Source organism: Schistocerca piceifrons, chromosome X (genome assembly GCF_021461385.2).
Source record: "Schistocerca piceifrons isolate TAMUIC-IGC-003096 chromosome X, iqSchPice1.1, whole genome shotgun sequence".
NCBI lineage: Eukaryota > Metazoa > Arthropoda > Insecta > Orthoptera > Acrididae > Schistocerca > Schistocerca piceifrons.
Genome location: NC_060149.1, coordinates 883,896,191 through 883,968,279, shown reverse-complemented (window position 1 = coordinate 883,968,279; position 72,089 = coordinate 883,896,191). Strand labels below are relative to the sequence as shown.

The 72,089-nt window shown below is 43.7% G+C and overlaps 2 non-coding genes across 2 annotated transcripts; both read right to left on the bottom strand.

The window, feature by feature from the left end:
* Positions 1–39,480: 39,480 nt before the first annotated feature.
* On the bottom strand, positions 39,481–39,555 carry Trnal-caa. Its single transcript has one exon. It is a non-coding gene; the product is annotated as a tRNA-Leu (tRNA).
* A 226-nt stretch (positions 39,556–39,781) lies between these two features.
* Positions 39,782–39,856, bottom strand: Trnas-cga. The gene has a single exon. It is a non-coding gene; the product is annotated as a tRNA-Ser (tRNA).
* Positions 39,857–72,089: the final 32,233 nt, after the last annotated feature.

Here is a 72,089-nt window from a genome sequence, read left to right as displayed (position 1 = left end):
TTGTCCTGTTCCAGACCGCACGCCAGCCTGCGTGTGCTAAAACGCGTGCCTTTTGGCTTCCTCTAGTAACCCGGTGTTGGCTCTCCTGCCAACCCACAACAGTATGTATGCAGGTACGCAACCGTATGAAACAGTCTTGATGTTAGCAGTGTTAACAGATGTCAGAGTTTATATTGGTATCAGTGATGGAATGGAACTTTTTAGTTATGCCTATGTTACCGTGAGCTTTAACTGATTGTGTAGAACAAGAGCAATACTAAATATACACTAGTCACGGCATTAGTTCAAACGTGATATGCTAATATGACCTTGTAGTAATTACGCCTATTTAAAATGCACTCTAAAATTGATGTTGTGTTTGATTTGGCAGGTCCATCACAGTCATGATTTAAAGCATATGTGTATTTTTGCTCAGAAACATCTTTCTGAATAATTTTTCGACTACAGGAAGTTGCTACAAACGGCCGCCTATGTGACTGAGGTAAAAGTAAATGTGCTTTTTCAGCATTCCCAGAGCATTTCAGTAGAGCACTCCGTGTCTACAACCGTGGCCGGTTTGGTGAGATTAGTGTATATTGCTCACCTGCCTCCGTAGCCGATACTGATTGTGATCTGGCGTTCGACTCGTAGGCAGCTGGTTCAGTTGCCGATGTCACAGGAAATTTGCGTCGCTATTCTATGGACAGCAGAGGAACGGCAAGATATGGGGTACAGTTTTTATCACCAGACTTTGCGCAAATGATCCGGATTAAATACGAAATCTCTCCGGCGTGTCGCGTGCAGTGACGGAATGTGACACTTTTGGTGGTGGTCCGTCCGTTGGTTAGAGACTTCAAGATCGGCGGTCCTTTTAGTGATATTCCAGAGGAATAAACAATGTGTCAGCAGTGAGTTTCCTGCTCTCTATTTCCTTGTAGACCTGAGTAAGGAACTGGTGGAGATGGCTTGCCATTGCCTTCATCCGACTTAGGTTGTGACTGTTGTGTGAATGGGAGTGAAGTGTGTCATGTGTACGAGTGGCTAACGTGGATATTTAACGAGTGGATGGGACCATGTTAGGCAAACAACCCCTACATGAAGTAACTGACTTCTATGGTCCCTTGGCGGTGTAAAAAATCTAAGCTTCTAAGAAAGTGCAATTCTGAGAAGAGGCCATTTTTTTTTATACTCACCAATCGAAACCTATAGAGTACTTCCCATTGACCTCAACTCGTGAAATTAGGGAAGAAGCAAGGTTTCACAGTACAAGTAAAGGGAAAAAAATCAGAAAATTGTTAATTTGCAATTATATCTTATGCAAAAACTTTTTTTGCAATTACAAACTTCCATTGCATTCGAAATCCTTGAAAAATCTCAGTAACTACTGTGAGGATTTTGATCTAGTTTTCAATAATAGGTAGAGTGATTCACGAGGAAGGTTTGTGTACATAATTTACAAAATTTCCTGCTGGTTGGCTGAGCTAAAGTGAATTGTAGTCTCCTGCCGCTGTGAAAACGAAGACTTCGCCGTCTAGCGATGTTGCGTCACTTCGTTGTCCGTCAGTCTGTCAGCTTTTCTATCCGTCTGTTGAGACCTCTTTTTCTTGGGAACAAGTAGATGTATCGTGTTGAAATTTGTGTCAAATACTAAGGTGTAAGAAATTTAAGCTCCTAAGACAATGCGGGCAAAATATACGACCATTTATGGCACATATATTGATACTCGCAAACTCAGTCATCAAAACCTGTAGATGAACTATCCATATACATCATTAGGTTTGTACGGAACCCTCAGAATGCGAGTCCTACTTGAACTTGTCCGGTTTCTCTGAATAGTCTCCATCACATTCTATGGCGTTACGAAATAATAGTATTACTTACGCAATCAGTGTATTACTTGCCGGGAAAAGCTCTTGTTCCTTGCTCGTAGTCATGTTGTCATTGCACGAATTGTGCTCTCATCATTTTCAAAGTGTTTCCCACTTAGTGAATACTTAAGTGGTCCAGACAAATGTAATTCTGAGGGGATCAGGTCTGTTCTATAGGATGGATGAGGCAATGATGTCTATCCCAATCTAGCAATGTGTTCCCAGATTCTGAGACATATGTGTGTGTGTGTGTGTGTGTGTGTGTGTGTGTGTGTGTGTGTGTGTGTGTACACTGTCACGTTGGAGCAAGATTTCTTTTGGAGACTTAACAAACCGAACGTTTAGAAAATGGTTCTTTCCCAACTGCCATCACTGGGATTTCAATTGGCTATCGCCGGGTCAAGTGGAAACTTCTCACTACGAGTTAGAGACTTTGATAAAGGAATTGGGGTCCGTCTGTGCGAACCAGTCGATGAATATAATTTATAACTACACTATAGCAGTTTCTAAAAATTATAGCACCTGAGAGGAGCGTCAGCTTATGGAGATGATACTACAGACTGAGAACGCGAGATAATAACTTTGAAACTGTCACTGCTCACTTGGTTGCCCAGCAACGGTCTCTGACTCGTTTTTGTTGGTTCATAAAAAGCGGAGACGAACTTCCAGATTGCAGCAACGTTCGTGGATCCTATCACGCCAAACCGCATACAGAGGCAGCATTAAAAGGAAATGAGGGGTTTGCAGCAGAATGTGATCGTTAGGCTACAATCATTCGGTTTATACTATAATGAGGTTGCCGCCCACACGATACTTACCGCCACGTCAGCCGCGCGGAATCAGCGCAGAGATCGGCTGAGGACCACGTGACACAGAATGTCGTAAAAGTATATCTATGGGGAGGAAGTTCGTGAATTCCTGGTCTGCGTTTGCGAAAATATGACTAATGGTGCTATTATAAATAACCACTGCGGAAGTTAAAGCTCCACGTGTCACTGAAGTCCGCAGTGACTGTTGCACACGCTGCATGAAAGTCAATCGCCATACTATGGTGCCTGCAAATGAGTGTAGGTGCAATCAGACTCATGTCTACAACATCAGTTCAGCAGACGCCGATACGTTCGTGGGTCCAAAAATACCATTAGTTGTCAGCTTCCACGTAACAACATTTGATCGACGTAAAAGTCTTTTATATACATGAATTTACCAAAGCTGGTCTGCTGCAGATTGTTAACAGGTAGCTTCTGCTCCATGGGACGAATGCACAGCGGCATTTCTGCTTGAAACGGCTGAGATCAAACACTTTACAGCCACTGCTAAAAGAGATCAAGCAGGTCGGCGCAACTAATGTGTTGTAAAAAGTTTTCATGATATTTTAAAGAACTTCAGCCCATGTAATTGACACTCAAACAATTTGGCTTCCGATTCACGTTCAGCCATACGGAATAAGCTTAAGGAGCACCTTCCAGAGACAATACGGATAAGCACATGTCTAGAAGTGCCCGCAAATGATGAAGGAGCATAAAAAAGACTCCAAAATAAACCTTAGGCCCTGATCTTAGAAGACCTGAATATTTCTGTTCAGTGTGTGAATCTTCCAACACCATTAAACAGATGTCGGGTGCGAAACACATGACCATCCGCAGAGAACTGTCAGCACCTAATTGACGTTTTTCCAGATCGCTTTACTGTGTATCCTGAAAAAGTTAGTTATGATGGATATTAACAATTCGTCATTAAAATTTGACTTGATGATGAATGCTCCAAAAGCGGCAGAAGCTACAAACACTGAGATTTACTTACAGATTGTTAGAATGGCATTAATCTGAGCCCCCGCTTTTACCGTAGATTCCCAAATTCACAGCCCCCATCGACATTTGCTGTCTAGAGTTGCGGGACAGTTACATATATTGAGTGAAGTGTTTTTTTAACTTCATAAAGAACAAAAAAAACTTCAAATAATGTCGGCGTATTATTGTTCTGTACACCAACAATAACAGGAGTACGATGCACTGAAATATCTGGCTGCCTCATTGAACAAGTGCTGCCACCTTCACCCTAGACGAAAATAAGGCAGGGCCATCTTGGAAACGTACACACATCTATGGTTGCCCAAAGCGTCTGCTAACACACGTGCCTTTTTTCTAGTGCATAGTGACGTCATTCCCATGTGGTCAGTCAAGCCCTGCGTCAGAACGGTGATGCGTCTTATTACTCAGTTTAAGCATCGTGTAAATTTAACTTATTTTAATGGCTAATAATGTAGATAGTTCATTGTCTTCAAATAACACTGAGAGTCCATCAAAAATTACCGGTTCTGGTTGCCCGCAGCTTGTATTTGTAATATAATGACTAAGCCGAGTTAACAGGGATTTGAAGAGCTAATACATACAAAAACAAAATGTCAATAGAAAAATCCCGAAAAATAAATCAGATAGAATAATATTTTGAAGTACGAGGGGCGTACAATAAGTGATGCAACACATTTTTTTTCTCGGCCAATTTCACTTTAAAAATTGAGGAATTTTTTGTGGGAAATTGTGGAATATTCCTGCTTCGGTTCCTATAGTTTCTTGAAGTTCTGATCGGTGACAGGGCTGTAGATGGCCTTCAAAATATCGTCAATAACGGGGGTACGTTCCCAGCAGGGTGCTGTCAGTAAGTTTCTTTTGGCGGAAAACCAGAGCATTGCGGATATCCACAGGAACTTGTAGAACGTGTACGGAGAGCTGGCGGTGAACAAAAGCACAGTGAGTCGTTGGCTGATGAGTTCGTCAGCATCGCAACAAGGTCCAGCAAACCTGTCCGATCTCCCGGATCCCCTCACGAAATTGAAGAAATGATTTCAGCTAGTGGATATCGCCACCTATGAGAATTGCAACCACCAGAACAGCTCGATGTCAACAGTCTTCCTCCAACTACCAATGACAAATCTCCGACAACCCATCCATCATGACGCCTCCCCACGCTAGGACCCTACCAACACTAAAAAATTTACTGTGATTATAACGGCCATCAATTTATCTAGCAACAACTATACTTCGATAATCATTCTACAATCTGCAGAAGGATCTATCAGTCAAGAGTACATTCTTCTGTTCGTTCAGGGTCAAATTTCGATTTCTGTGACTACACAACAAAGGAGCGTGCATTTGCATTGCCTTCTGACATATTAATCAACTACTTTGAGTATCCAATACATAGTTTATCGGATAACTGCGATACCTTGCGCAGCAGTAATTTTTGTAAAAAATTATCTTGCCGACGTAGGAGTTTGTCTCGTGGTTATGACCAGATTTTGGTCATGTTGTGCTCGACTCTGGATTGGTCTATTACGGACATTTTCGCATCTCTGAAACGACGCCAAAGCCACATTGTGGCACATTCATTGATGCCAAAAAGAGGATCTGTTTCTGATGTGCTTCAAGACGTTCGACAGTTCTAAAGTAAAATACGGGGCCAAAATGACGTGGTGATCTGCGCTGAGCAGGCCGGAGTGGCCGAGCGGTTTTAGGCGCTTCAATCTGGAATCGCGCGACCGCTACGGTCGCAGGTTCGAATCCTGCCTCTGGCTTGGATGTGTGTGATGTCCTTAGGTTAGTTAGGTTTAAGTAGTTCTAAGTTCTAGGGGACTGATGACCTCAGATGTTAAGTCCCATTGTGCTCAGAGCCATTTGAACCATTTTTTGAATCTGCGCTGAGATACTGAGCTATGCTCTCAGGGAAAGTGCAAATAAGGCTGAAACTTTAAGGGTACAATGCACTGCTTTCCGTGGTCTTTGAACTACTTGCCTTTCAAAATAGGGCGTGCACTTTCCCTAAGTCACTAGCACTATTTTTGTGTAGAAAGTTGGAAGGTAATTTACCTTGAAGTTTCATTTTTCGCTTTTCACTTTTTTGTATTCTGTTTATCTTTTATAGACTAATAAAGTGGAGTAGTGACACTAGTTGCTCATCCCATTCCATTCCGTTCCATGGTGTACAGAGACATGAACTGCCAGTATTTTAAGGAAGAATGTCTTCAAATTACTTTCGTAGTTGTTAAGCGATATATAGTTAGGAGATACAGGGTGAACTCAAGCTCCTCCGAAAACCTGTTTTCAAACAGTCGGGAGATACGGGTTGTCCACCTACAATTGAAAGACGTACTCTCGGAACTAGATTGGGAGTGGATCGGCGCAGCCGCTATAGCACAACAGCTGTCATCGCAGAAGAAGATCACAAAGAAATAGAAAGCGAAATTCATCCGTCTCTCTCAACAACAACACGGTTAAGAACGAACTGTCATCAATTCGACAGACAGCGATATCGACGCAGGTGCCATTTCGGCACTTAAGAAAGGTCTTAACTTTGCAACAGCTGTCTGTGGTATTTGGGACTGAACAAGAAATCTGCAAGGTGCCTACTGAGAGTGCAGACGACATTTCTCGTGAAACGTGCCGGATTATTTCAAAATCTAAACCACCGCTCTCTAACTTGTTTAGGGCTGAACGCAACGGACTTCGTGCACTTCGCAACGATTCCTTCATCGTGGTTTTGCCAGCTGACAATGGCAATATATCCGTCATTCTGAATATAGCTGACTACGACGCTAAAATTCAGTTGATCCTCGAGTAGAATACCTACAGGAAACTGCCACCGGGCACGACATCGAGAATAATAAGGAAGACATCACAGGTCCTAAAACAGTCATCATTAAAAGAGACCGTTATTTAGAATGTGCTCCCTCATGCACCGAGAGAAGCTACGCTTCATGGGCTCTCGGAGATTCACAAAACTGACTCTCCTCTTGGCCCCATTGTGAACATCTTTGGGCAACCAATTTGTGGACTGGACGAAACATCTGACCAACCTCCTAAGATCGCATGTGGGTCGCAGTGTGTATCAAATCAAGAACACCAACTATTTTTATCAACCGAACATGCTGCTGATGCTGTGACCGAAGCCTCCTCTGTATACCAAATTAGCCAAATTTGGTGACCAATAGTGCAAATACCAGGTAGTTATAATTAAACTGCAGCTACTCACAGTGGTGGGCTGAAACTATAGTATTGCAGCTAAACTTAATATATATTTTAATACGTCAATGTGGAACCTATTTATTGTAGAAAAAGATTAGCTCCAGTTTAGACCACCAGGTGCAAATCTTGCGCTGTGAACACAATAAAGACGTATAGAAATCTTTCCATCTGAAATGGATTAGGAACGGGACGTCGGTCGGAAAGGTCAAACAAATGAGAAAGGCGTAATGTTGATTTTATTATTAACCACCACTTACACAATTTGTTGAAAATGTGTACCGGAGCCGCCGGACAGATGCTGTACAACCCAAGATTTGCACCTGGTTGCCAAAATTCGAACCTTTTTTTTTCCAGCGTAAATCGGTTCCGCATTAACGCATTAGTATAGCTACCACGTTTCGCTACCATACGACAATTGCAGCCGACACTGGACCTCCGTGAGTAGCTGCACTTTAATTATAAACACCCGATATCCTGATCGGTAGCGAGAGCGATAGCTACGCCGCCTGCCGACAACTTCGACGAACACGTAAAGGCTGTCAGTCAGACTGTACGCTGCTGTCGGCCGGCCCAGCGCCCTCCGCAGTCTGCCGATCTACGTACCGCGCTGACGTGCGCCCATCCTCGCTGTTGACATACGAATACCTGCGTCGCCACCGCAGCGTCATCCGTTCTACGATCAACAGCTCTTCTTTGAAGTCATGGCCAGCACTGGATCCCATACTGTGCCAAGTTGGTATCACGTGTCCCTGTTCAGCAATTGGTCGAGGTCCGAATTTCCACTGCTTCTTTAATAATGATGTCCCATTTCAAAGTCGTCGACGAAAGAAGTTTGGTTTCTTTGCAGTTCGTGCCATGTCCTGTAGTGAGATAATCCCCCGCCTCTGTACGTTTCCCTGGCTGATGCAGATGTTCGACCCATTCGTCCTCCACAGTGCGACAAGTTTGTCCAGCGTGTGAGGTCCCGCAGCTACAGGGACTCTTATAGACACCAGACCTTCTTAACCCAACTTTCACTCAGCTTAAAAGAGCTCTGAGTTTTGTTGGCGGACGGAAGACGCATTTAACTTTATGTTTCTTCAGTAATCTTTCTGTTTTCGAAGAAACACCGCCGACGTATGGCAAGACGACCATTCATCTCTGTTCTTCATCTTCTTTCAGCTCCCCACTTTGTATAACACGCGAACGTACAGCGAATCTCTTGTTCAGAATATCCATTCTCTAAAAGTATGGTACTGATGTGGCGTAACTCATCGGATAAGCTATATGAGTCTGATATGGCTCGTGTTCTGTGGACCAACGTCCTAAGCTCGCCACTTCGTTGTGCAAAATGGTGGCCGCTGGTGGCCTGTAAGTATACGCCCGTGTGTGTAGGTTTACGGTACACAGCGTCACCCAAGGTGACATCCTCTTTTCTCCACACCAACGTGTCCTGGAATAGTAGTTCGCGGTTTTTCTCCATCTCAATCGTAAACTTAATGTTTGAATGAAGAGAATTCAGTTGTTGCAAAAATGAGTCCATTGATTCAGAGCTGTGGGGCCAGATTACAAAGGTGTCCTCCGCATAACGCCAAAGGCACGTCGGTTTCAGCTCCACTGACTAGAGTGCTCTCTCCTCGAAATCTTCCATAAAATGATTGACCCCAATGGGTGACAGTGGCTACTTACTGCAACACTGTCAGTTCGCTCAAGGTATTGGCCACTGAATAAAAAGTCCAGATGAGCACGTTCAAAACGTTGCGTTGTTGCCAAATTTATTCAAGATGGCGGATGCAATATGGCGGCTACATATGTAGCAATGTCGGTATGACATCATGACATGAAGTTAAAATTCTGGCGGGAAAATAAGTCAACTGGGCTACCTCCACTAATCTAAGCTCTCTCCCTTCAACCCTCCCGTCTCCCTCCCCTCCCCCCTCTTCCATCTGGAAACTGGAGTAAAAAGGACTCAGTCTGTGCTGAGCTGCAGATAGGATGGACTTAAGTCTTCATTTTGCATGCATTGTTTATTTAAACAGTTTGTGTTGTCATAGACCGTAGCTCCATCCATTTTGTTCACCATGAGGCCCAGAGTCCAACCTAGTTCACAACACTGTCAGCAGAGATCCTACTCCTCTCCCCTCGTGTTACATAATCCAAGATGACGGTCTGCGGGGAAAATGACGTGGTCTGTGTCTACTGCTGGACTGGGGGGACGGACGTAATTGTTTACTGAGTTCAGAGGATGAGACGTCTGTGCTGGTGAAGGAGTATATTAGCAGTAGTCATGCATGTGAGGACTATGTCAATAGCAATGTTATATGGTGGAGGCGAATACGCTTCATGAAATCATGAATATGCAACAGGATGGGGCTAAGTTACGCTTCGCAACTCAGACTGATAAATGTGTGTGCTGTAACAAACAGTAGAGCGTTCGATAAATGTCCAGTCGTTCAGTCCTCAAAAGCACAAGATGCAAGACTTTCACTCACTCTGGCGAAAGCATCCGTGTGTACTATTGAGGAAATGCTGGTCATGAGCAGGGATGAATTTAATATGTGTACTACATGCAAGCACACAGCTGAGGACTGTATTCATAGCTTTCTACACAACAAAGGGAAAGAAAAGATAATGGATGTGCGTATGGCAAATGCTTTTTGATAAATAATGGCAATGCAGCGGGATGCTGTGAACGTTCATTTCAGTACTCTCTTAGAGAGATGCTTGTGCTGCAACTGCCCACCTTTTTTGAAATTGCCAACACCCCACATCGACTTCGCCGTATTTCGCAATGAACCATAGGCGTTAACCTTGAGGTTTGAGGCCAACTGGCCTAGTTCACAACACCGGCACCAGAGTGTGCTGTCGACCCTCCACCACTCCCCTCCCATGACGTAATCCGAGAGGGCAGTCCAGGAAAAAAAAAGGGCAGGAACCAATAGGAACCTTGAAGCCAATCACGTGATAGGTTTCAGCCAATAGGATGCTAGTATCTGGTGACATCATCAAAGGTGATATAGGCCACGCTGAACAAATTTGTGACCTCAGTCTCGCTCAATCAGCCACCAGTAGCAGCTGAAGAAGAAGAAGGAGAAGAAGAACCATGAAGTGTCAACAGCAGTTGGGTCCAACACAGCCCTGTAGAACCGGAAGAAACGGAAAAGTAAGTATCCCATATCACATCTTTGTATTTATCGTTATTATTATTATTGTTATTGTTATTGGTTGCCAGCCGCTGTGGCCGAGCGGTTCTGGGCGCTTCAGTCCGGAACCGCGCTGCTGCTATGGTCACAGGTTCGAATCCTGCCTCAGACATGGATGTGTGTGATGCCCTTAGGTTAGTTAGGTTTAAGTAATTCTAAGTCGAGGGAACTAATGGTCTCAGATGTTAAGTCCTATAGTACTTAGAGCCATTTGAACCATTTGTTATTGGTTGTTTTTGTGTCTTGGTCCACATTTAATGCTTCCTCCTCTTTGTTCAGCAGTAGCCTTCGACACGACCAAGCCTGCAGGGACGAGAACTAACATTTCGACCTTTGCCATGTCCAGACCTGCAGCAAACTCAGCCACCATCTTGTCAAGACCTGCACTGACTTTGGGACCTGTGGCAGCAACAACCTCCAGCATGTCTGAAACTGTAACGACCACATGGGACCCTGTAGTGCACATAGTCCAGTTGCTGGAACAGGACACAGAGTTGTTATTGTCTGTCTGACTCATCGATTTGTGCGGCAAAGACACATGGTCTGCTCCCAACACATTGAATGCTGCAGGTGGTCCTAAGCAACAGCAAGATGTAGGACAGTACTGGCCACAAGTATATGACCCATCCCAGCAGAGCATTCCTGTGCTAGTGCAGATACTGTGGATAAGATGGTATCAAGTATACCTATACTTTGCAGTTCTACATACAGTTTAACTCCTAGTGCTACAAAACGTTTAAACATGGGTATAGAAGCACATCATGACTGGGGATTGCATGCAAGAATAGAAATTGATAATGCATAGAAGGGTGTTAAAGTACCTATATCTGAGTTCGACTGTGGGACGAAATATGTCATACAGAGGGCTACATCAATCAGCAGATGACATAGACTACAAGTCTACAGAGTATTATCCAACTCGTCCCCCCCCCCCCCCCCCCAGACATTCGCCTTACTGGTGTGACATTATCTATTACAACACTATATAATGACTCTGCACTATGTCTGAAGTCGGGTAAAAAGCAGGTTTATGTATGGCAGACCTCAGTTATGAACTAGTGTGATATGGATACTGAGCTTTGCCTTGCATTGGAGGGACTGAGTCGTTGGATACCAAGCATAGACTCCACATACAATGATGATGTAAAATTTTACATGTGCATAGTGTACATGTTGATGATTTGGAGCAGTACATTTGTTTACACGTGAATGCAGAACCAAAAGAGATACAGGTTATATGTGCATGTGAAAAACCCAAGTATTGTGAGGTACTCTTTAGTTTGAAGGAGATATGTGCGGAATTTATTGCATACCAAGAAGCTTTGTTCGGGAAATACTGTACAAGTTCAAAGAAGAGAATAACAAAAGAGTCTGATGATTTTTTTGAAACACTGCATCTGATGTATGATTTTTCAATAAATGATATCTGTATATAGACTGAAGAGCCAAAGAAACCTGTACACCTATCAAATATTGTGTAGGGCCCCTGTGAGCATGCAGAAGCACTGCATTATGATGTATTAGAGGAGGGGGGTTCTGCCCCACTCTCCATTGCTGCCATATATATCCAAGATGGCGGCGATGACATCATGCAAGATGGCGCTGTGTAGACTTGGCAACACCACATGACATCTTCCAATATGGCGGCCATAATGTCACTCAAGATGGCGGATTTTTGTGGGAAGTTTGAACTTTTACAGGAAGATAGGTAAATTGGGCTACCTCCACTAACCTAACCCCCCTCCCGTCCACTCCCCCAGAAAATGGCAGCAAGTTCAAATTCCATCAGGACAATGCAACAAAAATCTACCAACCTAAGAAAATAGTGGGAAAGAAAGGACAGCTGGGCTATCTCCACTAATCTAAGTCACCCGACCGCCACCTGTTCCTAGGGATTGGTGGGGAGAGGACTCGACCTATGCTGAACATAAGTCTTTATTATTGTACATGCACTATTTATTTAAACAATTTGATGCAGTACAACCACCCAAGGAGTTCACCACGAGGTCCGGACTCCAACTGACCTAGTACACAGTACTGCCACCAGAGTGCACTCTCATCCGTGACATAATCCAAGATGCCGCCATGATGTCACCTGATGATGCAAGTACAGTTATCCAAGATGGCGGGAAACAGTGTGTTCATCATGAGGTACAAGTAGTCTAGTATCCAGTACCAGCACCAAAGAGCGCTCTCATCCCTCTCATCTGTTTGACTGCTTTCCCTCTCTTGTGATTCTAACAGGAAACATCTGGCGTTTATAGCCCACATGCATGCATACTGATGTCACAGTGTGACTTAGGTTAATGGAGGTAGCCCAACTGCCTGTTCTTTTCTGCCATTTTCTTAGATTAATAGAGATAGCCCAGTTGACCTCTCTTCCCTCCATAATTCAGACTTCCTGTCAATCCCTAGGAAGAGGTGGCGGTTGGATGACTTGGGTTAGTGGAGGTAGCCCAATCGACCTATCTTCCTGCCAATATTAAAAAAATCCCACCAAAATCAGGCCATCTTGAATGATGTCATGGCCACCATCTTGGATGACATCATGTGCTGTTGCCAAGTCTACACACTGCCATCTTGGATGATGTCATCGTCGCCATCTTGGATATATCTGGAAACAATGGAGAGCGGAGCAGAACCCCCCTTGCCCCAATACTGACGTGGCATGGACTCGATTAATGTCTAAAGTTGTGCTGGAGGTAACTTACACCATGAATCCTACAGGAATGTCAGTAAATCCGTAAGAGTACGAGGGGGTGGAGATCTCTTCTGAACAGTACATTGCAAGGCATCCCAGATATGCTCAATGACCTTCATGTCTGGGGAGTTTGGTAGTCAGTGTGGGGTGTCACATTGTGCTGCTGGAATTGTCCACGTCCGTCGGCATGCATGATGGATATGAATGGATTCAGATGATAACACAGGATGCTTACATACGTGTAAGCTGTCAGAGATGCATCTACACATACCAGGGGTCCCATAGAACTCCAGCTGAACACGCCCCACATGATCATAGAGCCTTTATGGTCCCCTGCTGACATACAGAGTCCATGGATGGATGAGGTTGTCTCCATACCCGAACACGTCCATCCACTCAATAATATTTGAAATGAGACTCGTCTGAGCAGGCAACACGTTTGCAGTCATGAACAGTCCAATGTCGGTGTTGATGGGACCAGGGGAGGCGTAAGGCTTTGTGTTGTACAGTCATCAAGAGTACAGGAGTGGGCCTTCGGCTCTTAAAGCCCATATCGATGATGTTCCATTGAATGGTTCGCACACTGACACTTGTTGATGGCCCAGCATTGACATCTACAGCAGTTTGTGGAAGGGTTGCATTTCTGTCATGTTGAACGATTCTCTTCAGTCGTCATTCATCCCGTTCCTGCAGGATCTTATCCCGGCTGCTGCGATGTCGAAGATTTGATGTTTTGCCAGATTCCTGATATTCACGGTACACTCGTGAAATGGTCATACGAGATAATCCCAACTTCATCGCTACCTTGGAGATGCTGTGTCCCATCGGCTATGCGCCTACTATAACACCACGTTCAAACGCACTGAAAGCTTGATAACCTGCCACTGTAGAAGCAGTAACCGATATAGCTACTGCACCAGACACTTGTTGCCTTATATTGGCGTTGCCAGCCGCAGTGCCATATTCTGCCACTTTAAATATCTCTGAATTTAAAATCACATGCCTGTAACAGTTTCTTTGGGGCTTCAGTTTATAATCTCAAACTGTGCTTGTGTTTTACTTCATACCTTTCACATTACAGTCCCAGTTGCACCTATAAGCGTGCAGCAGCAGACAATTGCCTAGACATCTTCTCACCAGTCATTGAGAAAATGAATGATGAAGTTACTCTTCATGGGTAAAATATATAGTTGAATTCTTTGTGTGGCCAATATAGCTAAGTTGGTTAAGTAATGGAGCTATTGTGGCTACACATACTACACTCCTGGAAATGGAAAAAAGAACACATTGACACCGGTGTGTCAGACCCACCATACTTGCTCCGGACACTGCGAGAGGGCTGTACAAGCAATGATCACACGCACGGCACGGCGGACACACCAGGAACCGCGGTGTTGGCCGTCGAATGGCGCTAGCTGTGCAGCATTTGTGCACCGCCGCCGTCAGTGTCAGCCAGTTTGTCGTGGCATACGGAGCTCCATCGCAGTCTTTAACACTGGTAGCATGCCGCGACAGCGTGGACGTGAACCGTATGTGCAGTTGACGGACTTTGAGCGAGGGCATATAGTGGGCATGCGGGAGGCCGGGTGGACGTACCGCCGAATTGCTCAACACGTGGGGCGTGAGGTCTCCACAGTACATCGATGTTGTCGCCAGTGGTCGGCGGAAGGTGCACGTGCCCGTCGACCTGGGACCGGACTGCAGCGACGCACGGATGCACGCCAAGACCGTAGGATCCTACGCAGTGCCGTAGGGGACCGCACCGCCACTTCCCAGCAAATTAGGGACACTGTTGCTCCTGGGGTATCGGCGAGGACCATTCGCAACCGTCTCCATGAAGCTGGGCTACGGTCCCGCACACCGTTAGGCCGTCTTCCGCTCACGCCCCAACATCGTGCATCCCGCCTCCAGTGGTGTCGCGACAGGCGTGAATGGAGACGTGTCGTCTTCAGCGATGGGAGTCGCTTCTGCCTTGGTGCCAATGATGGTCGTATGCGTGTTTGGCGCCGTGCAGGTGAGCGCCACAATCAGGACTGCATACGACCGAGGCACACAGGGCCAACACCCGGCATCATGGTGTGGGGAGCGATCTCCTACACTGGCCGTACACCACTGGTGATCGTCGAGGGGACACTGAATAGTGCACGGTACATCCAAACCGTCATCGAACCCATCGTTCTACCATTCCTAGACCGGCAAGGGAACTTGCTGTTCCAACAGGACAATGCACGTCCGCATGTATCCCGTGCCACCCAACGTGCTCTAGAAGGTGTAAGTCAACTACCCTGGCCAGCAAGATCTCCGGATCTGTCCCTCATTGAGCATGTTTGGGACTGGATGAAGCGTCGTCTCACGCGGTCTGCACGTCCAGCACGAACGCTGGTCCAACTGAGGCGCCAGGAGGAAATGGCATGGCAAGCCGTTCCACAGGACTACATCCAGCATCTCTACGATCGTCTCCATGGGAGAATAGCAGCCTGCATTGCTGCGAAAGGTGGATATACACTGTACTAGTGCCGACATTGTGCATGCTCTGTTGCCTGTGTCTATGTGCCTGTGGCTCTGTCAGTGTGATCATGTGATGTATCTGACCCCAGGAATGTGTCAATAAAGTTTCCCCTTCCTGGGACAATGAATTCACGGTGTTCTTATTTCAATTTCCAGGAGTGTATTACCATCCTTACAAGTGTATCTTTCTATGTACGCCAGTTACTTGTCAGTAACTGACGTAGTCGTTATCATGGCAGGGTGGGTGAACCATCCTCATCACAAGGACTTTGTTGTCAGTGACTAGTTCTGTGAAGATGCAAAAGAAGAGCTGAAGAAAAATAGAATACTCTTTCCTGATAATATACGAGTAATAAATGTAGTTCCATCCCGTTGCGGTAAGACTAATGTCCTCATGACGCTGCTAACACATGTAGTTGGAATCCGATTTGAACATGTTTGTGTATTTTCAAAAACACTGTTTCAGCCCAAGTATCAGCTATTACAGCAGATCTTACGCGGTGTAAAAGGTCTTACATACACGTCATTCAGTGAAAGCAGTGATATCTCTCCACCTGAGAAAACGAAGCCAAACACTGTCTTCATATTTGACGATGTTGCTGGGGAAAAGCAAGACAAAACTGGAAAATATTTCTGTTTCTGTCGTATGGGTGCTGATGTATTTTATATAAGCCAAACACATTCCAGAATCCCGAAACATTTGGTTAGGGATAACGCAAACCTCTTTATAGCCTTAAAACAAGACAATCTGAATTTGTAACATATTTACCAAGCACGTGTAGGAACTGACATGCCGTTCAGTGATTTTATAAAGATATGTGTTGGCTCTGAGCACTATGGGACTTAACATCTATGGTCATCAGTCCCCTAGAACTTAGAACTACTTAAACCTAACTAACCTAAGGACACCACACAACACCCAGCCATCACGAGGCAGAGAAAATCCCTGACCCCGCCGGGAATCGAACCCGGGAACCCGGGCGTGGGAAGCGAGAATGCTACCGCACGACCACGAGATGTGGGCAAAGATATGTGTTGATTGCTGGAATCATTCACAGTATAGGTTTCTCGTTATTGATAAAACAAGAAAACTGGATGATGGTAGGTACAGGCGAAACTTCCAAGATTTTCTATATACACGTTTGTAGCCTGGTAAGAGGACTGAGTACATTTGCTGGCAAAATAGCAAATATCGGTTACTACTTTTAGTGTCTCGTTCCCCTCAGAGTTACCTGCTTGACTTCATCTACGTTCCATTGCACTTGTTTTGCTTTTGTTGATATTCTTCTTATAACCTCTTTTCAAGGCACTGTCCATTCCGCTCAACTGATCTTCTAAGTCCATTGCCGTCTGTGATATAATTACATTGTTAACTCTAAATCTCAACATTTTATTAATTCTGCCAGACCTTCATTCTCATTCCAAATTTCTTTTTGATTTCATTTGCAGTTTGCTCAATGTACATATTGTATAACATCGGTTATAGACTACAACCCTGTTTTACCTCATTCTGAACTACTATTTCCCTTTCACACCATCTCAACTCTTACAACTGCCGTCTGGTTTCGGAACAAGTTGTATATAACCTTTCGCTCCCTGTATTTTACCCCTGGTACCCTCAGAATTTCAAAGAGTTTATTCCAATCAACATTGTCAAAGTCTTTCTCTAAGACTACAAATGCTATAAACGTAGGTTTGCCTTTCCTTATCGTACATAATAAGGTAAGCTGTAGGGTCAGTATTGCTTCGCGTGCCCCTGCATTTCTTTAGAATTCAAACTGATCTTCCCCGAGGTCAGCTTCTACCAGTTTCTCTATTCTTCCGCAAATAATTCGTATTAGTGATGACTTATTAAAGTGATAGTTCGGTAATATTCATACCTGACAGCACTCACTTTGGAATTATTTCATTCTTGTTAAGGTCTAAGGAGATTCCGCGTGTCTGATACATCTTGCACAACAGGTGGAATAATTTTTTCATGTCTGTCTCTCCCAAGGACGTTGGTAATTCTGACGGAATATCGTTTATTCCAGGGGCCTTGTCTCTACTTAGGTGTAACCGTGCTCTGTCAAATTCTTCTCGCATTGTCATGTCTCCCATCTCATCTTCACCTACGTTCTCTTCCCCGCCTATAATATTGCCTTCTTGTTCACGTCTCTTGTATGGCCCTGCTATGTACACTGAGGTGACAAGTAGCGGCAGTATCGCAAACACGGGGTACAAGAGGGCAGAGCTATCACTTCTACTTTCCAACGTGATTATGGCCGCACGACGGGAATTTACAGATTTTGATCACGGAAATCTTAGGGAACTCAACATTCCGAAATATACAGTGTCAAGAGTGTGCCGAGAATACCAAATCTCAGGCGTTACCTCTCACCACAGCCTTCTCTTAATGATTGAGAGCAGCGGCGTATGCGTAGAGTTGTCAGTGCAAACTGACAAGTAACACTGCGGGAAATAATCATAGAAAACAGAGTGAGACGTACGAGAAACGTTTCCGTTAGGACAGTGTGGCGAAATGTGGGGTTAATGGGCTATGGCAGCAGACGACCGATGCGAGTGCCTTTGCAAACAGCACGACATCGCCTGCAATGCCTCTCCTGGGGTCGTGACCATATCGGTTGGACCCTAGATGACTGGAAAACCATGGTCTGGTCAGATGAGTCACGATTGCAGTTGGTAAGAGCTGATGGTATGGTTCGAGTGTGATGTAGACTCCATGAAGCCATGGATCCAAGTTCTCAACAATGCACTGTGCTATCCTGTCGTTGCTCAACAATGGTGTGGGCTATGTTTACATGTAATGGACTGGATCCTCTGGTCCACCTGAACCAATCAGTGATTAGAAGTGGTTATGTTCTGCTACTTGGAGACCATTTGCAGCCATTTATGAGCCTCATGTTTATAAACGAAGATGCGCCATGTCACCAGCCCACAATTGGTTTGAAGAATATTGTGGACAGTTCGAGCAAGTCGTTTACCCACCCAGATCGCCCGACAAGAATCCCACCAGACATTTGTGGGACATAATCCAGAGGTCAGTTCGTGCACAAAATCCTGCACCAGCAACACTTTCGCAATTATGGACAGCTATAGAGGCAGCATGGCTCAATATTTCTTCAGGGGACTTCCTGAGACATGTTGAGTCCATGCCACGTCGGGTTTCTGCACTACGCCGCGCAGAAGAAGGTCCGTCACTATATTAGGCGTTGTCTCATGACTTTGACCCCTCAGTGTATGCCTTAAGCCTTTCATCTTACCCTTCTTTGCTTAGTACTCGTTCACCATCTGAGCTCTTGATATTCACACAGGTGCTTCCCTTCTCTCCCAAGGCCTCTTTAATTTTCCTCTTGGTGGTGTCTGTCTTTCTCCTAGTTATAAATACTTCCATATGCTTACATTTGTTCTCTACCCATTCCTGCTTAGCCATGTTGCTTCCCTTTCATGTCCTTCGACTCTTAAATTGGTACATAACATTCACTCCTTGTGTTTAATGTCTAGCTTATCAAACTGCTATTTAACTCACGTCCCAGACTCATAAAATTTTGCAGTGGTGTTATTGGTATTATAGCAAGGAAGGAAAGTTAGGTTTTAACGTCACATCGATGATGAGATCATTAAAGACAAAGTACAAGCTCTGACAGGATATAGATAAGGGGAAATCGGTCACTGCCTTTGTAAAGAAACCATCCCACCCGCCGTGACAGATTTAGGGAATCTATTGTAATCCTAAATCTGGATGAACCCCACTGGTCCTGAATGCGTACCCAGCGCCCCACCTACTGCGGCACCTCGCACGGTAGCCCTATAGGAGACACTGTAGTGGCAAGCAGACACATTAGGGCTCTCTTGAATAGTGTCATGTCCACCCTTTATCTCGGACTCCATGTGCACTGAACCACTGCCTTTGGAATTTACCCATTGGTTCTGAATTGTTTTGGGTGGTCCCTTCTGGATGAAACTATTTTTATAAAAATGAAAGCATATTACTTTTGTAGCAGACTCAAATGAAATGGCATACGACTGTTCCTTTCTCTGATATTTTACCGACAAAAGAAATAGCCGAATGCTCCAAGAAGAATTGCATAATACATCATGGATTTATTTAGTAATATCATATCAGTGTTACGCTCAAAAAACTCTAGTCGGAGACGTTAAATCAAAGATACAGTGTTTTACAAAAAAGATTATTCCTAAAATTCCAAGAGGAATTAAGGAATTTGTTGTTCCATCCCAAATATATTTTGTTTAGTGGTCGTCACTGTAAAGGCAGAGAAATGTTTCCACGTACTATTCACTGCGGTGGGGCGGGGGGGGAGGGGGGGCCGTGAGGGATGAAGGATAAGAAGTGAGACTAATAACAATAACAATATACACATTACTCTGCGGCGTGAGGAGTACCAACGTAGTTATAAACGGCTTTTCATAGACCATTAGGTTAACTAATGGAATCATTTAAAAGCAAACACTAGTATTTCAGGAAGAGAGCAGGCCCATCGTGGAATAAATCAAGATCAAACAAGATAGTCTGCGTCACTCACACTTCTGTTTTATGTACTACGAGTCCCGAGGGCCACATCATCATAAACAGAAATTCATCCGACGATGTTAGTGGAGTTGCCGCATTACAGTATCACGAGTGAGCAATGTGTGTATTGCATTGATTTGTTTAAAAAAAATACATTATCTTTTGTGAAAATATGCTAGTACTGTGAAGCTTGGAAATGGATTGGCGCTTTTGTAAGTATACGATTTGTTGTAGCAATGTGGTGTGTGTGTGTGTGTGTGTGTGTGTGTGTGTGTGTGTGTGTGTGTATGTGTAAGTTGGGAAAAAAATGTACAGTATCAAAATGACTTTTGTAATGGATTCCACGAGGCAGTGCGATCACCACGACCCTAGCGTCCAGAAAATGATGTTCCTGTAACACATTCCTCTGCTGATAAGCCTGCAGTAGCTCGAAAACTAGTTAATGTTGTAATCAGGTGTATGAAATTGAAAAAGAGACTGCTTCCATAGTATACCAAACTGCCAAACTAAATCACAGTTGCGGCTTTTCATCCACAGTGTATGTAATGGTTCGTTGATGTGGAGGGGGTGGGGGATTATCTTCATGTACAATCTTATACCACAGCGTTTCATAAGCAAATAGTGTCATCGAGTAATAGTTAGAAACTCCGAGCCTTCCATGTCTTATGAGGCAAGGCAGTCATTGCAGATGCTGAGACGCACTTAGAAAACATTGTTTACATGCAGAGACACGCCTAACCACACGAGGCTCGCGCGTTCCGTGCCGCAGTGCCTTTACTGCGCGGCCACGGCCGCCAGGGACCGGACGGCAGACTCTTGAGGTCACTTTGTTAAATTAGTTTCGGAATCTTGTTACGTACCAGTCACACGCTAGCCTGCGTCCTGCCTACAACCAAATGAAGTACAGCGAAATCGATGCATGGAAAGCCACTTGTCAAAAGAGCGAAAGAAAAGGTGCACAAGATTTCGGAATGGTTAATTGCGTACACTGAGTATACCACTAGCCGTGGTTGTACAGGGTGAGGGGGTCAATCAATTCTACCCCCTCTGACAATAAAAGTGTTTCAAAGGTAACATACAAAGCGTTTGTCTCGTCCCCATGTTTTACCACAAAACACACACAGAAAGAGAGAGAGATGCACTTCATTCATATACTGATGGCCGAAAAGTACTGACCACCAGCTTAATAGCTTGTTTGTCCGTCCTTGGAACGAAATACATCACTGATTCTGACTATCAGGGTTTCGACAGTTTGTTGTTAGGTTTGTGGAGGTATGTGGAGTAGATGTCTACGCACAGTACACGTAATTCGCGTAAATAACGGGCCGCTGATTTGCGTACACAGTGATGGCGCACGATAGCGACGCATATGAGTTCCATAGCATTTACATCAGACGAATTTGGTCACCGAAGCATCAACGTGAGTTCACTATAGTGGTCCTCAAACCACTGAAGCACGGTTTTTGCTTTGAGACACGGGCAATTATACTGCTGAAAGATGACATCAAGCGTAATGCGATGCAGGTGGTTCGCAGCTGTCAGCATGTCGACCGACAACAGGTCCGATGCAAGCACAGGAGAATGTCTTCCACAGCTTGATACTGCTTCCACCAGCCGAAACGTTTCCATTGTTTGATGTGCGTATTCCGATGGTCCCGTGCCCACTGCAGTCGTAGTTGACGATGTCTTTCGGTCTACATGTGAACACGTAGGGGTGGTCTGCTGCAGAACTCCATGTTCAACAATATACCATGAATGATGTGCTCGAAAACAGTTGTGCGTGAACCAGCAATGTCCTCTTTCGGCAGAGATGCCATAAATCACCATCTATCCTACTTTACAGAGCAGACAAGCCTCCGAACCCACGTTCTGTGAAGAGTCGTGGACGTCCAAGCATTTAGCGCTCTGGTTTAGTTTCACTGTCCTTCTACCTCTTTCCGTAGATGATCAAGACAGTAGCACGTGAACATTCGACCAGCTTCGTCGTTTTCGAGATACTCATACACAGCCTCTGAGTGTTAAAAATCTGCCCTTTGTCGAAGTCGCTTATCTCAATGGATACCTCCATTGTATCTTCGCCACGGTGTTCTACTGTCTGTGGATGCTCCGCTTACATACTTTTGTTACTGCATCACGTGCCAGCAATGTCACCATGCGGCATCTAACGTCGCGGAGGGCAGCGGTCATAACGTTTCGGCTTATCAGTGTATTTCAGCATTGTTCGCCTGTGAACAATTAAGGTAAAGCTGTCGACAAGTCAAATACTGGTTTGAACAAGACAGTGGTTCAAATGGTTCAAATGGCTCTGAGTACTATGGGACTTAACTTCTGAGGTCATCAGTCCCCTAGAACTTAGAACTACTTAAATCTGACTAACCTAAGGACATTACACACATCCATGCCCCAGGCAGGATTCGAACCTGCGGCCATAGCGGTCGCGCGGTTCCAGACTGTAGCGCCTAGAACCGCTCGGCCACTCCGGCCGGCTACCAACACTGTCAAGGATTTTTTTCTTTAGTAGGAAAAATATTCCCTCAACTCAGCGTCGAGAAGGAAACTGACGAGTTACATGAAATAAATGTGTGTGTGTGTGTGTGTGTGTGTGTGTGTGTGTGTTTCAATTGGTCCTTTGAAAGTTGTCCGTCCAACTAGAGATAAAAAACAGAAGCTCGAGTCTGATACATTCATTGTATTACACTCTAGAGCATTCACGGGGCACAGTACAGGAATTAGAAGTTAGCATAGATAATGAGTTGTACTCTGATGAATTGACACGAGAGAATTAGTAACGGCACAATTAAAGTCCATACCTATACCTCTGGCTCGACTCGAAACCAGGAAATTGGCTTTGCCGAATGTAATGTAGCGGCTGCGTTTTCAAAAACTGCCATTTACGGCAGGAGGTGTGGTCTGCTGTATCACTAATCCTTCCTAGACAGCCGTATATTGACATGTTAACGAAGGAACAAAGCTACCGTTTGTCGGTTGCATCACTTGGTTCCCTTGGCATGATCGTGCAGTTGCTGCTTCATACCAGAATAATAGCGAGTGTGTTGATAGTTTACCGTGTTCGAGTAGAGGCGACGAACCGCAACATAAACCTGTTTCAACAGCTTATTCATTGAAGTCAATTCTTGAATACAGGCTCTGAGTGTTCCTGTCAAAATATGGAGCGAATGCAAAGCAAAATTGTTCTGCTTGCGACTATTGCAATAATGGCTAGCAAATTAATTATTAGTTGTGTAGCAAATGGCAGGTCACATTAAGGATATTTTGTTTTGAATGAGGCGCGAACCTATTTGTTACAGTATACACAGAGGAGACAAAAGCCATGGGTTACCTTCTAACATCGTGTCGGAACTTCTTTTGCCCGGCTTCGTGCAGCAACTCGACGTGGCACGGACTCAACAAGTCGTTGGAAGTCCTCTGCAGAAATATTGAGTCTTGCTGCCTCTATACCCGTCCATAAATGCGAAACTATTGCCGGTGTAAGAGTTTGTGCGCGAACTGGGATTGGTGTGGGGCGATCTGGGTGGCGAAATAATTTGGTCGAATGGTCCAGAATGTTCTTCAAACCAATCGCGAACAACTGTGGCCCGGTTACATAGCGCATTGTCGTCCATAAAAATTCGATCGTCGTTTGGGAACATGAAGTCCATGAATAGCTGCAAATGGTCTTCAAGTAGCCGACTGTAACCATTTCCTATCAATGATCGGTTCAGTTGGACCAGAGGACCCAGGCCATTCGATATAAACACACTCCACACCATAATGGAGCCACCACCATTTTGCACAATGCCTTTTTGAGAACCTGGATCCATGACTTCGTGGTGTCTGCGTAACTGTGGAACACTACCATCAGCTCTTACCAACAGAACGTGGGACTCATCTGAGCACGCCACGCTTTTCCAGTCGTCTAAGGTCCAACCGATATGGCCACGAGCCCAGGAGAGGCGCTGCAGGGGATATCGTGCTGTTAGCAAAGGCACTCGCGTCGGTTGTCTGTTGCCATGGGCCATCAACACCAAATTTCGCAGCATTGTCCTGACGGATACGTTCGTTGTACGTCACACATTTATTTCTTCAGTTATTTCTGTTAGCACTGACAACTCTATGCAAACGCCGCTGCTCTCGGTCGTTAAGTGAAGGCCATCGGCCACTGCGTTGTTCGTGCTGAGAGGTAATGCCTGATAATTTGTATATTCAGCACACTCTTGATGCTGTGGATCTCGGAATACTGAACTTCCTAACGATTTCCGAAATGGAATGTCTCATGCGTCTAGCTCCAACTATCATTCCGCGTTCAATGTCTGTTAATTCCCGTCGTGCGGCCATAATCACTTCGGAAACCTGTTCACATGAATCACCTAAGTACACACCACCACTACACTGCCCTTTTACACCTTGTGTACCGACACTGCCACCATCTTTATGTGTGTAAGTAGCTATACCGTGATTTTTGTCACCTCAGTGTAGACATTTACCTAATGTGTGCAACAGGCAGTAACATTTCTCCATTGCGATGCTGAAACGTCAAATAGTGTAGTAACTGCAGCGATACACATACAATTGAGTGGAATATCATTTACAGACAAGTTTACACCTGCCCATTTGGTCCCGAGTGTCTACCATCTCAACTACACTAAGGTGGGTGCCTGTAAGGGTCACTCCAAAATAAATGCAATGATTTGTTGTACGAGGGGCAGTCAAAAAATAAAGGGACTTTTGAAGTTTCTCTCCGTAGGGCTTGGTAACACTGCTAGTATCCAGGGCTGAAGTATTGTCGTCTGCAAAAATTTTATACAACGAGTCACTCTCAATCACGCGTTAATCGTTGTATTGTAGCAGACCGTGAAACATGACAGCTCCATTGTCGATCTGCGTCAAGGAGGAAATGAGGTAGTGATTCACTTTTTGTCTGCGGAAGGTGTTAACCTTGCGGAAATTATTCGTCGAAAGCAGGAGCAGTATAGCGACAGCTGTTTATCGCGAAGCAAGAGCTACGAACGGATAGAGCGCTTCAAATAGGGGAAAACTTCTCTATGTGACGAGGAAAGATCGGGCATGCCATCTACATCAACAACCCTCGACAGTTTGGAAGTCGTTCAGGTTACGGCAATGGAAAATAGGAGAATCACTGCTGATGAAATCGCCAATACTTGACATATCAGTCATGGTTTAGCGTATTCCATCTTACACGACAGCCTAAATTTTCGGAGAGTGTATGCATGATGAGTACAGAAAGAATTGTCAGTGTAGCATCAGGCGCAAAGGATGGACACCTCTCGTAAACATTTAGCCAGCCATAATCGTGAGGGAGACGGATTTTTACAGCAAATCGTTACTGTAGACAAAACGTGGGTGCATCATCACGAACCGGAAAGTAAGACTGTGGGTATAGTTTGGTAAAACCCATCCTCACCAGAACTTAATAAATTCAAACGTCAGCCATCAGCTGATAAGATTATGCTAACACTAATATGGGACATGGAAGGTGAGGTAGCCGTTCATTTCATCTCAGGAGGCGAAACTGTGAACAATGTGAAGTATTGTGATGTGTTGCGAACCAAACTGAAACCTGCAATCACATCCAAACGCCGCGGAAAACCGCGAGAAGGTGTCAACCTGCAGCAAGATACCGTTCGGTCATATTATGCTTAACGCACGGCCGAAACAATAATGGAATTGGGATTCGAACTGCTGGAACACCCGTCATACAATCCAGACATGGCTCTAGGCGATTTCCATATCCTTGGACCACTGACGGAAGTGATTAGGGGAGAAAGTTTTGCAACAGATGCAACCAAAAACATTTTTCCCGACGAAATCAAAAAACTTGTAAAAGGTTGGACAAAGTGCGTTGACATGCAGGGAGTCTGTGTAGAAAAATAATGTATGCTTCAGTTTTCTATCATTAGAATATATATATATATATATATATATATATATATATATATATATATATATACTCCTGGAAATTGAAATAAGAACACCGTGAATTCATTGTCCCAGGAAGGGGAAACTTTATTGACACATTCCTGGGGTCAGATACATCACATGATCACACTGACAGAACCACAGGCACATAGACACAGGCAACAGAGCATGCACAATGTCGGCACTAGTACAGTGTATATCCACCTTTCGCAGCAATGCAGGCTGCTATTCTCCCATGGAGACGATCGTAGAGATGCTGGATGTAGTCCTGTGGAACGGCTTGCCATGCCATTTCCACCTGGCGCCTCAGTTGGACCAGCGTTCGTGCTGGACGTGCAGACCGCGTGAGACGACGCTTCATCCAGTCCCAAACATGCTCAATGGGGGACAGATCCGGAGATCTTGCTGGCCAGGGTAGTTGACTTACACCTTCTAGAGCACGTTGGGTGGCACGGGATACATGCGGACGTGCATTGTCCTGTTGGAACAGCAAGTTCCCTTGCCGGTCTAGGAATGGTAGAACGATGGGTTCGATGACGGTTTGGATGTACCGTGCACTATTCAGTGTCCCCTCGACGATCACCAGTGGTGTACGGCCAGTGTAGGAGATCGCTCCCCACACCATGATGCCGGGTGTTGGCCCTGTGTGCCTCGGTCGTATGCAGTCCTGATTGTGGCGCTCACCTGCACGGCGCCAAACACGCATACGACCATCATTGGCACCAAGGCAGAAGCGACTCTCATCGCTGAAGACGACACGTCTCCATTCGTCCCTCCATTCACGCCTGTCGCGACACCACTGGAGGCGGGCTGCACGATGTTGGGGCGTGAGCGGAAGACGGCCTAACGGTGTGCGGGACCGTAGCCCAGCTTCATGGAGACGGTTGCAAATGGTCCTCGCCGATACCCCAGGAGCAACAGTGTCCCTAATTTGCTGGGAAGTGGCGGTGCGGTCCCCTACGGCACTGCGTAGGATCCTACGGTCTTGGCGTGCATCCGTGCGTCGCTGCGGTCCGGTCCCAGGTCGACGGGCACGTGCACCTTCCGCCGACCACTGGCGACAACATCGATGTGCTGTGGAGACCTCACGCCCCACGTGTTGAGCAATTCGGCGGTACGTCCACCCGGCCTCCCGCATGCCCACTATACGCCCTCGCTCAAAGTCCGTCAACTGCACATACGGTTCACGTCCACGCTGTCGCGGCATCCTACCAGTGTTAAAGACTGCGATGGAGCTCCGTATGCCACGACAAACTGGCTGACACTGACGGCGGCGGTGCACAAATGCTGCACAGCTAGCGCCATTCGACCGGCCAACACCGCGGTTCCTGGTGTGTCCGCTGTGCCGTGCGTGTGATCATTGCTTGTACAGCCCTCTCGCAGTGTCCGGAGCAAGTATGATGGGTCTGACACACCGGTGTCAATGTGTTCTTTCTTCCATTTCCAGGAGTGTATATATATATATATATATATATATATATATATATATATATATATATATATATATATATATATATATAGTCCTTTTACTATTTGACTTCCCCTCGTAACATCCTATTTATTACCCTTCGCTTAGATATTATCACACTATGTTGACACATTCTTCAGAGATGAAAGCCTTTTTTTCCATAGTCTCCGACCTTTCAACTGCCTTACGCCATTGTGGAACCGAGGTGTGAATACCTGCACGTTGGAGGTCAGGACCAGCACGTTTGAGACATTGTTTAGCAACCTTAACAATGGAGTCATAATTTTCAAATCCCATTCCGTAAAGGAATTCCTTCAGTTTTCCAGAAGTTCACTGCACTTTTGAAAGGTATCTGTGGACAATACAAGATGAAATCTATATGTTTAAATAAAATCTGTATGTAAATTATGGGATTTACTCAGTTGAGTACACATTTAATTCAATGTTAATTTAAAATTTAATGTGAATTTAAATTTTATTCTATGTGAATTTAGTTCAGGGTCACCAACAAATAAATTAATCGACGGTCTCAAATATTATATTCCAAATTAATAGATTAAATGAGCCATTGGTGCAATTGCAGGATGTCTTAGGATTAATTGGAAGTAACTGCACCACCGTGTACTTACCTTGCTGAGCAATAAATTATTTGAATTTAATAAGCAGAGGATCCCCCTCATGAGCCATGAACCTTGCCGTTGGTGGGGAGGCTTGCGTGCCTCAGCGATACAGATAGCCGTACCGTAGGTGTAACCACAACGGAGGGGTATCTGTTGAGAGGTCAGACAAACGTGTGGTTCCTGAAGAGGGGCAGCAGCCTTTTCAGTAGTTGCAGGGTCTAACTACCCTACCACAACAAAGGTCAGCATTTAATAACGATTGCGGTGTTGCTCACGCTTCTAAATACTGCATTTTCGGGCTACAATAGTCATATTATGTGGCAGGTGTCATTAGAGCACAGTTAATAAAGTCATTTCATGTAATAATCAAAAAACTAGGCACTCATCTTTTTGTGTTTCCCACGCTGGTCTCGTCGCAAAAACATAGCTCAATCGTTGAAAATCTAGGTGGTTATGATTCCAAGCTCGGATGCAAAGAGGCCTAGGTTTTATTCTGCTATATTCAGAAGTTTTGTAGATGCTCTTCACAAATCATTCTTGAAGATTACACTTTTGCAGGACAATGGTGATGTAAAAAAAAGCAATCAACACTCCGAATTTAAGTTACACTTCCTTTTAATTGCAATATCACGTAAACACAAAGCATCACTTCACAATACAAAACATATTTGAAAACATCTTCCCCACAGTCACTGTTAAAGTTCACATTTTATAAGCGGACTACAATACGCGTCTTTCCTACATGACGTCCAAGACTTGACTTCCTCAACGTCCGACACTCTAACAAGTTAAAAACCAACTAACAATCGCTTACGCGCCCAAGAATCAGAGTTACAAGTACGTCAAAAATCATAGTGACAAAAGAAAGAATACACATAAGAATAATATCATTGCAATATAAACATATCGATGTATCACAAATGAAATCAAATCTAAATATTGTCTCAGAAATATGTCAAATACTTTACAGAAATACCGTAGAATATTGCTGGTATCGAGAGGTTCAGGTGAGGTGCCGTAATGGTTGCGTAATTCAAGTACCATTACAAGGGGCAACAGTCTGGATGATTGATTGATCTGGCCTTGTAACACTAACCAAAACGGCTTCGCTGTGCTGGTACTGCGAACGGCTGAAAGCAAGGGTAAACTACAGCCGTAATTTTTCCGGAGGGCATGCAGCTTTACTGTATGGTTAAATGATGATGGCGTCCTCTTGGGTAAAATATTCCGGAGGTAAAACAGTTCCGCATTCGGATCTCCGAGCGGGGACTACTCAGGAGGACGTTGTTATCGGGAGAAAAAAAACTGGCGTTCTACGGGTCTGAGCGTGGAATGTCAGATCCCTTAATCGGGCAGGTAGGTTAGAAAATTTAAAAAGGGAAATGGATAGGTTAAAGTTAGATATAGTGGGAATTAGCGAAGTTCGGTGGCAGGAGGAACAAGACGTCTGGCCAGGTGAATACAGGGTTATAAATGCTAAATCAGATAGGGGTAATGCAGGAGTAGGTTTAATAATGAATAAAAAAATAAGAATGATGGTAAGCTACGACACACAGCATAGTGAACGCATTATTGTGGCCAAGATAGATACGAAGGCCATGCCTACCACAGTAGTACAAGTTTATATGCCAACTAGCTCCGCAGATGACGAAGAGACTGATGAAATGTATGATGAGATAAAATAAATTATTCAGACAGTGAAGGGAGACGAAAATTTAATAGTCATAGGTGACTGGAATTCGATAGTAGGAAATGGAAGAGAAGGAAACGTAGTAGGTGAATGTGGAATGGGGGTAAGGCATGAAAGAGGAGGCCGCCTGGTAAGACAGAGATTTAAGAACCAGGTTTTAAATTGTAAGACATCTCCAGGGGCAGATGTGGACTCGGACCACAATCTATTGGTTATGAACCGTAGATTAAAACTGAAGAAACTGCAAAAAGGTGGGAATTTAAGGAGATGGGACCTGGATAAACTGACAGAGAGTTTCAGGGAGAGCATTATGGGACCATTGACAAGAATGGGGGAAAGCAATACAATAGAAGTAGAATGAGTAGCTTTGAGAGATGAAATAGTGAAGGCAGCAGAGGATCAAGTAGGTAAAAAGACGCGGGCTAATAGAAATCCTTGGGTAACAGAAGAGATATTGAATTTAATTGATGAAAGGAGAAAATCCAAAAATGCAGTGAATGAAGCAAGCAAAAAGGAATACAAACGTCTCAAAAATGAGATCGACAGGAAGTGCAAAATGGCTAAGCAGGGGTGGCTAGAGGACGTATGTAAGGATGTAGAGGCGTAAGATAGATACTGCCTACAGGAAAATTAGAGAGACCTTTGGAGAAAAGAGAACCACTTGCATGAATATCAAGAGCTCAGATGGAAACCCAGTTCTAAGCAAAGAAGGGAAAGCAGAAAGATGGAAGAAGTATATAGAGGGTCTATACAAGGGCAATGTTCTTGAGGACAATATTATGGAACTGGAAGAGGACGTAGATGAAGATGAAATGGGAGATATGATACTGCGTGAAGAGTTTGACAGAGCACTGAAAGTCCTAAGTCGAAACAAGGCCCCGGGAATAGACAACATTCCATTAGAACTACTGATAGCCTTGGGAGAGCCAGCCCTGACAAAACTCTACCATCTGGTGAGCAAGATGTATGAGACAGGCGAAATACCCTCAGGCTTCAATAAGAATATAATAATTCCAATCCCAAATAAAGCAGGTGTTGAAAGATGTGAAAATTACCGAACTATCAGATTAATAAGCCACGGCTGAAAAATACTAACACGAATTCTTTACAGACGAATGGAAAAACTGGTAGAAGCCGACCTCGGGGAAGATCAGTTTGGATTCCGTAGAAATATTGGAACACGTGAGGCAATACTGACCCTACAATTTAACTTAGAAAATAGATTAAGGAAAGGCAAACCTACATTTCTAGCATTTGTAGACTTAGAGAAAGCTTTTGACAATATTGACTGGAATACTCTCTTTCAAATTCTGAAGGTGGCAGGGGTCAGATACAGGGAGCGAAAGGCTGTTTACAATTTGTACAGAAACCAGATGGCAGTTATAAGAGTCGAGGGGCATGAAAGGGAAGCAGTGGTTGGGAAGGGAGTGAGACAGGGTTGTAGCCTATCCCCGATGTTATTCAATCTGTATATTGAGCAAGCAGTAAAGGTTCAAATGGCTCTGAGCACTATGGGACTTAACTGCTGAGGTCATCAGTCCCCTAGAACTTAAAACTACTTAAACCTAACTAACCTAAGGACATCACACACATCCATGCCCGAGACAGGATTCGAACCTGCGACCGTAGGGGTCGCGCGGTTCCAGACTGTAGCGCCTAGAACCGCTCGGCCACTACGGCCGGCGAACTCATCCCTCTCATGTAATACTGTCAGTGAACTGACACGGAAACGATTTAAAGTAAATATGAAAAACAGAGTACAGGCAACCACTACTATAGTCTAAAATATTACTTAGGATTAACAGTTTATATTCAAATTGGTTAATTCTGTGGCACCTGACTTCAATACTTAATTCAGACCTCAGTTGAGTCAGCAAAACGTAACTGCTCGCTGTACTGTTCACTAAAATGAACAGGAGGCTCTTACTTTTTTGGTGTTCACCTCTTATAGCTCAATGCAACGGCAAGCAGAGACACGGGCCATCAAAAACCAAAAAATATTCATAAATACTATCAATAAAAGCGAAAGTGCGAACAATAATGGATTAAATAAACAATGAACTAAAGCAAAACGTTACACGAAAGACTATACTACAAACATCAGTAAATAAAGACAAGAAAAAATAATGGAAGATTAAACATGCAAATAATATGATCCTAACTTTGGAATGTCGATTTAAACCGTCTCTACTTCAAACACTCTGAATTAAAGAAAATATAGCTATTAAAGTAAAACATTATCACAAAAAACATGTCAAAATTATGATCAAACAAAGATAAGAATACAATATGATACTAACCAAAGAAATAATTACTAATTTGATCATAAACTTTGAGTTAGGTACGCAAGAGTTAGCCCTTTCGATCATTCGAAGATTGTAAATGTCTTTGACACATTTGTGTGCAAGAAAGAAAAAAAGACTGACGTATTTGTCATAAAAGTTCAGTAGCTACAACGATAGAAAATGAAATTAAAAAACGAGAGCGTAAATTAAATTAACCAAGGAATAATATTCAGCCTTGCTGAAGGAACACTCGCATTTTTTATATGCGTCGCTCGTCACTTACCACACTTATCACTGACACAAAACACAGTCCTGAAGGAGACACCTTGGGATACCACTGGTGAGAATAGTAAAAGGGGGTAGGGGCTTGTCGTCACAGCTGTCAGCGGGTATCAACTGCTCATTCACGTAACGCGGATTTCCTGTCCACGATATACCAGAAATACCTCCTACAATGGCTTGTGTGGACCCTGTTCTTCCATAGTTGACTATACCATACCGATGATTGCACTTGCATGTCCAACTGGAGATGACAGTGTTTTGTACTATGGTGTATTGATAATTATCTGCAGGTTTCTGATGAAGAGTGGCACGTATAAGCTCTTCTTCATGTTCCCCATATATATATATATATATATATATATATATATATATATATATATATATATATATATATATATATATATACAATCATCGCACACCTGTAACGTAACAGTATGTCATCCTACACAAATATGTAATACATTTCACCACTCAAGAAAAATTTCTGTTGACCACACAACATAATATAATCAATAAAGAGGATCTAAGTGTCACTGAATTATTTCCAAGGCACTTTATCTGTCGATGCCCTGACGATGACTTAACCTTTGATGTGTGGTACAGCCCTCCTGATCGTCACGATCGAAGGTTCTCCACCTCCATTGCGTTGAAATGTGGGATACACCTCATCCTAAACTAGCAAACGAAACCTTCACTTGCGCCAGGCGTATCCAAAGACCTCAGCATGTGACCTCTAAGCCTACAGAATGATCTCATTCGGTCGGCCTCTATTGTTCCAACTCTCGATATACATATATCAGCGAAGACTGCGTCTCTTCTGCCCTCGTAAGATGGGGAGATCAACACACCAATGCAGCTGATAAGGACCTCCAGCTTGAGTCACAATCTGTATTGAGTATCAAACTTCAGGCAACTAACTTTGGACTCATCATGCGCAATACACCTATCAATTATTGCTTTTATGGGGCTTCCTTTTACCTCCAACGTCATAAATCCTCCACCCAAGTCAATCACCAACTGATGGGAAGGCATAAAGTCTGTTCCCACAATAACCTCCACATTCACGGTGGTAGGTACGGGAATGCTCACCAGATATTGTGGGTACCGGGGAAATAAAATACCTGAGGTGGACCAAAACTAGCGACTGCTGCCTTGTAGTGTGATATTGGCTTATCAAAGGCTAAAGGTAGAAAACCTTGAGAAGAAATATCCACACAGAAGCCAGAAAACATCTTGAGGCAACCTCTAGGGCCAACAACTCTATTTGAAACCAGGATGCGTATGCATCCAAAACAATTCAAGTGAAGAGGCGTGGTGGCACAACATTTCAAGAAAATTACCCTGGTTGGTAAGTCTTCGCATGAATCCCTCGTCGTGAAAGCCACGGCGCACGAGTCTCATTCGGATTCTGGGGGAGACGGCGTCATGCTTGAGACGAATCGCAGCGTCTCGGTGTATTCCGAACAATCAAAAATTCAGAACTAAATCAAAAACTTTGCTAGCAACTTTCAACATAATCTCACCCGCACAAACTGTAAAGCTGAAAACCCTCACCAAAGCCCTACACGAAAATTAAATATCCATAATTGCCCTACAAAAAACGAGATTAAGACATCTTTGAATCCGCTGGTACCGTTTTTTCAAGACTGGAGCTCAAAAACTGATCCTTGGAACTGTGTTTGCTGTGAGAACCAAAATCCTTAAATCGGTCACAAACTTTGAAACAATGAATAACAGATTATCCATACTGACAGTCAAATGTGCCAACAAAACCTACGCTCTAGTAAACCTGCATGCCCCTACGAATGATAAAAATAGATCTGATCCAGAAGAATTGGACAACTTCTGGGACCTACTGGATGAAAAAATATCTAAAATTCCTAAACACCATGTGAAAGTCCTTATGAGTAACTTCAGTTCTCAACTCGGCCCAGAACGAAAATACAAGAAAATGATTGGAAACTACCCTTCCAGTAAGAAAACCAACCAAAACGGCAGAAGATTTGTATCCGTCTGTGAAAACCACAACCTACAGGTAATGTCGACCCACTTTCACCATCTACCCAGAAAGCAGACCACTTGGCGATCTTGCGTCCAAAACGTCGGAGAGTTTCAAATAGACCATGTCGCGATCTCCAGAAGCCCTGAAATTATGAATGTTAAAGTAAAGAAAAACATAAATGTGGCTTTAGATAATTACATCTCCATAGTTAATTCAAACCTATACCCACAAACACCAGAAAGACCACCAAAAAAATTATACGCTTTGACAACACTAAACTTAGATAAAGGGTCATGGAGTTCCAACAAAAGGCAAGACCAAGCGACAGTGACTTCAGTACCGCCAAATAGCGCCTTAGAGACGCTGCCAACGAAGTTGCAGAAAAAAAGAAGCAAAAAGCATGCCTGGTGGAATAACATATGCGACTCAGTCCTCAAGGAAAGGCTCAGTGCATGGAAACAATACTACTCAACTAAATTGGAAACTTACTGGGAAACCTACAAAACCCAATGTGCCCAAAGAGCCAGGGCAATCAGAACTGAGAAACGTAAGTACGAAAAATCACTCATTGAAAAGATAGAACAAAATTTTAGGAAGAATGAAACCAGAGGGTACTAGAGTGCCTTCAAACGCAAACAGACCGGTTACAAACCGCCGTCACTATGCTTTCATCAAAAGGACGGTACACTGGCGACTTCAACTGAAGAAAATTGTCTGATTGTACCAGACTACTTTTGAGACCTACTGAACTTTAATAAACCCCCAAACTCCATTGAGACCAAGGAACCACTACTCATGTGCCCAGAGTCCAGGCCACCTGACAAAGATGAAATCAAGGGCCACATTGCCTGTCTCAGAAATAACAAAGCACCTGAGAAGACTCAGTAGTAGCAGAACTGTGGAAATATGCCCAAAAACAATTACTTGAAATTTTACAAAAACTAACAGAAAAAATTTGGAATGAGGAAACACTGCCCTAAGATTAGGAAACGGCCCTGATCCATCCCTTCCACAAGAAAGGCAGCATGAAAGACATTAACAACTACTGGGGAACACCCCTGCTACTGGTAACCTGTGAAATTCTCTCACTCGCCCTTCTGGAGCGTTTAGAAGCCCTAGTTGCACATCAAATAGGCCAATACCATGGGGGTCTCATAAAAAGTCGCTCAACAGCAAACAGATCTATAATTTTTCCCAATTATCCATATAATCACAAGGATAAACTCCTCTTTTGGTCAGTGAACATTTTTAGTTCTTATGGTAAAATTTTAAATTTCCATTTGATTCTTCCTTAAATATGAAGAATATCTGAGCTTTTAGGCATAAATCTAAATGTATCAGTAAATCTCCATTTTTTATTTTTTGTTTCTATGCCAAAACTAATATATCGTCTTTTATTATTTGTTATTAAATCTACTTATTTTTCATCATAACAGTGTTCTTTTAGAAATAAATGAGTCATATCTTGATAAATTATGTAAAGAAATTGATACAAAACTAGGATTCTTTAGTTGTACATTGCATAATAGACCACATATTATCCACTCAAATTATAGTGTTGACGAATTTTTTTTAATTTTTTCTGTAAAATGTTCTTTGTATAAAGTACAAATTTTAGATTTATCATGTTTAGATTGTTCTTCACTTGCTAGTGGATTTCTTTCTTCAACTTCAAAATGAATTTCTACTTCTGTTTCCATACAGTCAGCAAATATACAGGGTGATTCAAAAAGAATACCACAACTTTAAAAATGTCTATTTAATGAAAGAAACATAATATAACCTTCTGTTGTACATCATTACAAAGAGTATTTAAAAAGGTTTTTTTTCACTCAAAAACAAGTTCAGAGATGTTCAATATGGCCCCCTCCAGACACACGAGCAATATCAACCCGATACTCCAACTCGTTCCACACTCTCTGTAGCATATCAGGCGTAACAGTTTGGATAGCTGCTGTTATTTCTCGTTTCAGATCATCAATGGTGGCTGGGAGAGGTGGCCGAAACACCATATCCTTAACATACCCCCATAAGAAAAAATCGCAGGGGGTAAGATCAGGGCTTCTTGGAGGCCAGTGATGAAGTGCTCTGTCACGGGCTGCCTGGCGGCCGATCCATAGCCTCGGGTAGTTGACGTTCAGGTAGTTATGGACAGATAAGTGCCAATGTGGTGGCGCTCCATCCTGCTGAAATATGAATTGTTGTGCTTCTTGTTCGAGCTGAGGGAACAGCCAATTCTCTAACATCTCCAGATACTGTAGTCCAGTTATAGTAGCACCTTCGAAGAAAAAGGGACCAAAAACTTTATTGGCTGAAATGGCGAACAAATGTACAACTAAATGAAACTTTATAGCTCCCTTAATTCGCCGACAGATAGTGCTTAGCTCTGCCTTTTGTCATTGCAGAGTTTTAAATTCCTAAAGTTGTGGTATTCTTTTTGAATCACCCTGTATTATTTGAATTTGGTCTGGATCTATGTAGTGTCCATTTATATATTTAATATAATAACAAAAACTACTGGTTCACGATTTTGCTTTTTCATAGTATAAGATCTATCATTTAACTTTAATTCTATTTCAATTATCTTTTCATTACTAAGTTTGTGTCTATCTTTTAATATTTCTTTGTATAGCCCATTATGAAGCTCATTCTCTGTTAATACTAGTTATTTCTGACTTGATTTGATTACTTTCGTAATTTTTTAATTTTTTGGGGGAAATCCATCTTTAATAACAAACATTCAGAAACAGCAAACATAACAAAAGGAACGGTTTGAGGATTCTTATAAAATTTAAATTTTAGATATTAACCTTTTTATGCCAGTTCTACATTTATTGGCATATTAATTAAACATTTATTCATGTGATCATCTAACTTTTCCTTTTTATTAAAATGTAATAAACATATATCACAAATAAATTTTGATTCTTTATGTTTCGTGATTTGAATTGAAACAAGTCTAGATAAATCTTTTATCCAACAGTAGTGTGAAATAATTATTTCTTTAAAATAAAATAAATTAATGTTTTCTACATCTTTTTAAAATTTTGTCATATATAATGGATCTACTTAATATTTTTCATCAAAAGAACAGTATTGATTCCAACATTTTTATATTTAATAACACTTCTGGAGTTTTTTAGATGATATACTGCAGATTTCATAGCCCATATGAGGCATTTTTCATCATTATTTTTAACATTAATACATGCTTTTTTCTTTCATTTTTTGGTAAGTCGATGTAAGATGAAAATCTTAATTGAACATAACTATTACTTTCTAATGGTATTCCATTAATTCTGTATAATGTCGAGCCAGAACCATGAGCTTCAAAATAGGTGTTTTTTACTAAAATTTCTTGTTTCCCATTGCTAAATTTTTAAATATGTCTTTTACTGTAGTAATCCTATAATTTTGAATTCGATGTCCATATTTCTCAACCAAATCATCTGTTTGTCTTTGGTATTCACAAGCCAGATTAAAATTTATTTTTAATTCATTAAATAATTTTAAATTTTCTGTAACTACTTTCATAATTTTTTTATTTTGCTGTATTTAAGAAATGATTAGGATCATCTGAGTTTATGTTATTTTCGATGTATATAGTTTGTAATATTTAAATTGTTTTCCAACTAAGTAGTACTCAACTGTTATTCTAGAAGGTTTAGTTTCAAAAATTTAATGATTATTTCAAATTTAGTAACAGGTAATGGATTTTCCATTTTTTCTGGTTCTGATTGAGTGTATAATTATAAATATAATTAAATTATCATTACTGAAATAATAATATCCCCTTTAAATTTTCTAACTGTCAATAATTTAGTAGTTCATTTACAGTGAACTTACTTTTAACACATTAATGATCTTAAATTGTGCTAGTCATATTAGTGAATTCTAGACCATAAAACTTAATATTTTTAATACCTGTATCTCTTAGTTTAGCAATTCCTCCTTTAAGAAATTTAGACATATAGTCATCAATTAGTTTATTATATCCTTTTGGCTAATAATATTAAATTCATTATTGAGTTCCAAACAAATTCTGTTACACATCTGGTATTTATGTATCACAGTCAGCAATCTTATACAAAATATTTATTTTTAGCTCACTAATTTATCTAAACACAATAGCATTCCGTTTTTTGCATACTGATTTATAAAGAAAAACTTTACTATTTTTAAATGAATTTCTTTTAAATAGAAAAATGAGTCAAATAATAGATTTTGCTGAAGTAATTTATTACATTAAAAATTTGAAACATTTTTAGAAAACAAAAACATATACATATATCGTGAGTAACGCACATGTTTACATAGTAGATTATCACAAACATCTTTGTTCGCTGCGATAATGATCGTTTACGTTCCGATCTTTGAGTTACCACCTGCCACCTTAGTAAAAACAGTTTTTGTGTTGACAGGAAAGGGGTACAACGTGCACTCAGCTGCTAGTGCTAATTCATGTTTGACAATTACCGGTGCTATGATAATTTATTTTATTACTGTTGACTCGCACTGGGCAGTTCTACTGTTCCTGTTACTGTTGTAAAGGTGTTTTTATACTAGTTTCAAGCATGACTGCTGAGGGATGTTCAGACGTAAAACCAGGCCACCTGATCACCAAATTTCAATATTTCAGTTGTCGCAGAAACTCAAAACGTTGCGCCTCTCTTATCTGTTTAGGCCTTCAGCGAGCAGATATCTAGAACCCAAAATAAAGGTCGAAATTCTTTCAGGTACGTGTGTCCGCTCCCAAATGGTTTGGGCCAGAGTACGGTTACTTAGTAATATCGCCAACATAATAAACTTTGCCTTTACATGCGATTAACTGCAAGCAATTAGCACGGTTTTCTTAGTCGCTAATTTCAGGTACACTGAGATTTATATCACTGCAAAGAGCTTCAGATTTTTCTTCCGCGTACTCATTGGCAAACTCGCCCTCACCCGCAGACTCCACCAAAAGACACTTTGAAATCCCATATGCCTACTGCTTGCCACTTTCCATGTCAAAGCAGTCCAATGCTCAGCAAATATGCTTAGGTGAGCGGATGCAGGAATCCTGCATCGCGGTTGTAGCCAAGGTTCTAGTGGACGTGTTACGCCGTTATGAAGTGTTACGTGTGTATCCGTGTCTGTGCATGACAGGGATTAGTGCCTGTAATTTGTATTGTTGCGTACGTGTTGCATGGATGAAGGGAAGGGAGAGGGTGAAAGCCGGTGCTAGCACATTGCCTCTCCAACAGCACCAGGCAGGACACCTAGCGTAACGTCTCCTTCCGGTGGACCGATCGCCATCAACAACGTCACACCCCCTCACTTCATGAAACATTGCGGAGACCAGAATGAGATTTTCACTCTGCAGCGGAGTGTGCGCTGATATGAAACTTCCTGGCAGATTAAAACTGTGTGCCCGACCGAGACTCGAACTCGGGACCTTTGCCTTTTGCGGGCAAGTGCTCTACCAACTGAGCTACCGAAGCACGACTCACGCCCGGTACTCACAGCTTTACTTCTGCCAGTACCTCGTCTCCTACCTTCCAAACTTTACAGAAGCTCTCCTGCGAACCTTGCAGAACTAGCACTCCGGAAAGAAAGGATATTGCGGAGACATGGCTTAGCCACAGCCTGGGGGATGTTTCCAGAATGAGATTTTCACTCTGCAGCGGAGTGTGCGCTGATATGAAACTTCCTGGCAGATTGAAACTGTGTGCTCGACCGAGACTCGAACTCGGGACCTTTGCCTTTCGCGGGCAAGTGCTCTACCAACTGAGCTACCGAAGCACGACTCACGCCCGGTACTCACAGCTTTACTTCTGCCAGTACCTCGTCTCCTACCTTCCAAACTTTACAGAAGCTCTCCTGCGAACCTTGCAGAACTAGCACTCCTGAAAGAAAGGATACTTTCATATCAGCGCACACTCCGCTGCAGAGTGAAAATCTCATTCTGGAAACATCCCCCAGGCTGTGGCTAAGCCATGTCTCCGCAATATCCTTTCTTTCAGGAGTGCTAGTTCTGCAAGGTTCGCAGGAGAGCTTCTGTAAAGTTTGGAAGGTAGGAGACGAGGTACTGGCAGAAGTAAAGCTGTGAGTACCGGGCGTGAGTCGTGCTTCGGTAGCTCAGTTGGTAGAGCACTTGCCCGCGAAAGGCGAAGGTCCCGAGTTCGAGTCTCGGTCGGGCACACAGTTTTAATCTGCCAGGAAGTTTCATTGCGGAGACGTTTGGAACATAATCCAGGACCCTGGCGCAAAGACCAGTGATCAGGAACTGTGCTCCACCGGCTCCCCTCCCATTGCTGGCCAAATACTGGCAGGGAAAATTTTCAACTACCCTTCTATCCCAATCGAGCGCCACTGCACAGGCGTATCTCACCGACGTCGGTTACAGAGGCTGGTCTGCCACGTTTAAAGAAGCAAATACCGCGTGAAAATTGCACCAACACCTGTACACATCAAAGCATGTAGCTACTACTATCAAGGGTGAACTCAAACTCCGCCGACAAAATTTCGGAGGTGGTTAGGGATATTTTCTGAGTATTTTCGTTTGAGGGATCCGTGATCTGCCTTGACTCTGTACAGAGTAATTGCGTGTCGTTTGATTTCTGTCCCCCATTTATCTTTCTATCTGTATCTATAAAAACGATTTAGGACACAATCTGAGCAGCGGTCTTAGGTTATTTGCAGATGACGCTCTCGTTTACCGCCTAGCAAAATCAAAATGGTTCAAATGGCTCGGAGCACTATGGGACTTAACTACTGAGGTCATCAGTCCCCTAGAACTTAGAACTACTTAAACCTAACTAACCTAAGGACATCACACACATCCACGCCTGAGGCAGGATTCGAACCTGCGACCGTAGCTGTTACGCGGTTCCAAACTGACGCGCTTAGAACCGCACGGCCACAGCGGCCGGCTAGCAAAGTCATCTGAAGATGAAACCAAATTACAAAACGATTTAGAAAAGATATGTGTACGGTGTCCCTAAATAATGAAAAGTGTGTCGTCATCGACATGAGTGGATCGGTTAAATGATAGTTCAGTCAAATCTAAAGACCGTAAATTCAACTAAATATCTAGGAATACAGTTATGAACAACTTAAATTGTAAAATGGTTCAAATGGCTGTGAGCACTATGCGACTTAACTTCTGAGGTCATCAGTCGCCTAGAACTTAGAACTAATTAAACCCAACTAACCTAAGGACATCACACACATCCATGCCCGAAGCAGGATTCGAACCTGCGACCGTAGCGGTCGCCCGGCTCCAGACTGTAGCGCCTAGAACCGCACGGCCACTTCGGCCACCTAAATTGGAAAGAACAAATACAACATGTCAGGGCGAAGTCGAACGAGAGTCTGCGTTTTTTTTTTTTTTTTTTTTTTTTTTTTTTGGCAGAACCCTCGGGAGATGCAACAGATCTACTAAAGAGACTCGCAACACTACGCTTGTCCATCCTCTTTTGGAGCACTGCTGCGCGGGGTAGATGTAGAATGAAAATATCTGCACAACATTTCAAATGTTGACGGTATGTGCTGCGTGTCTTGTTTGGTAACTAAATTGTTGTGTTCACTAACACTACTTGCTGTTGACAACAGCAATGCCCATTTTACGCTGCACCCTCAAGTTTGCATTCTGTATTAGTCAGCTTCATGATTACTGCACCTGGGAGTGAGTTTTTACGAGGACAAGCTGAGCTACTTGATAGTATATGCACAACTGTCTTGAAATCATTCACAAGGCAATGCGTTTTCCTAGTCACCACTGTACTTGTTACCTGTAACGTCACCGCGTGTGTGCGATAACGACCACAGGAGGCCAAGTGCAATTATATGGTGGTCGAGTAATATTGGTCGGGTTTGTTTTCCTAGCAGTGCTAGTAGATACACGCCATTATCGATAGGTTCACTGATGGAGAGTTGACTGATATGCCACTCGTGTATGGTCTTCCTCAATGCAATGGAAGAGCGGCGCAAAACAACAGTAAGCTGTTCTTGCGGCGACGGCTATCACTTCTCTGTAATTCCGCATCGTCTGAGATAGTTGCATTACTTTCTATTTTATGTTACACGTTTTGGTAATTGCATAGTACAGGTTTTTTCCACTCTTGTGCAAGTATTTTCACAGAAATAAAGATAATTTGGTGAAACAAACAGTATAAATCATAATTACATTATTACTCTGTAACGAACCACCAGAGACCACGACTCCCTTACACCAAAATACTCAGAAAATATTTTTATCTGTCCAGATAGCGGTGCTCGTTAGTAGATAAGTGCGCCGGCTCCCAGAGGATTAATGCCCAGGGCCGGTAAGCTGGCCAGCCTGGATGTGACTTTTAGGCGCTTTCGCGCATCAGACTAGGTGCATACTTCACACGGTTAACACTAGACGTAGACAGTTCGGATACACAAATTCTCTGCAGGGCATCCTCGCACACGCTACTGCTAAAATTGTAAAATCCGTAAATTAACATGCCGATCCGATGTAGATACGGGATAAAAACCAGCAAAAAAAGAGGAAGACCCAGAAAATATCCTTGGACAACTTCCGAAGTCCTGTCGGCGTCGTTTCGGTTCACCCTGTGAAGACAATTCGCGGTACTTCAGAGGCGGATGGAACGTGTCGCACTGCCTGTGACAATAAACCAGGTGAAAGAGAATAGCAAAGGCAAATTGTTGGGGTTGTCCGACTTTGGACAGTATGTAGGACGAAAGATACATATTCTGAAATACCCTCAGTTCATCTGGTACAGAATTCAGAGGCCACCATACGGTGCATGCTGGAGGCTAACCTCTACCAATGCAAGTCATGTCCTTCCGAGTTCCACTCGCAAATGGATGGAGGAAAAAACAGTTATTCATATGTTTATGTACAATTCCTGATTTTTCGTATCCTACCTTCATGGTTCTTGGCGATATTTATGTAGGCGGTTGCAGGACCTATCAGCAATTTGTCACAAAAGCCGGTTCTCTAAACTTCATCAACAGTGTTTCGTGAAAAGAACGTCTTCTTCCCTGCATGGATTCCTTTTTGAGTTCACGGATATAACGGAGCTATGAGAGAATGAGTCCAATTTTGTATGAGATAATCATGCGTATAGTCTGTCACCCCCTCTCCTTCCTCGATTTATGACCCATCTAAGCATATTCCTTTACGTATAAATGGTGGAATTACGGTAATTTATACACCAGGCCAGTTGTCATACCCATAAATGGCGGAATTACGGTAACTGCTTGACCGTTATCGTTTAATTTACTACCCAATTAGAATAATTGATCCAAAACCTCATCCCCTATTGCTGACAGCACAATTAAAGACCTTTATTCCCTACCCCTACAAGCCACAAAGGATAAAATGGGTCAATGATAATTTATTCCGCAGTCTCTTTCCACCCTGCGGAAATTCGCAACGCTGCGATGTCCTTTTCTATGTCATCTTTCCACCTTGTACGAGGTCGGCCCAATGGTCGTGTTGCTCGGAGAGTCCCTTCACATGCTTTTTTGGGGATTCTGTTGTTTTCCATTCTATCCACATGTCCAGCCCACTGCAGTCTCCTACTTTTTAATTTCTGGATGATAGTGGGTTGCTTCATTAGCTGATAAATTTCATTGTTCTTTCGATTTCTCCATACGACATTCTCCAACACAGGTCCCCAGATTTTTCTCATTACTTTTCTTTCGAAAACATTGAGTTTTCTCTTTCATTCTTTGTAAGCGTCCAGCTTTCTGAAACGTACAGTACTATGGGACAAATGATAATGTTGTATATCTTCATATTTGTGGTCACTGACAAAGTTTTACATTTGAGAGGGTTGCTTAGTGAGTACAGACCTCTTGACCCTGAGGCTAGTCTTTCGTCTATATCCATTGTTATGATATTTTTACTGTTGAATCGTGATCCAAGGTATTTGAACTGAAGAACTTTTCTGAATTTAGAATTTTGGTCAATTTCAAAGAAAGGATTTGAGTTTCTGACTCGACCTATTTCCATATATTCTATTCCCTCTTAGTTAATCAAAAGCCCATTTTGCTGGCACTGTGCCTGAGAGATCTGTACGTGTCCTTCAGTTCTTCTTCAGTTTCACTCAGCAATACAATGTCATCTGCATAATCCAGGAGTTTTACTTCACTGTGTTCGTATCGGAGACCATTGTATACATGTGAATTTCTCTCCCGAACCACTATCTCTAATGCAAGATTGAAGAGGCCACATGAAAGAGCGTCTCCTTGTCGTAAGCCTGTTTTAATTGGAAAGGAGGGCGATATGGACCCTCTGAACTTCACTACTGCCTGGGAGCCATGCGTGCACAACTGTATCAGCCTAATGATTTTGCTGGGTACACTAAATTCTCGTAGCGTGTTGTAGAGGCTGCTTCTGTGACTGCTGTCATAGGCTCGCTGGAAGTCAATGAAGAGACAGTGGATGTTTTTGTTGAATTCCCAGTGTTTCTCACAGATCCGCCGTATAGTAAACAAATTATAAGTTGTGGAACGGTTTGTTCGAAATCCCTGCAGTAACCAAATCCTCATCCCCCTTAGTGGGCCGGCCGGAGTCTGGAACCGCTCGACCGCTACGGTCGCAGGTTCGAATCCTGCCTCGGGCATGGATGTGTGTGATGTCCTTAGGTTAGTTAGGTTTAAGTAGTTGTAACTTCTAGGGGACTGATGACCTCAGCAGTTAAGTTCCATAGTGCTCAGAGCCATTTGAACGATTTTGACCCCCTTGGTGGCAGCTGAAATAATTATGGTAGCCCAAGTGCAGTAGCTGTGTATGTGTTAAAATCCAGAGAATACCTACCTCTCTCTCAGATCATCAAGTTGGCAGCCAAGGTTATGTTGGCCAAGATGACGTTGCTCAAGATGCTGGAAGGTCAAAAGGTTACCAAGATGGCAGCTGGTGAGAACATGGCAGCCTGCATGTCACTTTCCTTCTCCTCCCCCAAAGAGGGAACGGGTTCTGCAACTGACACCATAACTTAATATTATTATATGAAACAATATTTGGAGGATATCTAGTAGGCTTGAGTAAAATGTCAGGGTTCTGGGGGTTTACATTGTACGCAAAGTACAGTCTCCCTACGTAAAAATTACAATGTGGAGGTCCTGTAAACAAAGCATATCCTTCTTACGGAAGAATTAAACTCTGGAGGTTCTGGGTTCATTTTTTGAAACAAATATGAAGCAGGAACTACAGACACCATAAGGGCTCAGACACTAGTGTTCGTACCAGACATGTGATTATCAGGAATAGTAAAGGCACCTCGTCTCGAACGTGCAACACATTGCTGGTCGCATGGGTCGTATTAGAACAATTACCGTTGCCCTCCCAGACATATTTGCAACAGGGTGTGAGAGTCGTATTTATTTAAACAAACTTGCTGCAGGGTAAATGGTTCAGCCATGAGAAATATTGCTAACCACGCGATGTCTGCCATGCACCACTCACTACAAGCACCGCTCTAGGTCTGGAGGCCCAATGAAAAGAATCCTGGCAGGGCGACCCCCCTCCATACCACAGCCCTCACGGGGGCTGTGACCCTCCATCCTATAGCCTTCTTTGTCTCTATACACGAAAACAGCATCTCACACGCCATGATCCAGTGCAGAATGTTACACACAGTTCTCTCGCCAGAAAAATGTTTAAAAAATTCAGTTTTCCGATTCGTCATTAAGGCAGGACTAAGGTCACATCTGATGCATTTTTAGCATACACTGGTGCATGTAGAATGTAGTAAATACGCAGGAACATTTTCTTTTGTTATAGTGCACCTGCACATAAAGTGATCAGGTATGCCTTAAGGCTGAAAAAATCTTATAATGTGCTTTGAAACATCCAAATGCTATTGTCCTTGTATGAGCATTACACAGATATTTTATGTAGTACTATTAAATGGAGTGACAGACAGTCACTATTCCATTTTTGTGTATGTTTATAGTGCAGAAAACCGCTAAAATCTGTAACTAGCACCCTTCGCCATTTACAGTGCTTCACAGAGTGTGTAGATATACACACCTGGAAATGGAAAAAAGAACACATTGACACCGGTGTGTCAGACCCACCATACTTGCTCCGGACACTGCGAGAGGGCTGTACAAGCAATGATCACACGCACGGCACAGCGGACACACAAGGAACCGCGGTGTTGGCCGTCGAATGGCGCTAGCTGCGCAGCATTTGTGCACCGCCGCCGTCAGTGTCAGCCAGTTTGCCGTGGCATACGGAGCTCCATCGCAGTCTATAACACTGGTAGCATGCCGCGACAGCGTGGACGTGAACCGTATGTGCAGTTGACGGACTTTGAGCGAGGGCGTATAGTGGGCATGCGGGAGGCCGGGTGGACGTACCGCCGAATTGCTCAACACGTGGGGCGTGAGGTCTCCACAGTACATCGATGTTGTCGCCAGTGGTCGGCGGAAGGTGCACGTGGCCGTCGACCTGGGACCGGACCGCAGCGACGCACGGATGCACGCCAAGACCGTAGGATCCTACGCAGTGCCGTAGGGGACCGCACCGCCACCTCCCAGCAAATTAGGGACACTGTTGCTCCTGGGGTATCGACGAGGACTATTCGCAACCGTCTCCATGAAGCTGGGCTACGGTCCCGCACACCGTTAGGCCGTCTTTCGCTCACGCCCCAACATCGTGCAGCCCGCCTCCAGTGGTGTCGCGACAGGCGTGAATGGAGGGACGAATGGAGACGTGTCGTTTTCAGCGATGAGAGTCGCTTCTGCCTTGGTGCCAATGATGGTCGTATGCGTGTTTGGCGCCGTACAGGTGAGCGCCACAATCAGGACTGCATACGACCGAGGCACACAGGGCCAACACCCGGCATCATGGTGTGGGGAGCGATCTCCTACACTGGCCGTACACCACTGGTGATCGTCGAGGGGACACTGAATAGTGCACGGTACATCCAAACCGTCATCGAACCCATCGTTCTACCATTCCTAGACCGGCAAGGGAACTTGCTGTTCCAACAGGACAATGCACGTCCGCATGTATCCCGTGCCACCCAACGTGTTCTAGAAGGTGTAAGTCAACTACCCTGGCCAGCAAGATCTCCGGATCTGTCCCCCATTGAGCATGTTTGGGACTGGATGAAGCGTCGTCTCACGCGGTCTGCACGTCCAGCACGAACGCTGGTCCAACTGAGGCGCCAGGTGGAAATGGCATGGCAAGCCGTTCCACAGGACTACATCCAGCATCTCTACGATCGTCTCCATGGGAGAATAGCAGCCTGCATTCCTGCGAAAGGTGGATATACACTGTACTAGTGCCAACATTGTGCATGCTCTGTTGCCTGTGTCTATGTGCCTGTGGTTCTGTCAGTCTGATCATGTGATGTATCTGACCCCAGGAAGGTGTCAATAAAGTTTGCCCTTCCTGGGACAATGAATTCACGGTGTTCTTATTTCAATTTCCAGGAGTGTAGATGGGATGATAAGTAGATTTAACTTTTATTTTATACTTGGAGGTCTGCTAATAATCTACATCGCTTGTCATTATCACACAGAGAAATGAGGTTACCACATTCGTAATTGGGGAGTCCCTGGACTTTAACTCACACACAATAACAGCACTTGGGTTACCATAATTCAGATGTGAACCAGGGGGATAAATATTTGGTTGCAGCAGGGAAATAAATAATCCTGGGCCACATTGTATCTTTGTGGCTTACAGAGAGCGGTGATAGACGTCTTTAATGCCGCTGTCAGAAGGGGGAATGAGGATTTGAATAAATTGCACTAACTGCGTAATAAATTATGCTTTAAGGGTCATGCAATTATTATAATAATAAGGCAACTGGCGTGGATCATAAATTGTTATAATTCCGCCATTTTTAGGTAGGTCTATTGGCTTCGAGGGGTAGGAAGATGGATGGGGACTGTGGGAGGGGGTGTGGGTGGGGCGTGACTGTTCATTTGCGTAATTATGTAGCAAATCATTTCAGTGCAACAGATGTTTCCGTTACACTCGCGTGTTGATCGAACTTTACAGGACGCCTCGGAATTGATTAACTATCTTCCTTTAATCCGACCTGGCAGCAATCTGGAACAATTTATCACTACTCACGAATGGCCTGCATAAGTGTTCTGTATGCAGTCTCCTATATACACTGAAAAAAAGAAGCGCAGCGCCAGAAAGGAGCTTTGCGAGATAAATGAAAGTTGGTAGGCGAGTTTCTACATCTGAAAGGCGATGTATATTCACATTTAGCGCCAGTCACATAAGAATGGCGCTAGTAGCTCCGCTACGTGGATGCAAATGAAGTTCGCTTTAAATACACTCTGTAAAGATCGTTAGCGTTAGTTACTTTTGAGATTAGATATGATTGACAATGTTAGTCAAGAATGCCTTCAAGGCGACAAAGACGACATTATCAACACCTCACTGAATTTGAACGAGGCCGTGTTATAGGGCCATGAGAAAATGAATGTTGCTTCTGCGATACTGCAGAAAAACTAAGTCTCAGGATAAAATTAAAACCATATGGTCAGTCGTAAAGGAAGTGGCTGGTCTGCAGAGACAGGCCGAGGATATAGAATCAGTGCGTAGTGCGAATGTCCGTGTTACTGATAAGTCGCATATATGTACAGTATTTAATAATCACTTTCTGAATATAGCAGGTGAACTAAATAGAAACCTAGTCCCAACAGGGAATCATATAGCGCTCTTAGAGAAAAGTATTCCGAGACTGTTACCTGAAATGCTCCTCCTTGATACTGACAAGAGGGAGATTGAGTTAATAATTAAATCACTAAAGACCAAGAACTCTCATGGATATGACGGGGTATCTAGCAGAATACTGAAGTATTGTTCTATGTATGTTAGCCCAGTACTTAGCCATATCTGTAACTTTACCTTTAGGAGTGGTCGGTTTCCTGTCCGATTAAAGTATTCGGTAGTGAAGCCACTTCATAAAAAGGGAGACATTGATAATGTTGACAATTTTAGACCTATTTCTATGCCATCGGTGTTTGCTAAGGTTATCGAGAAGGTTGTATATACAAGGTTACTGGAGCATTTAAATTCACATAATTTGCTGTCAAATGTTCAGTTTGGTTTTAGAAATGGTTTAACAACTGAAAATGCTATATTCTCTTTTCTCTGTGAGGTTTTGGACGTATTAAATAAAAGGTTGCGAACGCTAGGTCTTTTCTTTGATTTAACGAATGCTTTTGACTGTGTTGACAACAAAATATTACTGCAGAAGTTGGACCATTATGGAGTAAGGGGAGTAGCTTACAATTGGTTCGCCTCTTAGTTTAAAAACAGAAAGCAGAAGGTAATTCTCCGCGATATTGAGAGTGGTAGTGATGTTCAGTGCCAGTGGGGCACTGTTAAGTGGGGCGTTCCCCAAGGGTCGGTGCTGGGGCCACTGCTGTTTCTTATTTATATAAATGATATGCCTTCTAGTATTACAAGTGATTCAAAAATATTTCTGTTTGCTGATGACACCAGCTTGGTAGTGAAGGATCTTGTGTGTAATATTGAAACAGTATCAAATAATGTAGTTCATGAAATAAGTTCGTGGCTTGTGGAAAATAATTTGATGCTAAATCACAGTAAGACTCAGTTTTTACAGTTTCTAACTCACAATTCAACAAGAACCGATATTTTAATCAGACAGAATGGGCATATTATAAGCGAGACGGAACAGTTCAAGTTCCTAGGCGTTCGGATAGATAGTAAGCTGTTGTGGAAAGCCCATGTCCAGGATCTTGTTCAGAAACTAAATGCTGCTTTATTTACCATTAGAACAGTATCTGAAATAAGTGACACTTCAACACGAAAAGTAGTCTACTTCGCATATTTTCATACGCTTATGTCGCATGGTATTATTTTTTGGGGTAATTCTTCTGATTCAAAAAGGGTATTTTTGGCTCAAAAACGGGCTGTTCGAGCTATATGTGGTGTAAGTTCGAGAACCTCTTGTCGACCCCTATTCAATAGTCTAGGAATTCTGACATTGCCCTCACAGTATATATTTTCTTTAATGTCGTTTGTTGTTAGCAATATTAGCCTATTCCCAAGAGTTAGCAGCTTTCACTCAGTTAATACTAGGCAGAAATCCAATCTGCATGTGGAATGCACTTCCTTGACTCTTGTGCATAAAGGAGTGCAGTATTCTGCTGCATCCATTTTCAGTAAGCTACCATAAGAACTCAAAAATCTTAGCAGTAGCCCAAACTCTTTTAAGTCTAAACTGAAGAGTTTCCTCATGGCTCACTCCTTCTATTCTGTCGAGGAGCTCCTGGAAGAGCTAAAAAATTAAGCAAATTCCAGTGTTACATTGTTGATTTTCTTTATTTAAACTTACGAATTGTCGCCTAAATATGTTTCTTATATTTCATTTTATCTGTTTCTAATATCGTGTTATATTTTCATGTATTGACTCGTTCCATGACCATGGAGACTTCTCCTTAATTTGATCCCACTGAACAATAAATAAATAAATAAAATAAAATAAACTTGGCATGAATGTTGCCACTGTACATGATTGCTGCCAGCGGTGATCACGAGAACGGGACGACTGGTCTCCAGATGGCCACATGGCGCTACCGACAGGGAAGACCATCGTGTTCGGCGTATGGTTCTGGATCATCATACTGCATGTGCAGCACTTATTTGAAGAGCAGTTAGCATCACAGTGACACAAAGAACCCTTACAAATCGGTTACTTTAAGGACAGCGCCAAACCAGACGCCCTGTAAGTTGCAAGCTACTGACCCAAACCACCGCTATGTGTTACTTCAGTGGTGTCAAGCGAGAGCTCATTGGAGGGCAGAGTGGAGGTTGTGTTTTCTGATGAGAGCTGGTTCTGCTTTGGTACCAATGGTGGTCGTGTGTTGGTAACATGGAGGCCAGTTACAGTCCTGCAACAAACCTGTCCGCGTGCTAGACACACTGGACCAACAGGTTGAGTTGTGATCTGCGGTGCGATTTCATATGACAGCAGGAGCACTCTCGTGGTTATACCACGCACTCTGACTGCACGTTTGTGGTGATTCGACCTGTTGTGCTCCCATTCGTGAACAGCATTCCAGGGGGTGTTTCGTAACGGGATAACGCTCGCCCACATATCGCTGTTGTAACCAACAAGCTCAACAGGATGTTGACATGTTGCCTTGGCCTGCTCGATCACAAGATCTGTCTCCAATGGGGCACATATGGGATATCATCGGACGACAACTCAAGCGTCACCCGCAAACAACATTAACCGTCCAACCATAGATCGACCAAGTGCAACAGGCATGGAACTCCATCTCACAAACTGACATCTGGCAACTGTACCCCACGATGCATACCCATTTTCATGCTTGCTTTCAACATTATGGGGGTTACATTGGTTATTAATACGCCAGCATTTCACATTTTCAATGGCTTATCTGGCGGATACATTAAACTGTGACCTTGCAATGTTAATCAAATATGGTACCTAGGCAAATGTATTACCACAATTTCATTATTCTTCATTAATTATTTTTTGATGTTGCGATTTTTTTCCGGCAGTGCAGATGATATACTCTTTTCTAGAATCCCCCCGATAGAAATCGACCATTCACCTTGCCGACAACCGACCTTATTGTAGTTGCACAATTCCTAGATACGTCGTTTACTGTACTCATACAATAGAGAAATACAATGCGAGATCGTCCGTGGGAATTAAAACGATCTGAGCTCACTTAAGACGGGACACAACATGTGAAGCGCTGTCCGCGCATAATAAGAACAGAAGCCTGTGTAGCGACGTAAGTTAGCGTGCTCGAGGTGAGAGCCGGTGGGTCGGCATGGCGCGAAGCCAGCAGCGGTGTCCGGCCTCTGTTGTATCCCAGAAAGTGCTGGCCGCTTGTTCTGCGGGGCGGCCGGCAACAGTTATCTATTTCTGAGCCGCAATATTACGTGTGGCTGCGTATTAATAGTGAGCGCCTCTCGCACGTGCAGCCGGTCTAGCCAGCGCCGCCACCACCGCCGCTTATCAGCTTCCGCAGGAAGCGACACAGCTGGTTCCAGCCGCACTGCTTACATCTTATCTGCCCAACAGTCGCCAGACGGCCGAATGCAACGTGTGTCGGAATTCTACGGAAGAAAGGAGCCTTTACTTGTTTATCACTTTTTCTAATTCTGCTACAGCGTAGCCTGTTACTCGGTTTAATCGATGAACGGTGATAAATTTCAACCGTAACTTATAACCACTAACTGCCATCTGTATGCAGGGTGTATTGCACTGAGGCGCCGTAAGTCATGGGATAACGATATGCACACACACAGATAGCAGTAGTATCACGTACAAAAGGTATAAAAGGGCTGTCAATTCTCGTCAGATGATTCACGTGGAAAGGTTCTCGAAGTGATTATGGCCGGATGACTGGAGTTCACAGACTTCCAACGCGGAATGGTAGCTGGTGCTGGACGCATGGGACATTCCATTTCGGAAATCGTTAGGAAAATTCAGTATTCTGAGATTCACAGTGTCAAGAGTATGCCGAGAATACTAAAGTTCAGTCACTACACCTCACCACGGACAGAGCAGTGGTCGGCGGCCTTCACTTAATGATCAAGAAGAGCAGCTTTTGGATAGAGTTGTCAGCGCTAACAGACAGACAACACTGCATGAAACAACCGCAGAAATCAATGTGGGACGTACGACGGACGTATCCGTTACGACAGTGCGGTGAATTTTGGCGTTAATGATGCTACGACAGCAGATGACTGACGCGAGTGCCTTTGCCTACAGCACGAGATCGCCTGAGGCCCCTCTCCTCGGCTAGTGACTATGCCAGTGGGACCCTACACGACTGTAACACCGTGGCCTGGTCAGATGAGTCCCAGTTTCAGTTGGTAAGAGCTGACAGTAGAGTTAGAATGTGGCGCAGATGCCATAAAGTCATGGACCCAAACTGTCAGCAGTCAGCAGTCGGTAGTGGCTCCATAACGGTTTGGGCTGTGTTCAAATGGAATGCACTCGGTACTCTGGTCCAGCTGAACCGATCATTGACTGGAAATGGTTATTTTCGGCTACTAGGAGACCATCTGCAGCCATTCATGGACTTCACGTTCCCAAACATGTCAAACGACCACAATTATTCACGAATGTTTTGATGAACATTCTGGACAGTTCTAGCTAATGGTTTGGCTAACTAGATCGTCTGACATGAATCTCTTAGAGCATTTATGGGGCGTAATCGATAGTTCATTTCCTACACAACATCCTTCACCGGCAACACTTCCGCATTAATGGACAGTTATTGTGGTGTCACCGCCAGACACCACACTTGCTAGGTGGTAGCCTTTAAATCGGCCGCGGTCCGTTAGTATACGTCGGACCCGCGTGTCGCCACTATCAGTGATTGCAGACCGAGCGCCGCCACATGGCAGGCCTAGTCTAGAGAGACTCCCTAGCACTCGCCCCAGTTGTACAGCCGACTTTGCTAGCGATGGTTCACTGTCTACATACGCTCTCATTTGCAGAGACGACAGTTTAGCATAGCCTTCAGCTAAGTCATTTGCTACGACCTAGCAAGGCGCCATATTCAGATACTACAATTACTTCAAGAATGTATTCTGAACAGATAATATTGTGAATCATATACCGTCAAGAGGACGTTCATCATTAATGGATTAAAGTTAAGTATCAAACTAATTTCGTCCGCTTTCTGAATTCTCATTCCTTGTCATGTTCCAGACCTAACTTCAGTATAGTTCTTCCCTCCTCACGCCAGCCTGCGTGAGCTAAAGTGCGTGCATTTCGGCCTCCACTCGTAACACGGTGTCGGCTCTTCTGCTAACACAAAAGTTATAGAGGCTGCAAGGCTCAATATTTCTGCAGCGGATTTCCAACGACTTCATTATCAATGCCACACTCGACTTGCTACACTACTCCTGCCAAAAGGAGGTCCTATACTATATTAGGAGGTATCCCATGATTTTTTTCACTTCAGTGTATAATGAATAGCGAAAACTGATGCTGACGAACGTATATGACAATGGAACAAAAACGTTCCAGTAAACTGCGTCCTCAAACGAGACGTTTTCGAGATAATTGAGAATGTGTAGACGGCCGGTGTGGCCGAGCGGTTCTAGGCGCTTCAGTCTGGAACCGCGCGACCGCTATGGTCGCAGGTTCGAATCCTGCATCGGGCATGGATGTCTGTGATGTCCTTAAGTTAGTTTGGTTTAAGTAGTTCTAAGTTCTCGGGGACTGATGACCTCAGATGATAAGTCCCATAGTGCTCAGATCCATTTGAACCATTTGACAATGTGTGATTACGAGACACTACAGACGTCAGCGTAAAAGCTAGTCCCAGTTGGTACAAATCTACCTGCAATGTAAACTCTTCGTTTAAGTCCTCATCTAACTGGGCTTGAATTTCACACATGGGCCATGGTTGGGAAATGCAGTGGTTTAAAACATTTAACGAATCAGTGTGGTCCACGATGTACAGGTGGAGTGGGGTTGTACTTTGGCCTCCAGAAACACCTGATTCTGGATTTTTGAATTTAGGATCCTCTAAAAAGTGAAGTGCACAGTAATCACCCGGACAACTTCGTAAAACTGTCTCAACGAATTATATATAACTGTAAAGATTTGCGAGATGGTCCAGGCGTGTCTGAAAGAACTCGTAACGAACTGCAGACACGAGCGTAGTATTGTATCTAGATTCAAGGACAAAACGCGAAACACTTCCTTTAACAGGAACACATAGCTGCTAATGTAATGTTGTATTTTTTGTTATAGTAGGTTATGGGTGAATTTCAGCCCAATTTGATAGGGACTTAATGGAAAAGATTACATTTCATATCTATTTGTATTGGCTCAGATAATACGTTATAGTGAAGTTAGTGGCGACTCCCACCCACACATTTGCAGCTGTCTCACAAACGGCTCGTTTGCGGACCTATGTTTAGTGGAACTGTTTTTTTTGTGTTATTGTACAATTTCGCTCGTGTCAGTTTTCACTAGAAGTTCTGATACACCCTCAATTTACGCAGGGTGTCCAGAGAAGTCCCTCATTTCAAAATATGTATCTCGAAAACTAAGATCGACGGACAAGTAAAACATAAGGTATGTCGATAGCGAAAGCTGCAAAAATTTTATACAGAAGTTGCATTATACAAGGGGAAGAAAAACTCGCGCACCCGGATTTCGGAGCGCGATTCCTCGCATACGAGCAATACAAAAATATCTTCCTCAAAATTTCGTCCTATGAATTTTTCCGGCGCTAAATGGATGTCAAAGATTCGCAGTCTGGCAACTCTGTAATCACATGTACGGTAACTACCTCTGTAAACATATAGGGATATTGCTGTGCAGTTGGTGAAGCGGGTAACGTTTTCGGTTAGCTGCAGGAGGTCCAGAATTCGATTCTAAGTCGAGGCATATTTGTTTTTATTTGCCAGTTTCATTCTCCTTATAACACAGTAGTAAACACCATTTATTAAGCCACACGTATCAGACATTTACATAATACAGTGTTTCGTAACGGTGAACATAGCAAAAATGTGGTCAGACAAATCAAAAACAGACACCTGAAACAAATGACCAGTCATAGGACAGAATAACTACCAAAATAATATCAATTTTGAGATGCTTAAGATGACTGCACACTTAAATAACTCAACATCTACTAGTCATGTATATTACATGCCGTACTTCCGCTCATATCTAACACATTAGCAACCAGTGACAATAATAATTTCCCTATTAATGACCGCATGACGTTTACGAAAGAATACTCTGTCAGAGGAGATACTCAAAGCGAACACCCTGCACGTCCAAACATTACGCGACCCGCTGGATCATACCGCTCTGGACTCTTTGCAACATGCCTGCATTCACAGATACAAGAGCAGCATGAACACGAGTTATCAGTCCTTCCACATGTGTTGACAGAGTAGTACACACGTGCTGCTTCAACTGTCTCCACAGGATGAAATCCAGGGGGTTGAGGTCAAGTGAACGTGCAGGGAGCTGGACGCGGTGGCCGAGCGGCTCTAGGCGCTTCAGTCCTGAACCGCGCGACTGCTACGGTCGCAGGTTCGATTCCTGCCTCGGGCATGGATGTGTGTGATGTCCTTAGGTTAGTTAGGTTTAAGTAGTTCTAAGTTCTAGGGGACTGATGACCTCAGATGTTAAGTTCCATAGTGCTCAGAGCCATTTGAGCCATTTTTGAATTGCAGGTCATACAACTGGACCTCTCCGTCCAAGCCATTTCCCTTCAAATGTTCTGCCAAAATATCGTCGCACAATTTCAAAGTGTGGATTTGCTCCATCATTTTGGAATCATGGGAATTTAAGGAGATGAGACCTGGATAAACTGAAAGAAGCAGAGTTTGTAGGGAGTTTCAGAGAGAGCATTAGGGAATGATTGACAAGAACAGGGGAAAGAAATACGGTAGAAGAAGAACGGTACATTTGAGAGATGACATAGTGAAGGCAGCGGAGGATCAAGTAGGTAAAAAGACGAGGGCTAGTAGAAATCCTTGGGTAACAGAAGAAATATTGAATTTTTTTGATGAAAGGAGAAAATATAAAAATGCAGTAAATGAAGCAGGCAAAAAGGAATGCAAACGTCTCGAAAATGAGATCGACAGGAAATGCAAAATGGCTAAGCAGGGATGGCTAGAGGACAAATGTAAGGATGCAGAGGCTTATCTCACTAGGGGTAAGATAGATACTGCCTACAGGAAAATTAAAGAGACCTTCCTAGAAAAGAGAACCACTTGGATGAATATCAAGAGCTCAGGTGGAAAACCAGTACCAAGCAAAGAAGGGAAAGCAGAAAAGTGGAAGGAGTATATAGAGTGTGTATACAAGGCCGATGTACTTGAGGACAATATTATAGAAATGGAAGAGAACTTAGATGAAGATGAAATTGGAGATGTGATACTGAGAGAAGAATTTGACAGAGAACTTAAATATCTAAGTCGAAACAAGGCCCCGGAAGTAGACAACATTCCATTTGAACTACTGATAGCCTTGGGAGAGCCAATCCTGACAAAACTCTACCATCTGGTGAACAAGATGTATGAGACAGGAGAAATACCATCAGACTTCAATAAGAATATAATAATTTCAATCCCAAAGAAAGCAGGTGTTGACAGGTGTGAAATTCACCGAACTATCAGTTTAATAAGTCACGGCTGCAAAATACTGACACAAATTCTTCACACACGAATGGAAAAACTGGTAGAAGCCGATCTTCGGGAAGATCAGTTTGGATTCCGTAGAAATGTTGCAACACGTGAGGCAATACTGACCCTACGACGTATCTTAGAAGATAGATTAAGAAAGGGTGAACCTAAGTTTCTAGCATTTGTAAACTTAGATAATGTTTTTGACAATGTTGACTGGAAAACTCTCTTTCACATTTTGAAGGTGGCAGTGGTCAAATACAGTGAGCGAAAGGCTTTTTACAGTTTGTACAGAAACCAGATGGCAGTTATATGAGTCGAGGGGCATGAAAATGAAGCAGTGGTTGGGAAGGAAGTGAGACAGCGTTGTAGCCTATCCACGATGTTATTAAATCTATGCATTGAGCAAACAGTAAAGGTAGCAAAAGGTAAATTAGGGGTTGGAATTAAAATCCATGGAGAAGAAATAAAAGCTTTGAGGTTTGCCGATGACATTGTGATTCTGTCAGAGACAGAGCAGTTGAACGGAATGGACAGTGTCTTGAAATGAGACTATAAGATGAACATCAACAAAACCAAAACGAGGATAATGGAATGTAGTCGAATTAAGTCGGGTGATGCTCAGGGAATTTAATTAGGAAATGTGACGCTTAAAGTAGTGGATGAGTTTCGCTACTTGAGGAGCAAAATAACTGATGATGGTCGAAGTAGGGAGGATGTAAAATGTAGACTGGCAACAGCAAGTGAAGCGTTTCTGAAGAAGAGAATTTTTAAAACATCGAGTATAGATTTAAGTGTCAAGAAGTCTTTTTTCAAAGTATTTGTATGGAGTGTAGCCATGTATGGATGTGAAACGCGTACGATAAACAGTTTAGACAAGAAGAGAATAGTAGCTTTCGAAATGTGGTGCTACTGAATAATGTTGAAGATTAGATGGGTAGATCATGTAACTAATGAGGAGGTACTGAATAGAACTGGGAAGAAGAGGAATTTGTGGCACAACTTGTCTAGAAGAAGGGATCGGTAGGTAGGACATGTCTGAGGCATCAAGGGAGGGCAGCGTGGAGGTAAAAAATCGCAGAGGGAGACCAAGAGATGAGTACACTAAGCATATTCAGAAGGATGTAGGGTGCAGTAGTTACTTGGAAATGAAGAAGCTTGCACAGGCTAGAGTAGCATGGAGAGCTGCATCAAACCAGTCTCTAGACTGAAGACCACAACAAAAACAACCTCTGCTGAACATGAAGTGGAACATCGTCTAGTACGCCAGGCAAATAGTTTGAGAGGAATGTGTGGTACCCTCGTGCAGTCAACCGGTCGGAATCCAAACTTCTGTCTCCCAATATTCCGGCCCAGACGCTAATTACAAAGCGAACTTGATATCCACGGTTGCGGGTGAAGTGCAGGTTAACGTCATACAAATGGTAGGCATTGTGCATCTTGAAGACACCCTCACCAGTGAACGCAGCGTCATCCTACCATATTACAGTGTTTATGAGGTCGTCGATGGCTTCCGTCGTTGTTGAAACTTTTGTGGACTGGCAAGACAGCCAATCCACTAGGACGGGAGGCCGAAGGGCACGCGTTTAAGCTCACGCAGGATGGCGTGAGGTCTGGAACAGGACAAGGTCTTTATAGTAGCAAAAATAGTACGTAGCTTCTGGAATACTTAACTTTAATCCATAATTGGTGAACATCGGTCTGACGGTACATGCATCACAAGATAAATAGCAATTGATAATGGCGCCTTGCTAAATCGTGGCAAATGACGTAGCTGAAGGCTATGCTAACTATCGTCTCGGCAAATGAGAGCGTAATTTGTCAGTGAACCATCGCTAGCAAAGTCGGCTGTACAACTGGGACGAGTGCTAGGAAGTCTCTCTAGACCTGCCGTGTGGCGGCGCTCGGTCTGCAATCACTGACAGTGGCGACACGCGGGTCTGACGTATACTAACGGACCGCGGCCGATTTAAAGGCTACCACCTAGCAAGTGTGGTGTCTGGCGGTGACACCACAGAAACCATACGCAGAATTGCATCCGAAGTCTTCAAGATGAAAGTGTTGCGTTAAAGAATAATGACAGGAGTGCAGCCCATGCTTGTGGAGCACGTCAACGACCGTGCGTTGCGAGACACACAGCTGCCTTGCTACGCTACCTGTACTCGTTGGGCTCTTGGTGTGTGACCTCCAGAATAACTTCTGCAGTAGTTGGAGTACGGCGATTCCGTGGACGAATTCTGTCACGCGGTGGTGGAAGGAGAGAACCTCTCTCCCTAAAGTGAAGCTCCAGGCGACGAAACACATTTCTATCTGGATCACGTCGACTAGGATATCTAGCAGTATATTAACGAGCGGCAACACCAGCCCGGTTATCAGAAGCGTATCAACAAAGTCATCGTTTGTGTATGCTACACCATTCCACACTCTTTTAGAATAACACATGAAGCAAATACGAAATGTGTGCGAATGTACATGGTGTCTCTCACGGACGCGTTACTCCGCTAGCAACAAATCCCTGTGTAGCGAACAGCGCATACAGTATAAACACATCGTTAGTCGCAGCGGGCTGTTCTACCTAACGCGCATCACCTCTTTTACAGCTTTTGTTCTGCATGATTCATCCTGACACTCATAATTGTGAAACGTTCGTTTTCCAATTACACTATTTCCTTAACGGTAGTGCAAGCGATGTTTCCGTATTACCATCAATAATAATAATAGTAGCCATGGAGGTACTAAACAGATTGCACTTATTAGACCCAGTGTTGAAAGGCATAAATAGTGGTTCCATGGTGATAAACGGGTGGTAACAGAGTTTGGAAGTTATTTGCAAAGCACATTGCTAGCCTTACTGGTAACGCAAGGCCTTAATGAAACGTAATGGACCTGAACGTGGCAATAATAATAGTTAGTACTAATCGATGGGACCATTGGGGAGGGTACACCGAAAACAGGTTTGGAATGTAGTAGAGTGTTCAAAGTACGTAAGTGCAAACTTTTGTAGAAGACCCACTGTAATCGCTGTATGACGATCAAACTGCTGGATACAATAGCACGCAGACTTCATTTAGCAAATAAAAACAAATACGCCTCGAACCAGAATCGGACCATGCGAACCCGAAATGCTATCAACTGTATCAACTGCACAGCACCACTGCTATATGCTGGTAGAGACAGTTACGGTACATGTGATTACAGTGTTGTCGGACTGCCAATCTTTAACGTCCATTTACTATTGCAGGACGAAATTTTGTGACAGGCATTTTTGTATTCCTAGTATGTGAGGAATTGATCTGCGAAGTCTGAGTGCGTGAATTTTTTTTCACCCTGTAGTTCGAAAATCTGCTAACAAATGACGGCGTACGCTGTACAGCTCGTATCTGTGTCAGTATGCTTAATTAAAATCGTCCTCTGCAAACAGTCTTTGCAATCACATCATAATCTTTTCGAAATGTTCACCATTCGCAGTACAGAGGTGACGCAAACGAACAATGAAATTAGCCATCACATCCCATAGTGTCTCAACGTAAATGGAGTCAGATGCCACACAGGTCGCCGATTCAAGCTCGGTCAGTATGGTGGGGTGGTTCTGTTAGACAGTATTTTTCAATATTCTCCACAAAAAGTAGACATGAGGACTCAGATCGGCCGAATATGGAGGCCAATTCATCCCTGCGCCAGTAAATTTGCAATAACTCAGCGCAACGACTCTATTCCCAAAGTATTCATCAAGAAAGCGAAACACCTGTTCGGTGCGACGTGTTCTGGCCCAATCTTGCTTGAACCACTCAGTGCTTGATCGATCCTCTGTGGTGACAAACTGTTGGAAAATTGCAATGTAACGTTCACTAGTGACCGTTTCTCGCATGAGAAAGGGCAATAATGACTCTGCTGCATACTGCAGCCCAAACAGTAACTTTAAGAGAATACAGTTATTGCGCCTCACCCAAGTGGGAATTTTCGGAACCCCAGAATCACCACTTTCGTTTATTCACGACTCCGTTCAGGTGGGAGCATGCTTCATCTGTGAATCAGATGCAGCCAACATCACATGCTTCATTATGAATCATTTTGAGAATCTGGTTCCAAAATCCACCCTCTGTCGCACAGATCGTACAGGAGTGGCCTAGTGGCTTCGGATTATGTACGCGCTCTGTTTAAATATCTTCTACGTGCTGAAACACTTCAAACCAGTTTCTGCTGCAATTTTTAGGACGTATTTCCTTGGATCTTGCTGAATAATTCCAGTAACCATGGCGACATTTTTAGGAGTAACTAGAGTTTGTATGGGGCCAAAACATTCCCCGCTAGATCATGAGCCACACTGCCTGTCCGTTGTAACTTGGCGAAGAGCTTGTGAATGGTTCTCACATCGGTTCCTTTTGGAACATTAAACCGTGTTTGAAAACTGCACCTTGTTGGCGTAATAATGTGTTCTAACCTGTGCTACTCCAATACCAGAAAACCACGTTGTTCAGTAACACATAATTTCAATCTTTTCCTTCGGTACGCTAACCTCCTTTCACGTTTCATAGATTAAACTGATGCGTCTGAACTGCGGCGCACTGTTAATACGCACGGCGTATTGCGATCATAGCGCCATCTGCCGGACAGGTGGAGGTATATCGGTAGCTTGGTCACCGCACCTCATCTCCCTGGACTTTTACTTTATGGGTACGTAAAAGGTTGGGCTAGGTGTTGATTTGGGGGGGAAGAACCAAACAGCTAGGTCATCGGTCTAATCGGATTAGGAAAGGATGGGGAAGGAAATCGGCCGTGTCCTGTCAAAGGAACCATCCCAGCATTTGCCTGAAACGATTAACGAAAATCAGGGAAAACCTAAATCAGGATGGTTGGAAGCGGGATTGAACCGTCGTCCTCCCGAATGTGAGTCCAGTGTGCTAACCACTGCGCCACCTCGCTCGGTGGTACCTAAGATTTGTCGTGTTACGGATGTGGGTGGCTTATGGCAGTCTGTCAGATGGTATTTTTTGATTGTGTGCGGCGCACAGTCCGATGATGAAGGGAGACTAGTATTCAGAGGATAGGAACTCTCTTTGAACTTTCCCCCATTTTACGACCATAATGTAGCAGTTCAGCAGTCTTAGAGTGTCAGTTTACTTCGGGTAGCGTGCACATTTGCATAATATTTTGATTAAACGTTTATGTATATGAGTATCTCAGTTTCAAGGCTTAAGCCGTCGGCACACGGACCGTCCTGTCGAACGTTAACGTTGAGCGTGCCAAGTTCAACGTGCTGCTGAACGCTCAGGGATGATGCGACTTGTGCATACGGTACGCTGGCCACAACGTGGCATACACGATCGCAACGCACTCCAGCCGCAGTTGAGGGATGTTTCTAGTTCGTAAATCACACTGTTTACTTGAAGGGCGCGAGTAATATTCCCACGTTAGCTCTATTAAAACGTACATTTCCTCGATCGTCCACGCAAAGGAAAGTACCATCTCGAATCAATAAGGACACAGGCTTATAAAAATTCCATTACAAACAGTGCGGTACAAATTTGGAATACTTCTCCGCATAAGATAAACATTATTTCATCATTCCCACATTTTAGTAAAACCCCAAGGTCAGTCTTACTTGATTATTGTTCCTGCTAAGTAGTAGAATATTTGTAAGATGTGAATTACGAAGCGTAAAAGAGAAAGGAGCAAAATATCTTTATACAAGTAGCGCAAGCTGTCCTGTAGATCAAGTCAATCGAACAAAGTCCCCCCTCAAAAAAAGGTGATCTCATATTTACATAACATCAAATATTATAGTATATACTTATATTAAACTAATAATAAAGTATCAGAAACTAATAAAAACGCGAATGTTAGGGAAAAAAATTAGAAATGTTGCGACGCGAACCATCGCCCCCACACGGAACTCACTAGAGAACAGTGACGCTCCCCATTACACTAAATCAACAACACGACCTATATATCTAACCATAGTATGTTACACCTTGCTGAAAAGCTAAATAGTTGATATGTTACTAATTGAAATTTAATTATAACAAATTGTACCAAGAACAATGCGTTTTGGGTGGATCTTCGGTGTGTCGCTGCATTCAAATAGCGTACTCTCTTAATACGTAAGTTACAATAATTCTTTTGCCACGAATATGATGTTTCTCATTATTTTATTGGAACGAATCCACAGTTACCAACGGGTTATCCAGTCATTCTCAATTTTGTGGTGCTCAAAAACGGCATATATACATATAGGCTTGAAATGAATGCCAATATGGCGCCTCACAACCCTGTACAGGGAGACGGCGTGCGTGTGACGTAGGTTGCGTTGTGCCATCTCATTGGTGAACGCTCAGACGCACGCTCAGAATATCTGACATGCCAGATATTGCTCTGCACGTTCGGAAAGACTCCCAAACGTGCTATTCAGCGCTATGACGTCAAAAACTCGGCACGTTCAATGCTCAACGTTCGGATGCACGGTCCGTGTGTCGACGGATTTAAGGTTCAGGTTTTAACATATAGGGGAAATCGGGTCAGAAGGGGTAGCGGGGCTGTTTTCTAGGCTGTAGAATACTACAAGCTATTGTTGTTATATGTAACTATGCCTATGAATGAAAGGTAACGTGCAGCAGCCATATTGACTTGATTTAGAGTGTGAATTACACACATTAAAAAAAAGTTTTGCATAACCCTGGTTCCCATAACTCCTGAAGATAGTCGTTGACCTTGGATATTGTATCACAGACAGAGTCCCTTTCACTGTTCAGAGATGTCACTAAACCCGCCCAAAGATGTAAACAACCATGCATGAGCAGCGCCTATTAGACGGAGGGGGTCCGACAGCCGATCACTTCCAGTCATTCCACCAGGAAGGAGGTACACGGCTGGTGTTGTATCTAGTTCAGTCATGCCTAGACTGTCAATACCGTGGTTCGATCACGTCCGCATTGTTACTTTGTGCCAAGAAGGGCTCTCAACAAGGGAAGTGTCCAGGCGTCTCGGAGTGAACCAAAGCGACGTTTCCAGAACGAGATTTTCACTCTGCAGTGTAGTGTGCGCTGATATGAAACTTCCTGGCAGATTAAAACTGTGTGCTGGACCTAGACTCGAACTCAGGAACTTTGCCTTTCGCGGGCAAGTGCTCTACCAACTGAGCTACCCAAGCACGACTCACGCCCCGTCCTCACAGCTTTACTTCTGCCAGTACTTCGTCTCCTACCTTCCAAAGTTTACAGAAGCTCTCCTGCGAACCTTGCAGAACTAGCACTTCTGAAAGAAAGGATATTGCGGAGACATGGCTTAGCCACAGCCTTGGGGATGTTTCCAGAATGAGATTTTCACTCTGCAGCGGAGTGTGCGCTGATATAAAACTTTGGAAAGTTTGGAAGGTAGGAGACGAGGTACCGGCAGAAGTAAAGCTATGAGGACGGGGCGTGAGACGTGCTTGGGTAGCTCAGTTGGTAGAGCACTTGCCCGCGAAAGGCAAAAGTCCCGAGTTCGAGTCTCGGTCCGGCACACAGTTTTAATCTGCCAGGAAGTTTCAAAGCGATGTTGTTTGGACTTGGAGAAGATACAAAGAGACAGGAACGGTTGATGGCATGCCTCGCCCAGGCCGCACAAGGGCTACTAATACAGTGGATGACAGCTACCTACGTATTATGGCTCGGAGGAACCCAGAGAGCAACGCCACGATGTTGAATAATGCTTTTCGTGCAGCCACAGGGCGTCTTTCAAATGTGTGTGAATCTTATGGGACGTAACTGCTAAGGTCATCAGTCCCTAAGCTTACACACTACGTAACCTACATTATCCTAAGGACAAACACACACACCCATGCCCGAGGGAGGACTCGAACCTCCGCCGGGACCAGCCGCACAGTCCATGACTGCAGCGCCTGAGACCGCTCGGCTAATCCCGCGCGGCCAGGGCGTCGTGTTACGACTTAAACTGTGCGCAGGAGGCTACATTATGCGCCACTTCACTCCCGACGTCCATGGCGAGGTCCATCTTTCCAACCACGACATCATGCAGCGTCTTACAGGTGGGTCCAACAAAATGCCGAATGGACCGCTCAGGCCGGCCGGTGTAGCCGTGCGGCTCTAGGCACTTCAGCCTGGAACCGCGTGACCGCTACGGTCGCAGTTTCGAATCCTGCCTCGGGCATGGATGTGTGTGATGTCTTTAGGTTAGTTAGGTTTATGTAGTTCTAAGTTCTAGGGGACTGGTGACCTCAGAAGTTAAGTCCCATAGTGCTCAGAGCCATTTGAACCATTTTTGGACCGCTCAGGATTGGCATAACGTTCTCTTCACCGATGAGTGTCGCATATGCCTTCAACCAGACAATCGTCGCAGACGTGTTTGGAAGCAACCTGGTCAGGCTGAACGCCTTAGACACACCGTCCAGCGAGTGCAGCAAGCTGTAGCTTCCCTGCTGTTTTGGGGTGGCAGTATGTGGGGCCGACGTACGCCGCTGGAGGCCATGCAAAGCGTCGTAACGGCTGTACGATACGTGAATGCCTTCCTCCGACCGATAATGCAACCATATAGGCACGATATTGGGGAGGCAATTGTCTTCATGGACGACAATTCGCGCCCCCATCGTCACATCTTGTGAATGACTTCCTTCAGGTTAACAATATCACTCGACTAGAGTGGACAGCATGTTCTCTAGACATGAACCCTATCGAACATGTCTGGGATAGATTGAAAAGGGCTTTTTATGGACGACGTGACCCACCAACTATTCAGAGGGATCTACGCCGAATCGCTGAGGAGAGGGACAATCTAGACCAACAGTGCCTTGATGAACTTGTGGATGCTATGCCACGATGAATACAGGCATGCATCAATGCAAGAGGACGTGCTACTGGGTATTAATGGTACCAGTGTGTACAGAAATCTGGACCACCACCTCTGAAGGTTCCGCTGTATGGTGGTACAACATGCAATGTGTGGTTTTCATGAGCAATAAAGAGTCGAAAATGATGTTTATGTTGATCTCTATTCCAATTTTCTGTACAGGTTCCGGAACTCTCGGAACCGAGGTCATGCAAAACTTTTTTGATGTGTGTATATGTGAACGATTGTCTTTCACGTTTCCAGTTCTGTTTTTATAACTCTTTGGTGAATTTAAACGCAAGATAAGTCGTTAGTTCATAACTGTACGCCCTTAAATTAAATGTAATCTTAAAAGGCATGCCATTCACTACACTTTAGTTACACGATAGTCTAAATCCGTCAGTTATTATGCTGCACAAGAGTTGTGCTCTTGGGGCAGAACGGGTCAGGGCATGATGGGATTGCGTCTCGATCTACCCCTTCATTTTTTGTGCTAGTAGATTTCAAAACATGTATTTATTTATTTTCTTTGCTTTTGCACATGTAGTGAACTTATACACTAAGTGATCAAAAGTATCTGGACACCTGGCTGAAAACGACTTATAACATCGTGGCGCCCTCCATCGGTAACGCTGGAATTCAATATTGTGTTGACCCACCCTTAGCCTAGGCGACAGCTTCCACTCTACAGGCATACGTTCAATCAGGTGCTGGAAGGTTTCTCGGGGAATGGCAGCCCATTCTTCACGGAGTGCTGCACTGTAGAGAGGTATCGATGTCGATCGGTGAGGCCTGGTACGAAGTCGACGTTCCAAAACATCCCAAAGGTGTTCTACAGTATTCAGGTCAGGACTCTGCGGGGCAATCCATTACAGGGATGTTATTGTCGGGCCGTGCACTATGAACAGGTGCTCGATCGTGTTGAGAAATGTAATCGCCAGCCCAGAATTGCTCTTCAACAGTGGGAAGCCAGAAGTGCTTAAAACATCAGTGTAGGCCTGTGCTGTGGTAATGCCACGCAAAACAAGGGGTGCAAGCCCACTCCATGAAAAACACGATCACACCGTAACACCACCCCTCCGAATTTTACTGTTGGCGCTACACAGCTGGCAGATGACGTTCACCGGGCATTCGCCAAACCTACACCCTGCCATCGGATCACGACATTGTGTACCGAGATTTGTCACTCCATACAACGTTTTTCCATTGTCCAACCGTCCAATCTTTACGCTCCTTACACAAAGCGAGGTGTCGTTTGTCATTTATCGGTGTGATGTGTGGCTTGTGAGCAGCCGCTCGACCATGAAATCCAAGTTTTCTCACCTCCCGCCTAACTGTCATAGTACTTGCAGTGGCTCCTGATGCAGTTTGGAATTCCTGTGTGATGGTCTGGATAGATGTCTGCCTATTGCACATTACGACCCTCTTCAACTGTCGGCGGTCTCTGGCAGTCAACAGACGAGGTCAGCCTGTACGCTTTTGTTCTGTACGTGTCCCTTCACGTTTCCACTTCACTATCACATTGGAAACAGTGAACTTAGGGATGTTTAGGAGCGTGGAAATCTCGTGTACAGACGTATGACGCAAGTGACACCGAATCACCTGACCACATTCGAAGTCCGTGAGTTCCATGGAGCGCCCCATTCCGCTCTCTCATGATGTCTAATGACTACTGAGGTCACTGATATGGAGTACCTGCAGTAGGTGGCAGCACAATGCACCTAATATGAGAAACATAGGTTTTTGTGGGTGTCCGGATACTTTTGATCACATAGTGTAGTAGAGAAACTCATAGGCAGAAATCGTATTTTCATTTTATGGAAATGGCAGTTTCAGCTTTTTACCTTCTGAAATGGTAGTTTTCAAACCTTCTAAAGGGTTTAACGTAGACAAATCAACGGCAGAAAGATACGTTCATAAAGCTAAAATTAATCCCAAGTACAGAGCTGACAAACGAGACAGGAATTGTGTTCACTGCAGAACAAAACGACGATCTCGTAGCATACCCGAAATCAGTGGAGAACAAACGTTTATTCCAATGATGAAACATCACATTCTCAGATCAAAAGTCTATTAGCTAGCAATAACAAATGGCTTACCAAATAAATCTGCCTGGCTGGACAGGAGTGGTTTGTAGGATTTATTACTAGGGATCCCATGTTGTCTATTTGCAAGCCAGAAAATACATGTGATGCACAAGGTGTTTTTTTTTATACATTTGAGATGTGTTTTCTTGTGCTCCTTGTTTTACAAAAGTTATTAAACATGAAGTATCCCGTTCCGCCGCGAGCTGCTCTACTTTATATCCGACGACATTTAAATATTAAGAAATTTTTGTTAGTTAATACTAAAAACAAGGAAAAATCTCTTTAAGCAATCGCTTCATATTAACGTATTTTTAAGATTATCCACATGTAAAGGTAATCACAACAGAGTCATTTTGCTAACGTCTCTGCAACGTACAAGTGTTTAGGATTAGGAAAACAACTCGTCTATTGAATCATAACATCTGTCCAAATATGCAGTATTCCCTCGTCCGATTGGATCGTTTATCTCTCCTTCATCACCAACAACATACATGGAGCGCTGTATTATAAACTGATTCATCACATTTACCTACACAAAACAGTTACACCTAGGACAGAGAGCGCTTGGAAGGCACGAAGGAAAGGTGTCAATAGGCAAAGAGAGAGAAATATTTCCGCATTTAACTGCTGAACTTACGTCTCTTGGATTCCCAAGTTGCATTTCTATACGAGTGTGTTATACATGTACCAATCTAACTGCGTGTAGTATTACTCTTCTGTGTACCAAATACAGGGTGTTTCAAAAATGACCGGTATATTTGAAACGGCAATAAAAACTAAACGAGCAGCGATAGAAATACACCGTTTGTTGCAATATGCTTGGGACAACAGTACATTTTCAGGCAGACAAACTTTCGAAACTACAGTAGTTACAATTTTCAACAACAGATGGCGCTGCAAGTGATGTGAAAGATATAGAAGACAACGCAGTCTGTGGGTGCGCCATTCTGTACGTCGTCTTTCTGCTGTAAGCGTGTGCTGTTCACAACGTGCAAGTGTGCTGTAGACAACATGGTTTATTCCTTAGAACAGAGGATTTTTCTGGTGTTGGAATTCCACCGCCTCGAACACAGTGTTGTTGCAACAAGACGAAGTTTTCAACGGAGGTTTAATGTAACCAAAGGACCGAAAAGCGATACAATAAAGGATCTGTTTGAAAAATTTCAACGGACTGGGAACGTGACGGATGAACATGCTGGAAAGGTAGGGCGACCGCGTACGGCAACCACAGAGGGCAACACGCAGCTAGTGCAGCAGGTGATCCAACAGCGGCCTCGGGTTTCCGTTCGCCGTGTTGCAGCTGCGGTCCAAATGACGCCAACGTCCACGTATCGTCTCATGCTCCAGAGTTTACACCTCTATCCATACAAAATTCAAACGCGGCAACCCCTCAGCGCCGCTACCATTGCTGCACGAGAGACATTTGCTAACGATATAGTGCACAGCATTGATGACGGCGATATGCATGTGGGCAGCATTTGGTTTACTGACGAAGCTTATTTTTACCTGGACGGCTTCGTCAATAAACAGAACTGGCGCATATGGGGAACCGAAAAGCCCCATGTTGCAGTCCCATCGTCCCTGCATCCTCAAAAAGTACTGGTCTGGGCCGCTATTTCTTCCAAAGGAATCATTGGCCCAATTTTCAGATCCGAAACGATTATTGCATCACGCTATCTGGACATTCTTCGTGAATTTGTGGCGGTACAAACTGCCTTAGACGACACTGCGAACACCTCGTGGTTTATGCAAGATGGTGCCCGGCCACATCGCACGGCCGACGTCTTTAATTTCCTGAATGAATATTTCGATGATCGTGTGATTGCTTTGGGCTATCCGAAATATACAGGAGGCGGCGTGGATTGGCCTCCCTATTCGCCAGACATGAACCCCTGTGACTTCTTTCTGTGGGGACACTTGAAAGACCAGGTGTACCGCCAGAATCCAGAAACAATTGAACAGCTGAAGCAGTACATCTCATCTGCATGTGAAGCCATTCCGCCAGACACGTTGTCAAAGGTTTCGGGTAATTTCATTCAGAGACTACGCCATATTATTGCTACGCATGGTGGATATGTGGAAAATATCGTACTATAGAGTTTCCCAGACCGCAGCGCCATCTGTTGTTGAAAATTGTAACTACTGTAATTTCGAAAGTTTGTCTGCCTGAAAATGTACTGTTGTCTCAAGCATATTGCAACAAACGGTGTATATCTATCGCTGCTCGTTTAGTTTTTATTGCCGTTTCAAATATACCGGTCATTTTTGAAACACCCTGTACTTGACCTACTGGCAATATTGTTATTAGATTTTGTGGCCATCTCGTGTTATGCCCAACAAAGCTGTGAAACGTGTTCTTCATTGTTGATGAGGAGGTGGACAGTTGCAACTGTCCGATATAACATGGTAAGAAGTACCACATGTACTAAATAGAACTGCGATCTGCTGAGTTTGCGGCGTCAAAAGATAATAAAAATTAACTAACCAAACACTGTTTTTTTGCATTGTTTCACAAATTTTGTTATTGTTGCTGCTCAACCTAGGTTTCGGGTTATAAATCCATTTTCAAGTACATTACTGATTCTCAAAGATGATAATGCACAGATAAACATGATGATAAGGCAAAGAGAGTCGTCTCAGCTTCTTAATGTATCGATCCATAGCTTAATATAAAATTACTTCAATGACCATTTTTTAACAAATTGCGTATGGAATTACATAATTCGGCAATTACACTAACATGACTAAACATACATGGGAATAAAGCTATACATCAGCCTAGAACTATTTATCTACTGATGGACTGAGGCCCCAATTTTACTTCTGTCTTGCAGTGAAGACTGAATCAGGCTTCTTCAGTCTGCAGCTTCTATGATCTTCTTTAAGCCTTGTGCAGACTGACCTTCCCTTCTGTCCAACGTAGCAAGACTGACACTCGCGGTATGTGATTTTATAGACCCCACTTTTTGTGATGGCTTGTTGGTTGCCTTTTGCAATGAACAAGCAACTATCTATTGTCTGAGGGACATGGAAACACACAGAGACACCCTTTGCGTTCAGTATGTTACTTATCCCGTTTAATGTTCTTCCTAAAAAAGGCAATCTGCACCATTTCTTTTCCAGTTTGTCTGTGTTTTTCAATGGAGACAGTAGAGACCTGGTTTGCTTCTTCATCCTTTGCCTGGGCTTACCTTTATCCCCCTTACTAGCAGAAATATCCTTGGACAAGTGGGAGACTGATTTTCTTAAGAGGGAACCACCGGAAAAACATTTTGTGTATTGGTACAGATATGTAAATGATATTCTTTGTATGTGAAAAGGTTCCAATGTACAATTTCAGAAATTTGTGGAAAATATGAACCAGTAGCACACTAACTTAAAGGTCAGCACTGACACATTCATCCCGGCTTCCTCGCCGGCCGGAGTGGCCGAGCGGTTCTAGGCGCTACAGACTGGAACCGCGCGACCGCTACGGTCGCAGGTTTGAATCCTGCCTCGGGCATAGATGAGTGTGATGTCCTTAGGTTAGTTAGGTTTAAGTAGTTCTAAGTTCTAGGGGACTGATGACCTCAGAAGTTAAGTCCCATAGTGCTCAGAGCCATTTGAACCGGCTTCCTCTCAACATTCCACAGCCTATAAACAGGCAGCATTCCACCACATAATCCACCATCTCCTTTCTCTCTCTATATCCCAAGAAGACTTTGGCCAGGAACTTAATATAGTAAAAACAATAGCCACAAATAATGAATTTAGCCCCAACATCATTGATAAAATTCTAGTAAAAAGATGAGGAAGCATGCCAGATCCCTACTGTCTCCAATGAAAAACACAGATAAACTGGAAAAGAAATGGTGCAGATTACCTTTTATAAGGAAAACATCAAACAGGATAAGTAACATTTTGAAGTCAAAGGGTTTCTCTGTGTCTTTGTATGTCCCTAAAACAATAGGTAGTTGCTTGTTCAATGCAAAGGC